Source organism: Corvus hawaiiensis, chromosome 2 (genome assembly GCF_020740725.1).
Source record: "Corvus hawaiiensis isolate bCorHaw1 chromosome 2, bCorHaw1.pri.cur, whole genome shotgun sequence".
In the NCBI taxonomy this organism is placed as follows: Eukaryota; Metazoa; Chordata; class Aves; order Passeriformes; family Corvidae; genus Corvus; species Corvus hawaiiensis.
Window position 1 is genome coordinate 38,869,811 of NC_063214.1, and position 72,089 is coordinate 38,941,899.

The 72,089-nt window shown below is 40.5% G+C and overlaps 2 protein-coding genes across 3 annotated transcripts in view; both read right to left on the reverse strand.

Moving 5' to 3' along the window:
* Nucleotides 1–18,959: 18,959 nt before the first annotated feature.
* Nucleotides 18,960–42,213, reverse strand: RAB38 (RAB38, member RAS oncogene family). Of its 2 annotated transcripts, none has more exons than XM_048295428.1 (3): nucleotides 41,779–42,213; nucleotides 33,767–34,047; nucleotides 18,960–23,399 (listed from the first exon to the last, which is right to left on the reverse strand). In XM_048295428.1, exons 1-3 carry the CDS (start codon nucleotides 41,981–41,983, stop codon nucleotides 23,247–23,249), a joined length of 639 nt encoding a protein of 212 aa, XP_048151385.1. In that variant the 5' UTR covers nucleotides 41,984–42,213; the 3' UTR covers nucleotides 18,960–23,246. The 2 variants fall into 2 exon arrangements, with proteins under 2 accessions (XP_048151385.1, XP_048151384.1); XM_048295427.1 differs by lacking the exon at nucleotides 18,960–23,399 and adding an exon at nucleotides 23,408–25,651 and having other exon boundaries at nucleotides 41,779–42,084.
* A 17,266-nt stretch (nucleotides 42,214–59,479) lies between these two features.
* The window catches only part of CTSC (cathepsin C), a 15,438-nt gene continuing 2,828 nt past the window's right edge, over nucleotides 59,480–72,089 (reverse strand). Inside the window, exons 3-7 of the mRNA XM_048295106.1 lie at nucleotides 66,624–66,790; nucleotides 66,049–66,204; nucleotides 63,897–64,012; nucleotides 61,306–61,437; nucleotides 59,480–60,604 (exon numbers count right to left, since the gene is read on the reverse strand). Of these exons, the coding sequence (XP_048151063.1) occupies nucleotides 60,102–60,604; nucleotides 61,306–61,437; nucleotides 63,897–64,012; nucleotides 66,049–66,204; nucleotides 66,624–66,790 (1,074 nt within the window). The 3' untranslated portion in view covers nucleotides 59,480–60,101. The remainder of the gene's footprint in view (nucleotides 60,605–61,305; nucleotides 61,438–63,896; nucleotides 64,013–66,048; nucleotides 66,205–66,623; nucleotides 66,791–72,089) is intronic.

Below are 72,089 nucleotides of genomic sequence, written 5' to 3' on the forward strand. Positions count from 1 at the left end.
TGAACAAAGGTAGGTCCTGACCTCTATCACAGAGTAAAATGGAAATTAACTATTGGCTTCAATTACATTTTTCTGGTTTTCTTCAGAGGTTAAAATCTAATTCAGCTCCATTATAATCACATCATACAGAAAGTGTTTAAATTTTTCTTGGGCAGATACTGGCAGTAAAATAATGAGACTGCTTCTTTCCTTTTTTGTTCTTCTAAGATCATGGGGACTGCAGCAAATATTCAACGATAGTAGTTTTTTATAAATGAAAAAATGTAGTGGTGCCATTCACTGTGACAGATTAAATGATTTGAAAACATCACAGAATCATGTAATAGAATGCTTTGGGTTAGAAAGGACCTTAAGGTCCATCTAGTTCCAACCCCCTTCCATGGACAGAGACATTTTCCACAAGACCAGGTTGCTCAGAGCCCCATCCAGCCTGATTTTGAACACCTCCAAGGATGGGGAGTCCACAACTTCTCTGGACAATCTGTTCCAGTGCCTCACCACCCTTATAGTAAAGAATTTCTTCCTTATATCTGTAAATCCAGAAAAGGAAATCTGAAAGTAGCTTACACATGGGAGTTGGAGGGTTGAGAGTCTGCTCAGGTGAGTAAATACCAGATCAGGAGCAAGAACCCTCCACTGTCTCAATTCTGAGTTACCATAGCAAGTGTATTTCACTCTCGATGTTTCTCTTGCAACCCTTCAGTGGTTCACCTTGAAAAGAGGATGTAGTATGAGCCAAATTCTGCCTGCTTGGTAAATAGAAATATGCGGCTGAATCTGTGTTTCTAAGCTTTGGGCTATGGTACAGAATAAGTTCACTGATGCTTCTCTTCCTTTTCCTTCCTACCCTAAGCCAAAATTAAGTACTCTTTTTGACCTCTGGCTAAGACCTCTTGATTTCTTGGTGTATCCTGTGATTGTATCTTCACTCCTCTCTCTCAAAACCCTTTGGGATCTTAATACCATAAATTTTCTACAAGTCTTTTTAACTAACTCCTTAAAAGGTGGCTGCAGTAACTAGTGCTAAATAGATTCATAGGGATCTTGTTTAGGTGAGCAAGAAATGGCAAAAGAAACACAGTGAAATGTAAGTTGGTGAGGTTATGTGCTGTTTCATGGTGGCAAGTGATATTATGACCTTGTCATTAGGTGTTACTTCACATGTACTTTGGAATTACCCTCAAGCGGCCACTGCATTCTGAAATCAAAGTGGAGTAATCCTAAAATAGATGTTCTTGTCATGAAGTGGCTTTGTGCATTTCTGAATTAATTACTTTTATTTCAAAGTAGAAAGCCCACAGGGGTTACACAGAGAGAGCCAAGTTGGTTGCATTCCACCGTCTATCATTAATATCCTCATTGCATTTTTCCATTCACTTTTCCCTCTTGAATTGAATTTCATCTGTTTTACAGGGTTGCTAGGGAAGTTTGGGAAATCTGGTGGAGTATTGGCAGAGCCTTGCTGCCAAGGACAGGCAGTCATTTCTTCAATTTGTGGCTAGTCAGATGGACTAAACTTATCTACAACAGGACAATCTAGAGGGAACATCATATTGGAGGATCTGATGTAGATATAGTGTAATCCTAAAAAAAGAAAATTGCTTTAAAAATGCAGAATCTTTATGCATAAATAACTCCAGAAACAGAAATAGTTCTTTGCAGCATTTTATGGCTTCATATTAAATTATGTCTTCCTTGGTTGCTGTTTGTACCTAGTGCATGACAGGACTTTTAGTGGACCTACAAAGAAGGTGGAGAGGGTCTCTTCATCAGGAACTGTAGTGATAGGGAACAGGAGCAATGGGTTCAAACTGAAAGAGGGGAAATGTATGTTAGATATAAGGAAGAAATTATTTATTGTGAAGGTGGTGAGGCACTGGAACAGGTTCCCCAGAGAAGCTGTGGATGCCCCATCCCTGGAAGTGTTCAAGGCCAGGTTGGATGGTGCTTTGAGCAACCTGGTCTTGTGGAAGGTGTCCCTGCCCATGGCAGGGAGGTTGGAACCAGATGGTCTTTAAGGTCTTTTTCAACCCAAACCATTCTATGACCATGCAGACTGAAAGCTGAAAGGCTTTGACAAAAAATTCTATGATAAAATAACAGAAAGAGCAGAGAGACAACATTCTAATGAAACTAAATTGTCATCATCACTACAGCTCTGAGGCACCTGCTGTTTAAGCCCTCCAGTTCTGTCATTAATCACACAAGAAAGACATCAGCTGTGCCACCTCACTGGCTTTTCAATAGCAGCTCAAGGTCTCTGACTCTCCAAACTCAGACAGCTGGAGAGTTGTAAAGGAAACAACTTCAAAACACATCTATTTTTTCTCAAACCTTTATTGCACCAAAGGCAATTTTCAACCTGTTGCAATGTTGATGAATTGCATTGCTGGCAAAATTCTTTATTCAACAGGTAATTTTTTATGCCCTCACACAACCATGTTTTTTGTAACAGTGAATTGGTCCAGGTTTATGCTTCTCCTAAACTATCACTGCAATATGTGTAACACCAGCACATGTTGCTATCTAAGTCAGTCCACTCTACCAGTTAGATCCCTTCCCATTATGTCTAATTGCATGTATTAAAAAGGCAAATATGGCATTTTCTTTGTGCCTTTGAAAATATTTTATTGCACCCTGAACACAGATATGCCATATGTGGAGTTGCACACATTAAAGTTTCCAGTAGCAGATTAACTTGTTCTACATTTCCCCATTTAGCTTTTTAAATATTTTCTTGGATGTTTGTTGCTGCAGTGAACAGGATTTAAAATTATATAAAAGCAATAATGAAGCAAAAAAGTGCTCCCTTGTGTAGAGTTCCTACCGCATTTAATTGGCACAGTGGAGCAGTTTACAGCAAGTATTTTTAGGCGTGTGATAGTTTACTGTTACTGTGCTGCAGATGTTTCCAGGTAACCTTTAAAAGGAACGGGAAATACAGAAATTTCAGACTGCTGCTCGACTTTTATGAGCATATATTATAGAAATCTATAGAGACGAGAATGACACAAAATAATGATGACATTATTGCACAAGAACAGACCACCATTAATACATCTCAATATGGGTCCCATAAACCTCACAGTCATAGTGCATCTTAGTGTGAAAATCAAGTTTGACTTTTTCAGGCATACAGACCTACAGAAAATCAGCAGGGGCAAAAATTTAGAGGAAAAATCATATAGCCAAGGTTGAAAGAAGGAATACCAAAGCTAATTCAGAGAGAATACGTTATACATAATATTATCCCAAAGCATAAAGCAGCTATATATATTCAGGTATGTACACATACATATTGTATACATGTTCTAAATACTTTCTAAATGTTATGCCTTTGCTGATAGTACCCGACACCTGCTTAATATCAGCTCTGGAATCAAAGGGATGAAGATTTTGCAACACTATTTTTTATTTCTGTTGTAGTGCTCTCCGAACTGTTTATAATACCAATTTAACCTGTCTGAAGTCCCTAGAAGTCACTAAGCCTGAAGGGATTAGCAGTGGCTAATCTGCAAGTAGAATTGTCTGGGTGTCATACAGGAAATGTAAAAAAATCAGGTTTTGTGAGTCTTATCTCCTTGTGCATTTTTCTCCTATGGTGTTACATTTCCTTGCTAGCCCTCTTTGCCATGTCATTAGTGAACCTCTTGACCAACACAGAGCTCAGGAAAGCTCACTGGCCCAAGGTGCAGAAGGTTGAACTCAAACACAGGGGATTTCAGTACAAAACACCATAGTCTTGGAGAATAGGTATGCATATGTTCTCCCAGAAAAACACATAAACAACAACAAAACCAGCAACAAAACCCAAAGCCAAATAAACAAAATCCCAAACAAAGAAACAATCAAAAAATGCCCAAAATCCAAACTCACACACATACATACCAAATGGAAGGCATGGGAGATATTAACAATTAAAATTCCACAAATATGTAGTAAATTAAGCACAAGTACAGGCTGAGCAAAGGATAGGTCAAGACTAGTCTGGGGTAGAAAGACTTGGGGGTGTTGTTGGCTGAAAAACATGACATGATTCAGCAATGTGCTCTTGCAGCCCATAAAGCCAATCATGTCCTGGGCTTCACCAAAAGAAGGGTGACCAGCAGGAGTTGATTCTTCCCCCCTCCTCTTCTCTAGGGAGACACCACTTGGAATGTTGCCTCCAGCTCTAGGTCCCACAGCATAAAAGGAATGTGAGAAAATCTTGGATTTGACTTTCCACAGATTATAAGAAGTTTAATATATCAGCCAAATAATTGTTCTATTATGGTGAATTTGCAGAAGAAAACTACCATCTTAGTTACAGACATCCTCCACTTGAGGGAGTTTTCCTGTAGAAATGAAGTCCACTAGTTTGGGTTTGGATGCATTCCCATTTAGACTGGAGAATACTGGCAATAAAAGTACATTTAACTTTAACCAATTTAACAGTTATCATCTTATGTGATATTGCCTAAACTGAAGGCATTTTTCATTGCATTTACAGTGACAGCCACCCCTAATTGTTTTCACTGAATGTTTGAAAAAAGATGAGATACATATTTTCTGCATGACTAGAGAGACCATTGCTTTTAAAATCCTATCTCCCTGCAATGACATCTTCATTTCTGTTCACAATTTGCTTCTGGAAAGTTGAGTTAAATTTGCTGCCTGAACTGGCCACCAAGGTGCATCAGCATCTCTGCAGAATAATTCAGGAGATGATACCCTGAATGTATGCTAAATGATCGTAGGGGAGGTAGTGAATATGGAGCCAGACCCTTCTTAAAGGTGCACAATCAAAGACAAGGAGGAAGAAATACAACTTCCCGATTTCCAACAGGAAAATTTCAAAGTCAGGTGGTGGAATTGTCACCCTTGAAGATTTTCAAAATTTGACCAGTAAATACCCTGAGATCCTCCCCTAATCCTGCCCTTTTAGGAGGCAGGTGGACTAAATGGGATAAAGAACTCACTTCCCACCTAAATGATTCCAAGTAGGAATCCAAACCTTGACACAACAAAAGCATTTTCTTTGGTCAGTATTGGGCTTATTACTTTCTTCTTGTCATTCCCTTCAGAATTTCATAGACATGCACAGTCTGAGATCTCTGTCCATACTTTGAGCAATGTCATATAACTGTCATAGGGATTATTAACAAACAACGCTGGTATTTGCTCATTTTTCAAAAGTTATCATTAAAAGAAGTAACTTCATTCGTAGTATTCTGTTTCTTTTCTGCAATATTATCCAAACTGAAAGACTTTACAAGTTTGTACACACATATATATATATATATATATATAACCTATACACAGGTTGCAATCACCAATTTGAATATACAACTTGATTAGAAAAGGGATTGAATATGATTAGGTTGTGGGAATTACATTTTGGTTCAGGACCAAATATCTTTCCTGCATTATTTTGATTCTACAGGAGCATACACTAGCCAGCTAGATCAACTCAGTGCTAAACATCATGTTTTCATAATACTCCTTTTGTTTTAAAAGTTGAAGGATGATTTATTTCAGTCACTTGAACACTTGGAGTAAGCAGTGATGAGTTGTTACACACTGCAGGCTCACTTCATTAGTTCAGCAGTTAATGCTGTATTTTCTCTGGTGCTTGTTTGGGTTTTATCTTTTGTCAGAGATAAATTCATCTTCTCATGATGAAAGTTTTCTTCCCCTATGGTCTACAGTACTTTCACTGATTTTTTTCCCTTAAGATCTCCAAAATTTAAATCATTTCACATACATTCATTTCTATGGGAAAAAATCAGACATTTTAAAATAAAAATTTGTCTAGCTCTCCCTGCCCTTCATAAATTGGCAAATCTTATATTTAGTATATTCAATGAATTGCACTCCATGTATTCTAGTTAGAGCAGCACTTCAGCCTGTCTGGCCAAGGACTGTGACTTAGAGGTAGGATCCCTGGCCTGGATTGACTTTAATTAGATGTGACAACCACCCAACACTCAGGCACAGCACAGATCCTGCAAGTGTCAGGAGCTCAGCACACTTCAGCAGGAGCTTCTGTCCCTGACAGCAGAGAGTTGTGAGTACTGGTCTAACATGCTTGAAAGGGAGTTTGCAATATTCATTGTTTAAAATTGATGGGAGAAGTACCATCTCATTAAGAGTGGGATTCTTTAATTCTTCCTTGCATTTTTAATGTGATAAGTAAGGCTCTTCCCCACAGTACAGCAAGAATAGAGTACGGCAATGCAGGAGTGATAAATGTCTGTCTCTCAGAGTCATACATCCAGCTATGCAGTACAGGCAACTCAGACAGATGTTAAAAATGCCTCTGCAGGAACTCAGATAGAAATGCCTCAGCAGGAACTGCAAGAGTGTCTCGGTCTTAGAGACAAAACTTCAGGAGGAAACACTCCGGAATGAGTGTCTCCTCCGAAGGGACAAGGGCTTCCCCTTTTCTTCTGTCAATGAGACAAATGGGTCACAAGGAGTGAAAGTAGGAAAAAGAAACCAAACTGTTTATTAACACACAAACAAAACAGGGTAGAACAGGATAAAAAACCCCCTCAAAATACAACAAATTCCAGAGAGGGAACAGACATGCGGGCTCAGACCAGCCAGGGCCACCCTGCAGGCCCACCGGGGCCACCCCCGCAGGCTTCCCGTACCACCGAGGAGGGAAGGGAAGCAGTGAGGCAAGGGGAAGGGAACGGAAAAAGAACAAGAAAAACCAACAGAACCTTTTTCCTGCTAGCCGGAACACAAAAGAAACCCAAAAAGCAGCACAGTGCTCCCAGCGCACTCCCTCCCAAGCCCCGCCGAGCCCCAGAGCCCCCGAGCCATCGGGCTGAGCTGTTCAATGTTCAACAGACCCACACCCGGGTCCATCGCAAAGAAACAGCGTCCTTGGGCATTGAGCGGACGGTGAAAGAATAAAGCGGCTCCATAACAGCACCCCAGGATAAAGAGAAGGGTCCTAAGGCCCAGTCGGACTGACACAATGAAGCATTGGGGCATATGATGTCTGGGGATGTCTCTAAATTAAGTGTCTGCTCTGGGTCTTCATAAAATCACTGAGTTTTAAAGTGTGGCTTTCAAAGTAAGCGCATTTGAGTGCACTGAGAACTGGGTTTGGGGGAATGAGAGGAGGAAATGAATGTCAGAGAGTATAAAGCCTGGAATCTTGATTTAGGAGAGCACTCAAATTTAAACACAAGCCCAAAGCACTTCTCTGCATAGGATGTGTGGGATGAATCCATGCATTTCAAAGTATGGCATAATGCTTAGTAGAGTGTGACATTAATAGGAGAACATGACTACTTAGCTCTTGAAACAAATGTATTAATCTTTTAATTCCAGCATTACTAATGGTCTAAAGCTTTTTAGGCTGGAATGGTTTCTTGCACTCTAGCATCCTTTGTTTTCCTGCCTAAGATAAGGAAAGCAAAAAAATGCTACTGGGAAAACAGCAGCACACCTTCTTCTACTAACATTGGCCAAAACATCTACTCTTGTGTTAATGACCCTGGTAAGAATAAAGATACACAAATAAACATGACCAAGTGGAGGACTGCACACAGGGTGGAAGTCTGCTAGTGCAGAACTACTGAGCATTTGTTTTTCCATGAAGTAATGTGTGAAGAGGCAAATGGAGCCACACTGAGAAAAGAAGACTAGACAGACATCTTCCTGTGGAACAGGCAGTGGAAGATTTGGTTTTTTCTGTGTTAAAATGAAGTTGGATATAACACATTAGGTATGAGGCCCCTTGGCAAGCCTTGGTTGTCTCTTCTGGTAGTAATGACTGTATCATAAGGTGTATCTGCTGATCTAGATGGTTACCCTTTTCCTCAGGAAATTTGTTTCTTTCTTGAAGGTTTATTGTCCCCAAAAATTCAAATGTAAGATGCCCCCAGAAGGGCTCTTGGGGCAGTGATGGACCCCAGATATATCTCAAGGCAATTGTATTGTTTCCATCCCTTCCCTTTGCAGCTCAGAGGCAGTGCAGAACAGGAGAGAAGTATATTCAGTACACTGCGAAAATGAAAGTGAAAATTTTACACTTATTAAAAGCTGTGGTGAATGTAGCTGAGTTTAATGCTGCTGTGTGTCCTAGAAAAATCTCCCTTGGATGCGAAAATATGTTTTCGCAGGAGGGAAACTGGAAAGAGATTTCTCTGAGACTTCACCCTAAACAGACTTGTGCATGCTACTCTGTCATATAAAGAGTTTCTCTCTCAGCTCTCTTTGTTGGCCAGAGAGGCCTTGGACTCCTCATCCCTGGAAGTATTCAAGGACAGATTGGATGGGGCTCTGAATAACCTGGTCTAGTGGAAGGTTTCCTGCTCATGGTAGGGTGTTTAGACCTAGATGATCTTAACGTTCTTTCCAATCCAAATTGTTCTATCATTCTATGATTCTGTGACCTGGTGGGATCCAGACAGTGCGAGCTGTGTGGGTGGATCAAGCCCCAAGAGCAGACAATGAGGCAGCAGCATCCTTTACAGTTTACCGAGGGCAGAAAGGAAAACTTTATGAAGTAATCAATGTGATGAATGTCACGAGAATGTCTTTTGAAAAATCCCACAAAGTTTCCTGCTGCTGGGGCACAGTGGGAGTTAAATTCAGCATTGTAATGTAGCTCGGTAGATCACTTACAGCATCAGCAGGTTTTTTTTTTGTAATAGAGATGTTTTTCTGTCAGCATGACCACTGTATGTTACAGCAGTAGGTTAGATTGTTCACTTGCACAGGTGCACAAGTACTTCCTGAAACACATTTCATAATCTTCTGATTCACTGCACACAGCACCCATGCATACAAGATATTTCAATATCAGAAAGTACCCTGATTGATTTTAATGCAATTTGTATGATTCTGCTGGGAGGAATAATAAAACTAAATAATTTCAGAGAACTGTGCACAATACCTGCAAAAAAAAAAAAAAAAAAAAAAATCCCACTAAGACACTAAGACGGCTCAGAAATTTTTTTTAACCTACCGAATTATTTCTTTTACTTCAAATGCTCCTGTAAGAGTAGCTCCATTATGAGACCTGTAATACACTGAGTGATAAGTATTAAAGCCACTTGTAATTGAAATAAAATGCAGCAATAAAGTAGCTGTGTAAATGTACTATCACACTTGTGTGGCCTCGTACTTAAGTGCAGTCAGTAAATAAACCACAAATCTGTTGAGACAAGACCTATAACTTTTGATTAACACCTGTTAGAGCTGCCTTCCTTGTGTAAAGACAAATAATGAGAGAGATTTTATCCCACCTAAGCAGGCTGTTGGTTCACCTAATGAGTAATACTCTTGTGTTTGGGCAATAGCAACCCTTGGGTCTGTGAAGGATTAGCAGATTTTTGAGCTTTGAAACTTTTAATTAACTACTGCAGTTAAATTCTTAAAATTGCCCTAAAGAAATCAGCACTTTTGCCATTTCTTTCTAATTCATTTAACATCTGACTGGTGAGTGAGATGGGTAGTTTTCACTAGTTATAACCTAGTTCTTTCTAAATCTCTCCTTAATGAGTCTATTTCTGGGATTTCCTGTCAGACAGAGCTCTGAGCACTGGAGAATCCACAAAGAAGGGATGGACTTAAATATTCCAAGTAATTTTCAGCACACTAGAAAAAGGAAGGACAGTGAAGCTTTTCAAGGTTGCAAGCTGCTGTTATGTACTTACCATTCAAATCATTTGACAGTTTCTGTGTTAATTCCACTTGCCTATACTAAAATGAGTGTTCTTTGTGCATGAAATGTTCATATAATTTGGTTTTAACCTGGTGGAAAAAAGGCTAAACCGCTAGAAATTAAAAGACTGATTTCTAAAGAAAAGAAGTGGATTTTGGTGGCTAAGGCTTTAGCAGGACTGATTGTTCAAAGGAGCTTAACATGTGGATATAATTTGCTAAAGGATTTCCCAGAGGGTTAATGTGGTGAAAGAAGTCAGATGTGTTACATGATTAACACAGCTGCTTTGTCATCATAATTCAAGTGGTCATCAATTAGATCAGTGTAATGGGGTCAACCACAAACTGTCAAAACTATACAGACCACAGAGGGGACAACCATTGCGACAAAGATGGGGAAAAATAGAATGCAACAAAGGCAAAACTTATATCAATGTACTGGCTGATAGAATTGTGCTATTATAGATTACCTAGCTGAAACCTCATAAATTAATTATGACAAGATTAACACACTTATAGTCATTTAGAAATGGCAGTACATCTTCCACCAAATTACCTGGAAGGGACCATTTGTTGCAGCATGAATATTGGCTGAAATTGGGTAAAATCTCATTTGCAAAGGAAAAAATAATCTTCATTATCTCTTACTGTCTTTGACAAAAGATAAAACAGAGGAAGGTAAGATAGAGCCAAGAAAAAAACAATTGACTCTAAACAAAAAGCAACCACTGTAAACTGATGTCTCACTTTGTCTTGTAAAAGGGCATTCAAGAAGATGCAAGCAAGACAATTTCAAATACCAAAGGAAACTAAGAATATATGGACAAGAAAAGAAAAATCTAAACTGGTCTGCCTCAGAAAAGCTATAGTTCCTGGGGAAAAACAGGATATTCACTCAAAATATTAGATATATATATAAAATTAAAATTCCCTTACAGGTGTTACTGTTAACCTAGGAGTATTAGAAGACAGAGAATTTTTGTAGCTTATCTACTTTTCCATATTTATGGTGTACTCCTCACATTTTTTTCAATTAAACTTTTCTGAGTTTTAGTTTTATTTGTTGTAGGTAGACTTACCAGAACATGTGATAATGCATCTCACCCAAGTTTTGTCTAAATGTCAGACAGCTATTTGTGCTGGTCATATGTATTTGTGCCACAGCCAGTGTCAAATCATATCCAAAGACTGTTCCTGACTCCCTAGGACAGATACCTAAACAAGTGAGATCTTCTCTTGGGATGTCTTTCTTGCTCTCCATAGTCCAAAGGCAGAAAAGGAAACAATCTCAGAGTAGAGGTTGGCATCTTTGGAGGAGTTGGGACTGGCAGACATGAAGTGCTATGAACTGAGTGCAAACCCCATTCCCCATCCCTCTGCATTACTTGAGGGGACGAAGTAAAAAATTTGAAAGTGAAGTTGAGCCTGGGAAGAGAGAGGTGGCCAGAAAGTGTTTTAAGATTTGTTCTTACTTCTCACTATCCTACTTTGTTATTAACTGGCAATAAATTAAATTAATATCCCTAAGTCAAGTCTGTTTTGCCTGTGATGGTAACTTCTGTGTGATGTTCCTGTCCTTATCTTGACCAACGAGCTTTTCCATCATATTTTCTCCCCCACCCCATCCTGTTGAGCGGGAGAGTGATAGAGTGGCTTGGTGGTCACCTGGCAGTCAGTCAGCATCAACCCACCACAACATGCAATGGCAAAGGGACATTTTACATCATGCTAAGGATTACAGTATAAATACTCAGAATGCCAAATTGCATGGCTCCAATGAGTTACTGGAGAACAATTTTACTTACAAATAGTACGGCATGATCTCTGCAGGCCAAAAAAATTGTTGCCCAATTACCCTGGATTCCTGTTGGAAGAAGTCTTGTGGTCCTCCAAAGAGATTTCTGTTGTCTTCCTTTCACTTACTGCATAACATAAAAAGGTCTGTCCTGAATCAGACCAAGGGTCCAGTGCCCTATTCTCACTAACCATCAAAAAAAACAACAGAGGGAGAGTAAGAAAAGTGCAAGTCCTTGATGTTGCCTCAGGTACCAACTATTCTTATCTCAAGAACATCTAAAGCTGCTTGTGGTTCTTCAGTACATTCCCCTCCCTCTAGTTTTTCTGGTCTCTGAATGCACATAAAGTCTTCTCTGGCTCTTACACAGTCTTGCTGCCCTGAGATTCTTGGTTTGTTAGAGCTTATTTTTGTTGTCATTGTTACAAGAAAATGAAAGATTTCTTATTAATGGCTGAAATCTTAGACAGCCTAATGACTCAATCAATTGCAACAATTTCTGTGGGTGCCAGACCACCTCAGGTTTTAGTGAAGATTTCTTTGAGGCCAGTCATTCACTGGTGCCTTATGCATCACAGCAAAAAACGGGCACAAGTAAAGGTGCGAAAAAGCGATTCAGCTGTTGGTTTGAAGTGTGGCCCCCAGGAGATGGATATTTAAATGCCTTACTGGGTAATTCTTAGAGAATTGGTTCATGTGCTGAATGATGGGTACATTTCAGCAGTGCAACTGCTGAATCTTTCCCCTTGGTATTTCTATCTCCCTTACCAAGGAAAGAAAGATACTCTTGAGACCTAATCTAAGGAGGTGGTTTTCATTGATCTTCACCCCATTGCTTTTGTATATCAGTCACCAAGAAATAAGAAAGAATCCCTCTTTCTGTAGCATGCTAAGATTGGTAGATCCCAAGAGACTACAATGAGCTGTCCTTTCTTACATTTCATGAAGGTATTTTAATCAGTGAGCTATAACGTAAAACACTACCTTCCACTGAGCCATCTGCTTTCCTTTTCCTGCATCTGTCCTAGTTTTCTGACTTTATAGGTCTGTCTGAGGGGACTGTCTTTTGTGAGAAGACACTGCAAGCTGCCCCCATGTCACACACATACACACAGTTCCAGCTGGCTCCAAGGTGGACACACCACTGGCCAAAACTGGGCCTATCAGTGATATTGGTGATGTTTCTGTGATAACATATTTGAGGAAAGGGATAAAATGATGCACAGCAGCTGGGAGAGAGGAGTGAAAATATGTGACAGGAACAGCCCTGCAGACACCTAGGTCAGTGCAGAAGGAGTGGCAGGAGGTGCTCCAGGTGCCGGAGCAGAGATTCCCCTGCAGCCCCTGGTGCAGCCCATGGTGAGGCAGCTGTGCCCCTGCAGCCCATGGAGGTCCACGGTGGAGCAGAGATCCAGATGCAGCTCCTGGAGGGTCCCAGAGCAGGCAGATATGCTTTGAACAAAGCTGCAGCCTGTGGAAACTCAGAGCCAGAGCTGGGTCCTGGCAGGAACCTTGGCCATGGAGATGAGTCCACAGGCGAGTGGGTTTTCTGGCAGGAACTTTCTTTCTCTTAGGGGATTTAGCATCCCTACAACTACAGTAGCACACAAAATGGCTACAGTTGTACCAAGCAAGCTGTAGAGATAATACCATACATGCATACTATGTGTATACAGAGTACTCTACGGAGAGTATTCTTTCTATAAATAATATATATATATATATGTATAGGGTTGTATATTGTACTAAAGCCAGCATTTTCAGAAATGACAGTTGAATTTGGACAGTCACTGAAAGCCGCTAATTAACACAAGTTAGTGGCAATGCTTTTGCTAGGCCTCCAGCTTCTGGAATCTTATGGGTCTCTGGGAATTTTCATTTTTTAGAAAAAAAATATTCCAGCTGTTTTTTGTTGTGAGAAGCAGGATGAAAAAATTGTATGAAGCCTTCAGGGTTCAGAAATCAGAAAAGAAGCATCTATTTTTTTTATTTTTTAAGAATCTTATGACTCTGAAACCAACAGGCTTGTATTTGGGACATTTTTCCTCATGACCTCTGAACACTTGGAAAGCATTGTTGTCGATTTTGTATTTTCTGTGTCTCCCTTGTATAACAGTAGCACACCCACTGACAGCTCAGTGAGCTCTGCAGGGCTCCCTCAGTTCCAGAATTCAGTCTATTTGCGCTCAAATTCTTTGAATCAGATACGCCGTGCATATCTAGTCTGTGGACAATGACTATATACAAATCTGACACGTGGTTTAAATATCTATGATTTTTGGTGCCATCTGCACAAATGCATGGCACAACAATTTCCCCTCTTATAAATATCATCTGCCTGGGGTAATTTGGTATTGCTGATACAGGTTTGCTCAAAGTGTCACAAGAAGAGATACAATACCTTCTTGTTTCCCTTGTGAATTTGAAATGTTGTCTTTCTTTCCCATGTAATTTTTAAAAATTTCATCATGCTATTTCCTACATTCCATTTTTTTCTTTAATCATCTCAACACATTGCTCCACCATGTTCTTGCTGATAGCCCCATCCATTTGACATATGTACCTGTTCTGATTTCCAATTATTTACTTAATAAGAGTATCCTTTTATGAATCTCCACTGCAAGATTATCTCTTATACCTTTATTAATACTCAAGAGATATTTTGAAATTAATTGCTCCCTGTCCACATTTTAAGATTTTTATTTTCCTCCTTAATTTCTTTATTAGATGGTGGATTACATCACAAATGCACTTGTTTTCAGACCAGAGGACCAATGTACATCCAGATGTATTTATAGTTTTTGTATCTCTTAAATCAAACCTGGCTTTACAGAAATGCAAATGCAGTTATTTCATTTCTATTCACAAAGTTCACTTGTGATGCATAAACACACAGAGGCAATATATAAAAATGAAAAGAGACAGCACTTATAAAACCACAGAGGATATTTTATAGATTTTATAGACCTTGCACCTCTAAATCTCAAATGACCACCAGGCCATGGGATTCTTGACCTAAGGTATAAGGTTTGTAAAAGCTGCGATGAAGCTTTCACCCTCCATCAAGCAGTTCAGGATTTATTAAGAAACAGGAAACCTGTGGCCATGTGCATTTGTACCATGTTGGTCATTGCAGCAGGCCAGGAATGGGAGACATACATATCCTGTGCTTGCTTTCTTTTTTAAAAAGCCCCATGGGTGTCTTGGTTTAGCCCTAGACAGCAACAAAACACCACACAGCCACTTGGTCACTTCCCCCACAGCAGGAGGGGCAGGCGGAAGAGAACAGTGTTGGGGAGGAAAACTGAGAATTACTTGAGTACTAAACTGCCCAGTCTTGTCAGCACAGGGGCATCCATGAGCATGCCAGGAGGCAGAGCTGAGGCAGCTGGAACACTGCTGCTGCCAGGATGTGAGGCACTGCAGAGCTGGACACCTCAGGGCTGGAAGCTGCCTCTGTGTTCTGAAGACTACAATGGTGGATATTAAACTGTTTCTTCCACGAAGTGATTACACCCCTTTTAGATCTTGGCTTTCTTTAAAGGGTTCCCTCAGCGCTGGGTAACACTGCACTTAGAGTCATGTGGGGCTGTGCTATCAAAGCGCAGGTGAGGCTTCCCAGGAGTCATAAACTGCTGCTTTGTGTGACAGGTTGGACCCATCCCCACGTGCTGGCTTTATCAGGAGGGAGGAGTTATGTCCTCTTCAACTGCATACTTGAGCTGAGGCTGTGTGGCTGTAGTCCTTGTTTCCACTTGCCAGGAACCCAAAGCACTGCCTGGGGCTTGTATTTCCCTTGAACAAGCAGAGAATACGAGCTCCAGCAGAGAGGACTTGCCACAACATTGCAAGCCCCCAACTGCCCCAAAACATGGTGTTTCCACATATGCTGCTCTGCATTCCCACACCAGACCGCAGCTTAGGCCATGAAGTTAGAGTGTGACTCAGACAAACAATGCATGTGAGCTTACTATGATGGAAACCCTAAAATGATTGCCATTTATAAATACACATACAGCTAGATGAAAAAACACTGCAGGAAGAGGCATATAAAATTGGTAGATGGAGAAGTAGATCTAGTGAACATGATAAATATTCATCTAGTTTTGTTATGCTGGTCATAGAGTTTGCAATATTTCCAATCACTATCTATATCTTTTTGAGTGTTTAGATTATAAGCCTCTTTTGGACAGACCATTTCACTTTGTTCCATTAGTCTAATATCTGCACTTGGATAGAGATGGAGACAGGAGGAGGAAGCATAATTCTTGGCCTTGGAGACCTTAGAACATCAAAGGCATCTACTGTAATGTCAGATTCTTAATATTAATAACTATGAGACCTATGAAAGGGCAGACTCTCACCCTTACTTCTGCCAATTTGCTCTATTTGTGTAGTTTTCATTAATCTCAGACAACCCCACTCATCAATTTCCCTGAAGGCTTTCTTCTGGCTGGATTTGTTACTGTCTGAACTACCTGAAATGAAGAGCTTTTATAACCCATTTGGGGTAACTGTTTCTAGAGACCGGCTCCCTTCCCTCTTAGCTCTGCTCCTTTCTCAATTTCATCAGCAAAGCTGCTGGCAGAATTCCTCCTGTTTCTGTTCCACTGTGACTGTATGTTGAGGGTGTCTCAATTTTGTCATCTTTCCCAGTCAGTGAATCTTTTCTGATAGATTGAAGTTGAAAAGACAAGCTGAGACAAAATGACAGACCACTTTTGGGTAATTACCCAGAACCGCCAGTGCAAAATAAAAATTTTGATCAGAATCTAACATTAATTATTAGTGTGTGCACATAAAAAATGTAACACAACAATTTCTCCATGTGTGAGCATATATCCAGCAAACAGTCTGATATTACTATTAAGCAAAGGTTAAAACCCCCACAATGTTGCATTGTTTTTTCTTTTATTGCCCTTTATTGCCTCTGTTTTCCTAACTAATTTGTGCCTCCAGATCAACAATAACAACAATAATTTGTAATGAGAAAGAAAATAACAGAGTGAAATAAAAGTTAAGAAAAACAAGTGATGCAAATGAAAACAATTGCTCACCATCAACCAACCAATGCCCAGAAAGTCATCAAGCAGTCGCCCCTCCACCACTAACATTCCCTCTAGTTCATTGCTCACTGAGATGTCATATGATATGGAATATAGAATCATAGGATCATAGAAACATAGAATGCTTTGGGTTGGAAGGGACCTTCAAGATCATCTTGTTCCAATCCCCCTACCATATGCAGGGACAACTTCAAAAGGATCAGGTTGCTCAGAGCCCTGTCCAACCTGGTCTTGAACACTTCTAGGGATGGGGCATCCACAGCTTCTCTGGGCAACTTGATCCAGTGCCTCACCACCTTCACAGTAAAGAATTTCTTCCTAATATCTAATCTAAACCTACTCTTTTTCAGTTTGAAGCCATTCCCCCTTGGCCTATCACTACATTTCCTGGTAAAAGGTCCCCCTCCAACGTTCTTGTAGCCCCCCTTTAGGTGCTGAAAGGCCACAATAAGGTCACCTTAGAACCTTATCTTCTCCAGAATAGACAACACCAACTCTCTTGGTCTCTGTGATCTAGATAAACCTCTGCGCTAGTTTTGGCTGGGATAGTATTAATTTTCTTCACAGTAGCTAGTATGAGGCTGTGTGTCATTTGCCCAAGCATAGCTGGCATTTAAATAAATTAAAAAAACTTAGAAACCTGACAGAAACTGAAAATTAACAGCCTCAGTATTAATGACTCTGATAAAAACTCCTCACCAAGTGTCAAGTCAAGGAGATGAGATGGCACCAAAGGCCAAAGAGAGAAATCTTGAAATAAACTAGACATCTTTGGCAAGGTAGCCAGTAAAGAAGCAAAATTCAAGGCACACAAGGCACAAGGTAAAAAGAGCAATTTGTGCCCTAGAAAATTCATAGACCTCTAAGTGAAAAAACTTCATGCTGTGTCAGATTTTCACAAAGCTTCTTGCTGAAGAAGTTGTCAAGCATCAATGTTTCTTGAATTGGTCCTGGATCAGTCCCAGATGTTTCTGTTTACCCTGACCTTGGTTGCTTGCAATTCCTTGCTTCCCTGTTCATTATGTTCATCTCCTTTGCCGGATTTTGGGTGTGGCTGAAGCATCACTGTTAAAGGAACATCTTGCAGTGGCCCTTTCCTTGAATGGTTTGAAAAGACCAAATGCATGGATTCATGGAAACAGAAGAGACATGGATAGATGTGCGTGGAAGTTGCATGGTACACCAAATTAACCTTTATGTACCTGATGAAATATTTAGGCACCACTGACTTTTAAACCTTTAAAAAAGATGCCATTTCTGAAATCAAAACTTTCAAAATTATGTAAACTCTGTAGATTTACTCTGTGCACTATTACCAGTTGCTGTGGAATTGAGCTACTACAGCTTAACAGAAAGCTCATTTCCTGGAAGAAACCAGGCAAATACCAGACTAGAAGAACTTTCTGCTGTTGACCTGCAGAGAAGCCTACCAGGAGATTTTCATTTGCTCAGCTTCCACTCCTTGGAGTAGTGGGCTGTGGCTTTTCTTAGTTTAATACCTCATCTTTGTAAACTATTATTGCTGCATTTGAAACATGGGACACAGAGATTCCAATCTTAATTAGGCATCTGATGCACTGCAATTGTAAAGGAGAAAATTTTCAGGAAATTAATATTCCCAAATTGTGCAGTCAAATATACTTCCTTGTTGTGAGATGTGGTCAGTGTAGCTGCAAATGTGCCACCAAGTACTGGGGATTTGTTGAGGGTCTTGTAGCATCTGCAGCCATGGGGTGTGAGAGTGTCAGGCTGCACTATTAAAAAAGCCAATGAAACCAGAATGCTAACGGTTTTGCTTTTGTAGCAGAAAAGCTGAAAACTGTAAAATCAGTACTAGACCCACACTGCATGCAATCACCTCTTTTTTGGTTTTTTTAAATTAATAAAAAAATCTTATATTTCTAGGGAATCATGAGAAGTCAAGTGTGTAACATTGCTGCAGGTATCAGCTTGTCCTGACAGCTGAAGAAAAATGTGGTTACCATATCCTAGAAATGAAGCTGCCCGTTTTACAAATTTAGGCCATTTTTTACCCAGCCAGACTTCCAAGAATTAAGCCTGCGGTTACTAATGAGCCTCCAAACTGATGATGCATCAATTTGTGAGCCAAAAATTCTGCCTGTAAAATCAAACTTTGAACTGAGGTTCTTTGAAGAGCTGGAGCCAAAAATGTTGCATCTGGAATTGGATATAGAATAGGGAGAAAAGGTGGAAAGTTTCTGTCTCAGATATGTAACTCTTTAACCAAAGTCAAACACTAACCTGGATGGTTTAAAAGAGAAGTTGTACAGAAAGTAAGCAGTTTAAATTAAATTATTAAAATAGACATATATATGTCATAAATTGGCTACATATGAGGAAAGCTGAATTAGCTTGTGGATACTTGTATGTGCCTACTGTGGTTAATGAATGAATTTTACAAATTACTCATATTCCATGTTTTGTCAGAAATACCATCTTTTATTACAGTAGAACCTGCGGTCACATGCATAAATATTGGTGCAGTAAAAGATATTTTCATTGACTGTTTCCGGGCAATCGACACTAAGTTCATTTCCCACATCTGTTTACCAATTTCACTTCATCCAGCTCAACAAGCTGTTTCAAGAAGTAAAACAACACAGCTGTTTAAAGGTTCACATTCTCCTTCCCTCTCTCCCTCCTTCCCCATTTTATATAGTCAGGTAGGTTAAAACAGAAAAAAAAATCTGAAGATGAAATATTGATGTACAACAGTTCAAGCTGAATGCATAAAGTACTGTTGGAACAGCTATTCCTGAACAGAAAAGTTAATGAAAATACGTTATCTGAAAAAAATGGTCTGTAAGAATAAAAAAGCCTGATTTTCAGTTTTCCAAATGGCTTTCTATTGAAAGCAGAACCTGGTCAAATATATTATGATCTTTCTGGAATAACAGAGCAATTATCTTTCACTCCATCCATTTTTCTATCAGTAATATGTATATGCTTCCCAAAGTATTTAGGATCATGAGGTTTTGTTTGTATGGAGCTTCAAATATGGAAAATGAAAGACATTCTGTCTTTACTGGTGTTGCAAATGATGTCTGGGGGTGAAGATGTTCAACCACTGCTTTCTTTGAGTGTTTTGGGCTGATCTCTCATGTCCAGCACCTCCCTAGCTCATCAACATGAGGTTTGAGGTGCTGGGACACCCAGAGGGGCGTATTTGGAGAACTAGAATGAAAATTAATTTTAGTTCCACTTTGCAGTACCTTTGCCCATTTGCAAGGCAACAGAGACTCATCTTTCATTACTTATTGCAAACAGAAAGGGAAAATGTTTAATTTTGAAATGGGCTTGTGATTAAGACGCCTGGTCCCTGGTGACCAGCAAAGAGGACATAGCACAGAGTGCATCAAAAAAACCTAAGGAAATCCAACCTGTTAGGGACTGACACAGTATAATTAAATTTTACATTTCCTAAAAGGGTATTGGCACAAACTGAGCTCGTTAATTCTAAATTAAAGCTTTTATTCTGGCCTGCCTAGAACAACCTCCTCTAAAAAGGCTCTGTTTGCTAGATATTCAGGTTGCATTCACACATTTATTGTGTTATAGAAAAAGACTTGACAGATTTTTATCACTTTAGTAGAAATAAAAATGAACATATGTAATTATGTAACCTCCTAAGGAGGCTTGATTCTTTGTGATACTGTTCTAATTCTCATGGTGTAAAAATGTATGACTTTAGAACTTATATAGTCCTTAGTCTAGCAATTGGCCACACTCTGTCCACCATCTACCAGAGGTGGAAAATCTGCCCAAGATGAATGACTGCAGTACAACCTGACACAACAGAAACACGGGGAACAGATTATGAGCTCATACTTCAAAGCAGCTTTGTACAATAGAGTGCATAATGAAAAATCTCTATATGTCATTTAATTGTTTTATTTATACAGGGTTGTCTTAATTAGTGTTATACCAGATCTTTAGCCCTAGCTGTCAAAGTCTTGTGGAATTTCCCATTATGCTTAGTGAGTATTGATGGAAGCCACCAAATAGAGGTGATATGAGGATAAGTAAAACACATTAGGTACTGCTATGTTTGTTGCAAGTTGAGCACAAAATAATTTTTGGATGAAACGGCAACTTCCTCTGCGTCACCTGAGACCCACAGACTTATAAGTGAAGTATGGGGTTCAACTCATGAAAAATTAGCCCTTTAGAAGCTATCTGAAATATCTTGTTTCTTGTGTTCTCCACAGTGTTGGCTCAGGATATGAATTGTTATCCTTAGTAAGTCACCCATATGACTTGACTTAAACAATGCTTTACATTTGAAACAACTGATGTGGCACTAGTTCTGAATTGCAGCTTTGTTGCTGAGATTATTAAACTAGTACCATGATGTTTTGCAGCCACAGCTTCTGTTTGCAGACCATCTGCAGCCAATCTGATCATCCCATGCAGTCACACATTGCTTTATAACCTTGACCAGCTTAACTGAGGTGGAATAATTGTAGCTAATTTTTGTAGCACAGGCAAGCCTTTGATAGATGTAGAACACGAAGACATTACAGCACCATGTATTTATGCTAGAGGGCACTCATATTTCGTTCTGAGCAGTAGCAGAGCTTGGCGTTTGGTAGGACATGTATCTCCAAAGCACGGTGCCAACAGTAACTTTCAGGGAGTGCTGTGAGGTAGGTGTGTACAGAGATCCCTGTTTGACAGGTGAGGAAACTGAGGCAGGAAGCTTAAGGAATTTGACACAGATCACAGCAGGAGTTAAAGGATCTTTAACACAGGTATTAAAAATAACACAGCAATCAAGACAGCTTGAAAATTATTCTCAAAAAAGCCAGCTCATTATAGATATGTATCCATACATCCATGTCTGTGCAGATTAATTCTGGATGTGAATTTTTATTTTTAAAACTAAAGATCTTGCTTTCTTATTCCAAAATTCTGTGAGGAAAATTGAAGGCTTTAGGAAGAGCACATAAAGAGCTATGTCTCTGTCCCTGGCTCTCCAGGGAAAGAAACATAGCTCTTTTCTGCAGTGCCTATACGGTAACAGAACATTTAGTGATAGAGGCACAAAGTCATAGAATCATTTAGGCTGCAAAAGAACTCTGAGTCCAAACATAAACCTTACATTGCCAAGTAGGATGAATTTTACAGGCACATGAACCTCACAGGTCTGACATTACAAGGTCAGCTTGAGGAATTTTTTTTCCTATGCAGCAGATATTTTTCATTTTTCCTATGCAGCAGATATTTACTAGACTGAGAATTTCACTCCTTCATTTCCAACTAAGTGTTCAGTGAAGTATTGCAGTGACATCTGCAAATATAAGGCATCATGAGATTCTGTCTCCTCCCTTCCATGCTGCTACACCTCTCTAAGAAGAGGAACCCATCTCTGAAGACGGTTCCTGCAACTGAGAGTTCACACCTTAAGAAGGAAAAGTCTGAGTAAGAACAGAAAATGCAAGTGAATTTTCTATGGCAGGAGAGAGGCAAAATTTGTCTTGAAGGGGCTTGCAGCCAGATGTCAAGACTTCTTGTCTAGACACACTTCTCTGAATGACTCCACCAACCTGCAGTTTTTGTGAGCTGCTGAAAATCAACCATTTCATTTCCACAGTACGGTTCAGTAAATTCTTCACACCTTCCAGAAGAGTCTCTTAAGACAGTTTCATTTTGCTTGCTCCCTGTGATCGTTCATGTACATTTTAGAAGAATGTTTTCAGAAAGCAAATACCCTGCTATTCAACACAGATGGACTCCTGAAAAGTTCTGCTTGTATGTTACAGTGTGGATGGTGAATTTTCCCATGAGCATAAACATAATGAAGGGATGCATGTAAGGACTTACAGAATACGCACAGTTTAAACACACAGGCATATCTGTGGCATGAGGGAGGAGAGGAAAGGAAAGAATCAATGTGGGCTTTCCAGAGGAAATGCTGGCTCTATAGAATAGATAACATTTCTGAAAACCCTGAGATGCTTCACCTGTGAGACTGTACCCCTGACTGCCTGTTTTGTCACCCCTCACCCTTGACTTGTTCCCTTTTGCTTCATCTAAGATAATGCTATCAACCGCGAGAATGTAACTCCTCAGAAAAAGGGAGCCAACACTTCACCAGTCTTGGAAGTTCAGATCTTCTGGAGAGCTGAATGATGTGAAATGTTCCTTCACATTCAGTCCTGTCACTACATCCAGGAGACTGAACTTGCAATGGGGTGATTTAACTGTGTGCATTCTTGGTGTCTCCTTCTGAACAGCTAAATTTTCATTGTCATCATCATCTTCCTCATATGACACAAGATCATTCAAGTTTGAGGGGTGACAAAGAGCAATGATGTTTGCCTGGTCAAGGTACTGAGAAAGCATCCTGGAAATCAATGAACAAGTAGGGTGCTGCTGCAGTCACATCACAAATAGGAGTTTTCAGAAACAACATGGCAAAGAAATAGGTTTTGATATCACTGGCGCTACCCAAATAGGAAAACACAGCCATCATCATGAGTCTTATTTGACCAGTAGCCAAAGAGAGTTTTGAATAGTTGCTATCAATGAACAGCTCATAATAAATTTTAGCTGAAGAAAAAAAAAAGGAAAAGTTTAAATATATTTTTGAGAAAATGGCAATCTGCTTAGGGACAATGTGGGCAGGCTGGATTCGTTGAATAAAGTATAAATTGTGAATCATAGTTGTTCAGCTCTTGTAATAGTCTGGAAGTCTCTTAGGATTTAAAGCAAGCTGAACAACTGCCAATCTTGGAGGAATTCAAGTGTGGTTTTATAATATCTGGTTCAATAGACTGAACTGGTTCACTCTCACTAGCAATTATGTGTTTCACTAAGCATCTGGAAGCTTCATTGATGTTTATATTTTCCTGCAAGTGAAAGAAAAAGAGAGGTTGATTAGTCAATATTAATTAAACCACGCTGCATATTTCCTGTGCCTAATTAAACTCTTCTCTCAGCAACATCAAAAGTTTACTTACCTTAATAAACAGTTTTCAAAAATTGACTGTGTTGAATAATGCTTACTGGAGTTTTGAAGTTAGTTAAGTCTTATATAAATTATGATTCATAGCTCTTTTAAAATGTACACAGAGCTGACTTTAAATTTTTTACCTCAATCTCTTGGTGATTTGATTGCTTCAATAAACTAAAAAAAAATAACTCTGCAGAGGTGTTGAAGACCAATGCCTGAGGTAAAGCTCCAAAACCTATATTTCACTGCTTGAATAATGGTTACTCATTTCCAAATAGTTAATTACCTACCAGCAATTACATACATTCATAGCACTTATTTTTTAAAGCCTTTTCTACAGTTTCAAGAAGATTTCTCTATGCAATGCTCACAATGAAACCTGTGATGCTTAAAGAAGGTGTCAAGACCAAAAAAGTAAAACACAAATATACACTCTCAAAATCTGTAAGTACCTTACATAAAATGTTTAAAAGGAATTAAATAATCAAATGTAGCATTTTGGCTGTCAGCCTACTAACAATCTAGATCAAACGAGAACCAAACTGTGATGAACCAGATTCATTGAATAAATGATACAATCTCAAATTACTCAAAAACAATAAAAAAAGTTCTGTATGGTTTGGAGTCCTCCCTTGTTTCTTGTTGAGGGACTTATCTCCAATGCACTGTTTCAGAAGAGGTATATCACCACTGGTTTCATTTGCAGGACAGAAATCCTCACTCTAGGGGTTAAAAATGAAAGCTAAAGCACCTTTTTTCCTACATGTGCCTTACATCAACTGCACATTTAACTTGCAGCAACCCTTGCTCTGTTCTTAGAATAAATAAAGCTGAGACAGCCTGATCAACAGCCTGAGACACAGCTCAACACAGCATAGAAAATAAGCAGTAGTACTGAGTAAAGATTTTTTTTTTAATGACAGCCACCAGTATGTTTGGAATGAAAAGTCAGGCTTTCTGGCATAAAAAACACTCTTCTAGTCTAATTATTGGCAGGAGATAGAAAATTCACTGTAGCTTCAATCTGCTAGAAAATTGTATCACACAGCCACATACAACCATATGGAAATGCATACCAGTATATATGTACACATTTGTGTATATGCACACGCTACTCTTGCTCAATAAATATAATGTTTTATTAGCAACCTAAGATAACCCAGGTTTTCAAGCTGAATCACCAAATTATAGAGTAGTTTTGGTTGGAAGGGATATCTAAATGCCATCTAGTCCCAGTTCTTGAGCATGTCCAGGTCCCTCTGGGTGGCAATCTGGAGCCTGCTGTACTGAGGCCATAAACTAGATATAAAAGAAAGAAATGTGTGTGTCTCAGTAGAGAAGGCACATTTATAGGAAAATCAAAAACTAAAGGAATGGATTCTGTTAGGCTGACTTCATCCAATCCCCTTTAAATAAATGGCAAAACTCCACGAATTCCATTGTCCATCCCTTTGCCCCACGGTAAAGGGCTGAAATCCGTGGATCTAGCTGAAAATGTTAATCAGTGCAAGATTTCACAGGTTTCTTCAATGACATACATGAACTTAAATATTTTGTAGAATATCAGTAGGCTGCAAACCTCCAAATGTTTAGGAAAGTAATCTACATAGTAACCCCTAGAAAGTACCATGGAACTCGGAATCATCTCTGTACTGAGATTCTGTTGTATCACGCGCCTCTCAGACAAGATATGAAAATTCCTCAAGCATGCACTGAAAATCTTTTTCAGACCACTGTGAAATTTTATTAGAAAGAAAAAACAGACAATGAAAAATATCTCTCAGTACTGCTTAGAAAACTGATGCCAAAACAGGATTGTTAAATGCACAAAACCAGAAATGTAAAAACCTTTTGCATTGTGTTTGTCTTTGCTAATGGACTGGTGAGCGTTTAATTTACCCATGTGCTGCTTCTGTCTTGAAACGGCAGCATGTGCTTATTCAAGAATGTCTTAGGGACTATCTAAGATTGTGCCCAAATTGATTAATGTTCAGATGTATTAACAAAACCCCTCTTTGTCAGAGGCTACCATTTTACAGGATTGGGAAAGGCGGAAGGAACCAAGCCCACAAAAGCATGAAATGGGTAAAGGTGAACATCCCTCATGCCTGATGGTGATAGACGGAAGTCCATGTGCCAGACATGAGCCTAAAAATTCAGAAGAAAAAAAAAAGATTCAGCCAGTGCTCAAACAACAAAAAAAAAAAAAAAGAGAGGGAAGGAATAAAAAGTAAAAACTCCTGTCCTGAGTGTAGAGAGGCATTTCCTCATCCTGAACATTTATAAGAACCATTTAAGCTGTGTGGATGACAGTTTCAGCTGGGGTACAAGGGTAGGAAGAGGAAGTATGACCCTGGCAGACAGCACAGCTGGTTTTTACTTTGTGTCCAGCTCCAGTCTGCTCCCGTGGTTCAGATGACAACTGGCACAGGGTATGGATGAGAAGTGACATGCTAAGTCACCTGCTGCAAGGAGCCTGTGGTCAGGCCAAAAAAGCAACTCCTGCTGTCCCAGATCCCTGCCTTGACCACTTCCTTTCTGATGCTACTATTGCCTTTTGTTACAACCTTAATCCTGTGGTGTCCTAGATCTGCAGATCAGACATTGCTGTATTCTGGTCTGCCTAATGAAATATTGATTTCTCCACCTCTCCTCCTATAGTGTGTTTTGCAAAAGAAAAATCTGTATTCTGCTATGCAGTGAAGCAGCTGCAGACAGTAGAAGGTGATCTGTTATCCAAACATAGACATCCAGAGGCCTGGTGATTTTAGAGCACATGAGATGTTCAAAGGCAATTAAGGGGAGGAAAGAGAAAAAAGTGAAAATCCACTCAAATACAAAGAAACCAACAGAGTGTAAGATTGGACAGAGAGGAATAATCACAGACACCCTACTAATGGGATTGAGACATGGAAACAGCCTAAATTATACCTAAAAATAACATTAGTTATGTTTCAAAAAAGCAAGAAAATATAGGTGAGACAGTGGAGTGAAACAATGTCTTTCAATGGGTCTCTTAAATGCCGTAACTGTCATCTCCCATGTGGCTTTGTCCTACAAAAGAACACCACAGGAATTGTGATGATTGCTGAAGTTCCGGCTTATTTTTATTTTTATTTTTTCTCCTCCTCTCCTCTCCTCTCCTCTCCTCTCCTCTCCTCTCCTCTCCTCTCCTCTCCTCTCCTCTCCTCTCCTCTCCTCTCCTCTCCTCTCCTCTCCCCTCCCCTCCCCTCCCCTCCCCTCCCCTCCCCTCCCCTCCCCTCCCCTCCCCTCCCCTCCCCTCCCTCCCCTCCCCTCTCCCTCTCCTCTCCTCTCCTCTCCTCTCCTCTCCTCTCCTCTCCTCTCCTCTCCTCTCCTCTCCTCTCCTCTCCTCTCCTCTCCTCTCCTCTCTCTCCTCTCCTCTCCTCTCCTCTCCTCTCCTCTCCTCTCTCCTCTCCTCTCCTCTTTTTATTTGCTTTTGGTTTTGCTTTTGTTTATAATAACCTCCTTCCACGTTCTGAGCAAATTTTTTGAGTCATACTGAGAGACCTCCTCTGCCTCCTTGGTGGAGCTATTTCTGTACAGCAATACATCCAGGTGTTATCTGGCTCTTGACACGGTACTAGATGCCCCTGTAGTGCTTGCTATCCAGCCTCCTCTGAGGCCACTTTTACCTTCAGAGCTCTCCAAACACAGGGGACACTGTCTCCCTATATTGCTTTTAAAGCTGGTATTCAGCACTGCACCTTTGGTGTGTTTATCTGGACAGCAGCTTTCTGTGATAGGGAAGTGCTGCTATGACCATTTGTCAAACAGAGAAAAAGCAGAGCCACAAACAGAGGAAACTGCATGAAGCCTGGTCCAGCACATGGTGGCTAGCTGGAAAGTGGGAGATGGCATAGGATGAAGTCTTTGCATGATAAGGTAGGAATGCAACACTTTCCCTTCTCAAGAAAAGCTCTCTCCCAAGAGAGAGCTTTTACTGCAAGACCAAAAAGGACGGATTTTACCCATATCATGATGTCATTGTGACTCTCAGTCCTCTGCTCCTGATTCAGCATGCCAGCCTTTATAAAACCCTTTCCTAGGCATCTTGCCTTGCCCTGTTCCCTGAGGTGCTTAGCACATTTCTGTGTGCCTCAGTGAGTCCCAGCATCTGAGACACTATCCCAGTCAGTGCAAGAGCTGAGTTGTGAATCCATCCCTAAGTGACTTTCCCTGCATCACCCTCCCAAAATCTGCCAGAGCAAGGACCTAAACCCTGCTTCTGTGATGATGCCTGACTACTTGTGCCAATCTTTCTCCTGGCCTCATCAAGAAAGAATGCAAAAGTGAAAATCAGAACATGCTACTCTTTATTCTATTACCAAACAAAACAAGGCAATGAAAATAACTCTGAGTAATCTCTGAAAGCCAGAAAGGAACACTGGAGGACGTAAATGAAATTAGCATTTGCTTTGTAGATCGATCTTATTCAAATATGTTCTTTTGAAGGGTGGTTTTATGGAAAGGATAGCAACTGAGGGCAGGGAAAGAGAGCTGCATTATTTAAAACCTTTGAACTGATTGCTATTGGAAATAATGCCTCGTAATCAACAATCAACTAAAGGGAAAATAAATACATTATTGAATGTGACTCAAAGCAGTACACAAGCTCAGCAACCTTTTTTGCATTCTGGATTACCTTCCCCCTTATCTGCCATCTTTACTGCAGATGCAGAACATTAACATTTAGGACATTCCATTTTAATATATGAAATAAGTCCCCACAGATTAGACTGGCACTTAGCTCTTTGTAGAAGAACAAAAGCCCTTGCTAGTTTTAAGGGCCTGTCTCACTTTCAGAAGAATGAAATTTTTGTTTCTTTACCATGCATATATCTTAGATTTGTCTATGTGGTTGTTTTCTTATATAAAGCTTTTCCATTTTTACATTGATAGTTTCTTCCTCTTACTGAATCTGACTCTTCTGAGTCTTACCTTGAAAACCAGGGTGAAGAACAGTGTGTATGCAGGCGCAGTGCACCTGGGGAACTCTAAATCAGTGCTGCCGAGAGACATGACCTTAGACTACTAATGCAGTTGAAGGAAATTTACTTCCCATAAGTAAACATTTAAAAATTGTGAAATATTCAGGTATTAGACGGGAGCCTAGTGAGAAGCTCATAGCTTCCACATTTTATTTCCATAATGCACTAAAATCCAGGAGCAAGGAAATGACTTTAAGGATGCTTTAACCTGTGCTCCCCTGGAGCTAACAGTGTGAGGGAGTGGCTCCACATGCTCCCTCAGCAGAACTCCCTTGGAAACTGCTGGGAGCAGAGCCTTATTAAGATGGTGTGCGGTACTCTGTGGTGGTGTTTTTACAAAAACACAACCACACAAGTTAAAAGCCATCTGGATGCAGGAACATGAAATTCATGGATGTGAACTGCTGTGACTGCAACTCTGAGAACAAGATAATTTCTCTGATTGAATTCTTACAGCTGGATGAATATCCTGCAACAAAATTTTTTCACTAAATGACCTTCCAATCTCAACAATTTTGTGAATCTCTGAATTTCCGGTTTAGGGACAGCAGTAAATAACATATTTCATGAAAGTGATCCAGAGAGCTACAGGATAGCTCTAACACCCATAGGACAATCTGAATCAGCTCCTTTTCATATCAGGAAACAAACTCTGCAGAGAATATTGCACAGAGTGATTGTACATCTGAAAAGAAATCTCCTGCCTTAAGCGTCAGCTTTATTACTTGCTTTATGGCAGAATCTGAAATATTTTCTAAGACTGTACAGTGAGATTGGTTAGACTTTTTTACAGTGAATTAAAAAGACAATTTAGGGACCCACACATCCCTAACTGGGTCTTGTAGTCTCAAATGGATTGTTTGGATTTAAGTTTCCAGATCAGCGGATCAGTTTAGAGTGTCAGCCTAATTCAAATACCTGTCCAAATCTTGTTTTTCTTTATGGAAATCAGAACTGCTTATTGTGTTCCTCTGTAAGTCTACTGCATAGCTTGCTTTTTTCTTCTTTCATAATAATTGTCCAGTCAGAAGAACTAAAGAATCTGTGATTTAAACAAGGGCTAGTAGATCCTGGATTATTCACAGAATTCATTGGTAAGATAGGAAGAATTAATGTTCTTGCTTTTAAAAGAAAGGCTGGAATAGAGGAGAGAATGACTTTCTGAAGGTAACACAGCAGATCAATGGCAAAGAGGACTTTTGATTGCTAGTCCAGCATTTGGGCCCTACAGAGGGCCAGAATTAGATGATTTTTAAGGTCCCTTCCAACCCAACTCATTCTGAATCTATGGTGACACACCATGGACTGCCTGTCAAAAAAAAGCTGAATAAATGACATCTTATTATCCACATTTCTTAGAGGCGGAAAGATTCTATAACATTCTCCTGGTCCAAATAGGATGTTTCCAAATAGCCCAGAGACTCAGACTGCTCATCAGTCTCCAGACCATGATGGTCAGGAGACAAGGATCTGTGTGCTTGACTTAGTTTTGCAAGGCCCTGAAAAGCACAGCTACCAGCCTTTCTGGGCAATTTGGAAAAACATGACTGTCTTTTCATCTAACTCTCTATTGCTGACAGCAGAATTACAGCAGGGAAAAGAGGAACTCAGGCATAATCACAACACAGCCATGTCCAGTTGTAAGGCATTTCAAGTTATTTCTGAATTAGGTACTTTCAAGCACATTTAGTTTAGCCTGACTTGTCTGTTTTATTGCACAAGTTCCATTTTCATTATAAAGTGATAACAAGCTTGAAATTGATCCTTTTCTAATCCAATTCAAAAGCTCACCTCTTTGAATTGGAATGGTGGTGAAAACAGTTTAAAGGCTTGGAAATGTGAGTGGAGCTCTCAGCTGCTCCGGCCATGTGCTGGATGACTAAATGTGTGACAGGAAGAAGAAGTTTCCTTCCTTTAAAAGAAAGAATCTTTCACAATAGTTTTGGTCATAAAATTTATTAAAGAATTTACTATTAAGGGTTATTTTGTGACTATCTGGGGATGTGCCCCTCAGATTGCAATCAATACGAGCAAAGTAAATATGCAGATATAAAAGAGACCAGGCTCACCACCGGATATATGGCAATAGTGTAACTTGTGACTATACTGTGAGGTGGTGGTGCCCAATAAGGCCCTTCTTACATGGAAAACTATGGATAGTTTTCCATGTACTATAACTATTCCAAAACAAAATATTCTGTCTTTGTAGGGAGCAGAAGACTGAAACAGGCTGAGTATTTCCTTCAGATTAATGTAAGAATCAAAACTAATACATGAGAATGCATTAGGTGGCTCAAATGTCTTCTACTGGAGTTGTTACTTACAGAAAATAGCACCAGGGAATAATACAGTGATTTTTTTTGGTGTAATCTTCTGGTGCTACAGACAAAAGCTTAAAACCCTTGACAGCTTAAAATATGGTAGGTACATATACAGCATGCTACTTTCTACAAGGCAACCAGAACGAAAAGATGTTATTTTTCTAAGTAATCATCTTTGTTTTTCAAAAATGCATAAATCATAGTCAGTTTGCTCTCAAGGCTTTAACATTTCCAAGCACATCTCGAGAAAACCTCCGGAGATCTAATTATTCCAGGGCACCACAAAAACAGAGTTATTACTTATATGAACTGCTAAAACTGCTGGCTGCAATATGATGACTCCTTTGTCCGTGTTACTCTGCTTCAGAAGAGTTTCTATTCTCTGTAGTGAACAGAGTTAGGTATTAATTTTTCCCAGAACCAAGTCCAATTACTTATGATGCCCTAGGCTGAAAGAATACCAGGTATGTATAATATCCATTATTCTCAAATAGTAGTAATAATAAATTTTATTTAGAAAAGGAAGTGTAGAGTTTAGTTTAAAACTTAGACCAAGTGGGGAAATTATTCTGATCTAATTTAGTTCGAATGTTGTGATTCTACCATCTTTACTGGAATGACTCTTTGCATAATTTTAAAGTCAGAAGCCTTCAATTCTGGGTGGAAATCAGGCGTATGGATTGCAGAAGAACAGATCCTAACCTCTGGTGTATAGCAGCAGAGAACGGTCTGAGAACAGTTGTGTGCCCTCAACTCTCACCACTCCCTTCACAGTGGCTTTTGAAAGCAAGTCTTGTCATAGCTGGATTTTTTTTCTGTTCCTACATGATTGCATTGGCAATCTGGGGACTTCTAGAGTTTCAGAGTTAAATAAAATAAGAAGAGTCTAGATATTTCTCATGTTCAAAGTAACAGAAAATCTTAATTCTATGTGGCTTAGAAAAAGTTGGAAAGATTTCCTCTTTTGTGACTTTAAAAAAATTTATGTCCTTTATATGACTTTTATACTTCCATAATTCTGCCCCAGACATCAACATCATGAAACCTCTCTGTGATCTTTAAAATTGTTTGCATATTCATTTTCTGTCATGACCTGCACAGGCAGGTGCAGGCACAAGAAATGTGGTCGCCCTTTTTGAGTGGTGAACATGTTCTGGGGATTGATGTATGGAATTCATGGTACAGATTCCATTCTCATAGTATAATATAGTTTATCCTAAAGAGGAACACTGGATTCTCTTGGCCTCACCCAACACAAATCGGCAGATGAACCACAGACCTGAATACAAACCAGGTGCTGCACATGAAGGAATAGGAAGTACCCTGTTGTGGAGCAACATAATTTACACACTGACCTAGACCAAAATTTCTCCCTATAAGTGGCATCTTGAAGAAACAGCGATTAGATTTCAGACCAATTCAGTAGGAAAGCAAAGACATTCATTACAAAGACACAGAATCATAGAATCATAGAATCGTAGAATGGTTTGGGTTGGAAGGGACATCTTCAAGTCATCTTGTCTAACCCACCTGCCAGGGCAGGGACATTTTCAGCTAGATCAGGTTGCTCAGAGACAAATCCAATCTAGACTTGAATGTTTCCAGGGATGGAGCATCCACCACTTCTGGGCAACTTGTTCCAGAGTTTCACCACCCTTGTCAGAAAAAATTATTCCTTATCTCTATTCTAAATCTACCTTCTTTTAGTTTAAAACCATTACCCCTTGTCCTATCACAACAGGCCCTGATAACAGGTTTTTCCCCATCTTTCTTATAAGCCCCCTTTAAGTACTGAAGAGCTGCAATCTCAGCTAAGAGTTCATGCAATGCTTGAGGCAGTCTGGGAAATGCTGCTATTCTCCTGCTGTTACTTCTGCTGATTACAAGTGAAACATCTTTTAAATACTAATGCTTAAAGAAGGTGTCAAGACCAAAAAAGCAAAACACAAATATACACTCTCAAAATCTGTAAGTACCTTACATAAAATGTTTAAAAGGAATTAAACAATCAAATGTAGCATTTTGGCTGTCAGCCTACTAACAATCTAGATCAAACCAGAACCAAACTGTTTACATTTCAAACATCCAAAAGTTCCCCAGAGTGTCAATGATGACACCAGCTTTCATAAAAAGAGGATATAATCAACACAATATCCACTGAATTGTTGTGTTCAAATCAATATTCCACATGCCAGCAATACAAATCCCTTATGCACTGAAATTAACTAAAACATCTCAAACTGATATACAGTACCAATGTACCTTTGGCCTTTATAATCTGAAAGTCCGCCTGCCTGTTCTGATTTTAATCTCAATTTTCCATGCACTCAGGAAATCTGTACCAAGGAAAAGAATTGAACCTTAAAGCAGCTCATTCAGCACTTTTGACCACTGATATTTCCTTCCTCCCCAGATATGTGATTTTCTTGAAGAGGCTTTTGAGAATGAGAGCTTATAACAGTAAGCATTGTATAAGCACTACAATAGACTGACTTAATTTCTGGAATCAAAGGCAATGAAGCTATTGTCTCAAATCAGCATTTCTTGGGCAAGGTGGTTATATAAATATTTAGAGATAATATTCAATGTTAAGAATGATAAAAAACATCCTCATGTCATTCACAAGAGGTAGCTTTTATGCCTTGCCTAGGGTCATCTTCCTCCCCAGGCTCTTACGCAGTAACCTGTGGACCAGGTCCATACTTTACTGCTGGCCTACCATATTAGAGCAGCTGCATTTCAGAATGTCACACATAACTTGTTTTGAAATAAAAGACCAAAAAGAAATAGAAATGTATACTATATACTTACAAATTCACTTTTAATTCCACCAAGGGAGGAGCTTTTCAAGGTGAACATTTAGACCAAATGAACTATTTTAGGAACTGATTTCTCTGTCCTTAGAAACATTTGAAAAGAAATGGAAACTTTACCTTGGCTGATGTTTCAAACCAGCCCACGAACCCGTTCTCTTTGCAGAACTGATCCATCTTGATGCCGTTGTTCATAAGAACATCTATTCCCTGGTCACATTTGTTTGCTAATAGGACTGTTGGCACAGGTTTGCCATTGGGAAGAACCAACTTAGAGTCCAAATCCTCTTTCCATTTTGTCACTGCTTCAAATGTTGCAGGTCTTGTAATGTCAAAGACAATAAACGCCCCCATAGCCTCTCTGTAATACACCCTGGTCATGTTTCCAAATCTTTCCTGTCCTGTAATGAAGAAAGTAGGAGGGGAAAAAAATACCACCTTGTAAAAATCAGTATTTCCAGTCGAGGTCAATATTTCACAGAGCAAGTTTTATAAGATAACAATACCAAAGGCAGAACTTCATTTTATAAGTCCCTGGGAAACTACTCGTTGCCTAAATAATTATAAGTACCATGCTAGACTGATTTGTATGAAAATGCAGGAGAGTATTGCATGAAAAAGGAATTTTCAAGCAAACACTCAAGGAAATTTAATGAAGTTCATTATAAGTGAATAGTAAGTGTAATATGTGAATAATAAGTGAATGACCTTATTAGGCTGCCAGATTTCTCAGTCTGTGGACAGTACTGATGGTCTTTTGGTACATTATAGGACTTTCAACAAGAGTCACAAAAAAATCTGGGTACCAGATTGGAAGCTCTTTGGTACTCTGGTATTTTGTCTAAAGCATCTGACACAACCAAACTGCTCACTCATGAAGAGGATCCTTCATATTCTCGTGCAAGTGATAACCAGCAGTACATAATATAGCTCTGGAGCCATACCAGGCATCAGAGCAATTGCTTTAAATATAAAAATTAAATTTAAAATAAAATTTACTTTTACTGGCAAACTAAAATACAGAGGTGAGGAAGGTGAATTTAAAGCCTACAAACAGGGAAAGTGCTCTAAGAAATAGCACAGCAGTAGCAATATGAAGAGTTGCATTACTCCAGTGAAAAAATCTGGGAAGAGGGTTTCATACTAGATCTGTTCAGAAGGTTTATGGGTTTTTTTGTTGAATTCAAAGTGTTTTCTGGGAAAGTACAGATTTTTTGTGAGTTAACAGTACATTATTATATTCAAACATGGACATTTATAAATATCTATCATTTTATTGATTAACAGTATGACCAAATTAACACATGGCATCAGGATGGGGTATGTTGATCAGCTGTGGATTTGCTAATATATCTGCTGTTTTCATGGGAACCCTGAAAAAATAAACTACACAGAACTTTTCTTGAAAATAAAAAATAGAATTTCCACTAATGTCTACTGCTGAGCTGTGATCCAAAGAAGAATTATAAACTCCTGAAACATTTCAAAACAACAGCAGCCTTTAAGCAAGACAACTCCTGTACGTGTTTCCATAGCTGGGAAAAAGTGCTATGAAAATAGAAACATTCAATGCAAACCTGTTTCTAGCCTTAGTTTCTCAATGTGAGTAGTTTTGAGTAGGTTAGGAAGACAAGAAGATTGGCAGTCTGCCTGTGACCCCAGGAAGGTTACCTGTGGAGGATTTATCTGATGGAAATTGTGCTGTCAAATGTAAGGGAGGGCTGAGAAGGGAAAAGTGTCGATTGCTGGGCTTCTAGACTTTCATTTCATGCACTTTCATTTAATGGAAATAGCACTGAACCCACATATGGGGTCAACACCATAGCACTGAACCCACATATGGGGTCAACACCATCAGTTTGTGATGTTTATCTTTGGTTTTAAGCACTGTGGCGGCAAGGAGAAAGTCATTCACATGATACAGAAACCAAAGAAGAAGCCTCTCTTCTCCAAATTACTGTCAAATTTTTTTTACTTTAGAGAAACACTGTGTCCTATTGATAAAGCAAGATAGCTTATTTCTGGGAAAGAAGAGATCATATTCAAAATTTCTTAGGTCTATATTTTATTCAAATGTCTTATGATTCCTATCAGTGGGCTAATCAGATGAATGGCTAAGTCATGTGCTATTCAATAATCTCCTTGTTGAGAAATTCTTTTTTCATCTGCAAGAAGGTGCCTTCAAACAAAAGCCAAGGTCTGATTAGAGACACAGCAGTGAGGTAAGCAGCAACATATACAAATCTTTTTCAATGGATATTGTATTTCAGTGATACTTTATGCTTCTCATACAAAATTCTTGAGATGTAGATATATTTACACTGTAGGTGATAGAAGAGCAGCACAACTCAGGCCTCACACATATTTATTGGGACACAGATCACTAAGATATGTGGGACATGGTGTCACAGAACATCAACTAAATTATTCATTTGCAACATGAAATCATTCACCATGAAGGAAGTTACTAGAGGAATAAAAGGCTCCTATGTTGTGATCTTCTGCCTTGTAGTGGCCCACAAATTTCTGAAAAATTGCATGACACTGATTCTTCCTCTTGCTTCCAGCTGCTTTTTCAGATACATAGGATTTTCACTGCACAGAAAAGCCAACATGTTTGTAAAGGCAGCATTTTGCAGGTAGACAGTGGTAACCAATTTCCATCATAGACCACTTCAAAGAAAGAGAAAGAATGGAGCTGCTGTCCAGATGAACTGTCTAAACTCTTTTTGAAGTAGTCTTTTTCTCCATCAGTTATAATTAATGTATGAATCTACTTGACAGAAACACATTCGGCAATTTTGAATGGAAAAAGAGGTGCTTTATAAAGCAGAGTTTTAGTTATATGACATCTGCATAATGACTTTGATTTACATTGCAGAAAAAGTGCTCTTTAGTATTTGCATTGAACTTGGAGAGCTAAGTAATATGTCTAAGGGTGCAGAAGGACTCTTTTTTCCACAGATTCTTGCTTATGTGAACAAAATCCTATATTAATAGATGAGGTTCCTAAAACTTTTTCATTTAGCAGAATTACTTGTAAAAATAGTCATTGTTTGATGTATTAAAGATGTCAAAATATGGCCTTAGGTTTTCAGCAACAAAATGGTTTAGGCAGAAAGTAGGCTAGAAGATAGATCAACCATTCAGTGGTATCTCACAGGCAGCCTTGAATATTAGAATCTGCTTTACTGTAAAGAGTGACAGGGGAAGATTGGTTTTGCTTTTCACTGGAAGGGTCAGAAACTTGTGGAATATGTGATCTGGCCCATTGTACTTTACTGCACCCCTTGCAAGGCCGCTGGCACTTGGCATCAAACCCCACAAATCCAATGGCCTTTGCCCACTGAGATGGTGGTTTATGTTGGCATTATCAACCCTAAATTAGATTAAAAAGGTACCTAAGGTTAGGGGCCCTTTGTAGTTGGGGACTGAGAAGAAATGTATAATTGTTAATTCAGATGAATCCTACTCTACTTGGAAGTGAACCCAGTGAGACCAAAGTGACAAAGCAACAAGATTTCTGTTAAAGGGAAGGACTCCCTGTCTGAAGGGCAGCTGCCTGCACACTTATCCTAATCTCAGTGGCACCTCTGCAGCAGGGAAAGCTATCAGCTCATGGGCTTAAAGCAATCAACAGCTGAAATTTCATATTTTATAAAAATTTACCCCACATAAATTTGTACAAAAATCTACAATTTTCATTAACCACTCTCATCTCTGATAAAGGTATAAAAAATAATAATAAAATGCTATAACTCAGATAATTTCCACCATCTTGACCACAGCATCTGAAATATGGCACAAAAATTGAAATTAAAAATTGATTAAAACTGCCCAATGCTGAGTTTTATGATGCGTTCTACTTCTTGCCGCTGTCCTAAGAGAAAAATGCTTTTGAGAACCACCTTGCTCTACAGACAGCCTTTAGACAACACTGAGAAGCTGGAAATTGTGGAGAAGATTTAAGCATTTTTTACTTTTCACTTCAAAACAGCTTTCAGAATATTCACACTTGAATTCAAATAATTGTCTTTATGGACTGAAGCTTAAGCAAGCCTTGAGCTGATGTTCACCACCCTAGAATGCAGAAAAGCAGGCTGTCAGCAGGATCTGGCCCATGGATCTCACCACCAATCTATACTGAAATAAAACCATCACAGCAAGAGACTTATTTATGTTTGCAGAACAGTAATTTCAAGGTAACTTAGCCTAGAAATCACCATGACTATCTTATTTATGCATATGTGCTGCAATGCTTAGCAGCCGCTGAAAGCCTAAAATGCTGATGATGTGCTGTGCCTGGCATTACTGAACAGGTTTCCGCTTACTCCCTCTGCAGCATAACAATCCTAAAAACTTTACAACTGCAGAGACATTCGTCTGTATCTGTGGGAAGACTGCAGCTTCTGAAGGTGAAAGTGACAGGGAAAGGTAATGGAACTGTTCTTTCCCCAAAGCATCCGTCCAACTCTTCATGAAATGAGAACCAGCCTTTTAAACACAAACCAACGTCTTTTTGGTAGCAGTGAATAATGCAGCCCACTCAGAAGGAGTGATAAGGAGGATGCTGAGATGGCTGTGGAAAAGGATCAGGGAGCAGGCTCTGATGTGCCTGCTCTTGTCTCTCTGATGCACTCAAAACTTCTTCCTGCAGTAAATCTGCAGCTAAAGCTGGTCTTCAGAGAAATCTCTGGGCTGTGTGGGCACAAAACACAGACAGTAGCACAGAGAGCAGCCTTGCAGAGAAGGGAATAGCAAATACACCCAGATCTGCTGTCTACAACAGCTGTTTTCTTCAGAAGTGGTGTGCTGGCCTGCATCTGCAGAGCCAACCCCATCCACAGTAACTTTGTGCAAAGTATGATTAAGAGTTTCTTTTAAAGCTTTCCTTCTAACAAATTGTTAATGAATTTAAAGGATATGCACACAAAGGCAGTAGAAAAGATAAAGAAAAGATAAAGAAGAGATAAAGGCAAATTGACTGAGGAGCAAGATACAGTGTTGTATGACACAGCAGTAGAGGTGATGGCACACTTTAGCAGGAACACCAAAACTGATAATTTGTGACATGAGGTGAAATGAAATTGAATCGTTGTGAAGAAATTAAAGACAAGGAAAATTTTATCATGTATATCTCCTCCCATACACAATACTAAACATTCAGTCACCTCAAACTTAAGCACTTCACTGAGTCAGACATAAGTTCGTAGATTTTAATGACAGCATGTTGTTACAAACACCATAACATCATATAGCATGAAGGTTAATCCTACTATTCCTGCCTAACACCCACAGTTTCAGGAATATATTATGTGTTAAAAACCCTGTCTTAATGTAACAATGTGTGATGCAGAGCCTACATTATCCCTGAATTAATTTTTGTAGTGCTTAGTTATCCTTGTTTTTTGGCATTTCTTTCTCATCTAAATAAATGCAGTTTCAGCATTTAGCTATTAGATCTAATTTTAGGTTTGTTTACCAAATTAAAAAATACAGAAAAATATGCTGCAGAAATATTAACTACATTTAATTAGATGGCACCAGATGAACCAAATTTACTTTTTCTTCTTATGTATGGTAAGGGTAAACAAGGCTAAACTACTTGGTTCTACCACAGCTGGAATATGTTGCTCCTCCAATGAAGTCACCATGTACATAAATCCTACTAATAATGTAGATAAGCTTGACACTGGTTTTATTCACAACATTTTTGAGAAAATTATTTCTAGATTGTTAAACAACTTACTACCCACTGATCCACAGTGTGAAAAGCAAGGAAGAGTACACATATGCTTGGTACTGGGTTCTCTCCCTGTATAATGAAGAGGGGAAAGGATATAAGAGCTAAAATGATACCTGATATCTATATATACATACATATATCAATATGTATTCATATATAATGAGTGATATGAGATATTATTGATGCATTTGCAGAATTTGCTTCAATTCAAGGTGTCCTGCATGCTAAGCCAACATCCTGTAGCTTGGTGAGAGACTGAAACTTTATTTCCTTGCCGCCAAAGATAAACCTGACCTAATAACAGAGATTCCACTGAAAGAGAGGATGTTCTTAGACCAGAGATTTTATTTTTCTCCCTCTTCTCATTGCTCACTTATGTTTTGCAGATGATGATACATGACCAGCCACAGTCAGGAGAAACCAATTCCATTCTCTCCCAAATTCCAATCAGTATTACTTCTTTTTCATTTTTAAACCACTTTTTCTCTCACCAGCCAGATGCCTTATTTGTGATAACTTCTATGTCTGCACCATGATCGTCTGAATTCAGTGTGTTGCTTACAGAATTTCCTTTCTATGTACAGCCAGCAACAGCTGAAGCTCCTTAAGCAGAAGTCATTAAAGCTAAGACAGCAACTCTTTTTATTACTGACCACTGTCTTGACCTTCACAATGATGGTTTGAATTGGGCAGTTCATATGAAATTTAGTACAGTACTGTAATTCTCTCTGTCATATTTGGTAACTCAGAAAGCCTGCTAGTCATTCAGTACTACAACTAGGTGTAATTGCTTCTGCAGCCTGACTGAAAGCTACATCATATGATCTGCCAGCACATGATTAGTAGTGTAATAAATCTCTGACACAAGGCATGCAAAATACATTCTTTAAGTCCCTGATACATTCAAAATTTACTATTAAATGCTTTTTTCTCATACAGAAAAGTTTTTCTGGCAGTGCATGTATTTGTTGTTATAATCAGTCACTGGGGAACAATAAAACTAATGTTTGCCCCACTGTTCCAACTTTTAATAAAGAAATACATGTATGAGCATATATGTATTTAACACCATAAAACTACAAGACTGTATTAGTGTGTGAAAAAGCGGAGTTTATACGTTTTGCATAAAGCAGCGTTGTTGCATAAGTTTTAGTACCTCAGTGCCAAATTCAGAGCTCAGACATGAGACAGCTCAGCGCAGAAGAAAGGCACTCCCTCCGCCGATAAGAATGTCAAGAATTTTTTCATTTCACCAGTTTTACCCAGTGCTGTTCCAGACTCGATCACTGAGCCCACAGCTCAGGCCACAGGCTGGCACAGTTGCCTAACAGCTGATATGATGTTCACCTTTACCCCCTACTTAATGAAAGTAATTCCTTAATTTAACTGAGTCTTTAAATGCCCTTCTTTATGCTGTAATCTACTGGGTTACACAGTTCTATTTGGATTCCTGCATTCACTAAATGAAAAAAACATTACTTACGGCATGTGATATATGCCATCAAGATAAACTTATTTTGTGGACTGAAACAAAAATGATTAATTTTCAGTAAGGGGGTGGCAAAAAAATGTTGTGTGTTTAATTTGAAGCCAAATCGAAATTGTCTGAAGCACTGACAGCAACAATATCAAATTCTGCGGGTTTTAATGATGTAAGCATGTGGGGATATCTGGACTTCTTTACTCTTTTCCTCCTTGCACAGGGTAAATCATCTTTTGTTTCGCTTGATGTTGGAAAAAGGATATTTAAACATGAGTAATTATATTTTTAGCAACCAAAATAATTGCCAAATAGAAACATTTCTCTTTTCAAAACACATTAGAAGTTGCTTTCATTGGAGTGAAGGAAGGAAGGTAGGAGAGAGAGGAAGGACAGGAAGAAGGAACATAATTCAATAAACTAACTCAGACATACATTTTCTTTATTTTTTAAACTATAAAAGTAATTTTAATCGTCTTACTGAATGCCTCATCTATTCCACCAAATTAAAAAGATATAACAGGACATTCTTGTTACTCTTCCTCCTGTCATAGAGATCTGTTAGTCCAAGGAGGTAAAACTGAATATTGTCAGCTGCAGGGAAACAACTGGGACATTTGGAGAGAGGTGGCTGGATCTCTGAATGTGTCCAAGGGCTTGGGAGAAAAATCAGATAGCAAAGGTTCTACTCTGACTCTCTGACTTCCCAAGTTTGGGAGCCTGCTGGTTTTAGGGAAACTCCAAAATGTCAATCTGCCCTTAAAGTTTTCTCTCCTCTATCTGCTCTCCCTCACTGCATAGGCACTGGCAGTTCCCAGCTTTTAGATCAGTACAAATGAATTAGGGTCTACATTTTGTATTTTCTTTCGATAGATAATGGGGCAAGGGCTTCTCCTCTGTACTCACCCGCAATATCCCAGAGCTGCAGCCGTACCACAGTCTCAGCATCCCAGTTCAGCACCTTCAAAGCAAAGTCCACCCCGATGGTGGCCCGGTAGTGGGGGGAGAAGTTCTGGTGGACATAACGCTTGATGATGCTGGTTTTGCCCACTCCCAGGTCCCCGATCACCAGCAGCTTGTAGAGGTGCTCCTTCTGGTTGTGCTTCTGCATCTTTCCTGTGTCTGCGGCTGCTCCCTGCAAACTGATTGCATACTCTGCCCGAGGAATCCTGCCAGCCTGAGGGGAAGAGAGGGAGTGAGGGACTGGGGAGGGAAGGAAGGAGAGCAAGGTAGGTGGAGGCTCTCTCCCTTCGTACGGAAGCAGGATCACCAGGTCCAGCAGGCAGCCCTGCTGGGAGATGAAGTAAGGACTGGGGGAAGGAAGTCTCCCAGAAAATTTTGTGCGTATGTATGTAAAGGTCAGCACGAGGTGTGCCTGGGATTAGTCTGGCTGCTAAAGACTTTGCAGGAAAATTCATGCAACAGTCCTGTTCTCTGTTTGGTTGCCTGCTGAAAGGACAGTGTTTCTGTTGTGCACTAGTTTCACACACAGTTTTTGAATCAGCGCCTTGGTGATAATTTATCACCCTACGCTTGTTTCCAGATGTCTTTAACATGCCAGTGACTGCAAAAAAGTCAGAAAATTCCCTTCAGAGGTTTCATGCCTCCACTAAAGTGCAAAAATTAAACCAGTGTGACTTTAGCTTTGGATGTAATATGGTTCTAATCCATGTAAGTCAGTGTGAATGCAGTTAAATCACTAGAAGCGGCGGCAAAAGCAATATACAGCATCTTTTCTTGTGTCCATACTAGGAGAGCTGTACAAATTTAATTATAGCATACATATTTTAAAATTTCATTACCATAATTGTGATAGTCTCTCTATACCTATAAGCATGCTCCCATCTGAATGCAGCACACAGCTCATGCTTTTTTTTCATACAACTGCACTCTAAAATGCAAAAAATCCAGGTTTATCTCATGTCTCCGATAATCAGAAGTTATGAAAGTGCAACAGCATTAGAGCATATGAATGCCAGTGTCTGTTTTCCAAAACAAGTGATATCAAACTTGCAAACAACTAAACCCATCTGAGTAAATCATTCCACTGACGGGATTGTCCCTATATTTTGAATGAAGAACATACTGAATTTTACCTAGGCAGCTTAACTGGAGACCTCTACCTAGAGGTGTTCGATTCTTTTAACAGCTTTGATAGCAAACCCACAGAATTTTAATAGTGTGCAACTTATCAGTGAATAATTTTTATATTAATTGATGTTCTTGATAAAATGAAAACATATTTTTTTATTTATTGTAATGTTATTTGATGGAGTTCTTACCCAAGTGTGGACTGAAATGGCATTAGAATTTTGTCATCTATCCAAAAAGCTGGATTTTAGTAGACAAAGAATTCAGAACATTCACATTATGCAATCTTTTATAATCACTCTTTAAACTCAAACTTTAAAGTTTATGTGTACATGTACATATGTACACAAACACACAAAGTGGAAACAGGTAATTTGAGATGAAAAATGTCTTACTTTCCTTGAAACTTTTTTTAATGAGAGGGTTATTTTTTTTTTAAATAAGATAAATTGTCTTTTCAAAAACAAGCCTTTATTTGTATCCTGTTTAGAGAGAAAATTTTAAAGGGCTCAGCCTCATTAGGTATGGACATCATAAAAGACTACAACTTGACAGGCAAACCAGTTTGATTAGTTAGCATCTTTGCATGATTCGAGCTTATCATTGTTATTACTGCTTGTGTGTGGTATGTGAATTCTTGCCTTTACAGCACCATTGTTTCCTGAGACAATCCAACATTCAAGCACTTCTAAACACTCACCATTCCCGCACACATCTTCACCACGTTGAAGATTTCCCATTTCGGAGCTTGAAGAACAGGCTGAGAGGATTTAGCAAATTTGGAAATAATGGAATTGCAGTTTTGGATAAGGTTTAAATTACATCTGATCTTTTACTCCTCTTTGATGATGGCCATTGCTCAGAGAACAGTGTGTGGAAGGACCCTGAAAGCAGGTATTTGGTAACTGGAGGTCTTAGGCTATTAGTAAGTGTAGTTGGAGGCTGGCCTACACCCAGAAGCAGGAGGCTTTATCTCTCTTCCAAAGTTTTTGTTAGCATTAGCTATAATAGCTCTGGATAATCATGTTACTTGTTTAAATCTCCAATTCTTCTCTGAATGTGGCTAAATTCTTGGCCCCAGCAGCACCCTGGTACAATGAGCTCCTCACAGGCTTAATCAAAGTCACCCTGGGTTGGCAGTAGGACTACCAGTGAGATGTTCAGTGAGATGTTCAGAGGCAGGGTGAGCATGGAGGAGGGATCACTGCAGTTAGAGGGATGATTCGCTGAGCTAAAGTGAAGTATGGACTGAAGCATCTTGCTGAGTGAAAGTTGTACCCAGATCTCCTAACTCCATGGTGAGCTGGCTTTTATAGACACCATCTGCTGAAATGCTCCTGAGGTGGGAGAAGGCCCTCAGTCCTGCCTTGCTCTATCTTTCTGGAGCTATGTGTCTTTACTGGTTTGGCCTCCTTGCCATCCGAAGGCACTGGGGCAGGGAGGTGTGGGCCTATCATTAATCTGCAGCCCTGCTGCAGGCACTGTCATGGGAGAAGGCAGATAATTCGGGCTGCTTATGACTCAAAGGATCATTGCAAAATTTGTTTGACAATGCCAGCTGATCCCTTCAAGCACACAAACAGGTTACTGCAATTCAGCGATTTCCTGCAGGCAGAGGTGGCCAGGGAAACTCACGAAGCCTGGAGATGATGCAAGGAAATCTGTCTTAGCTGAGACCACACTTAAGGACAAGTAATATAAACCACACCAGCTTGCATCTGCCACTCACAGGTAGATGGTTAGCAGGGCTCAGCTGACACCGAGTAACCTGTTTGGCTGGGAGAACCAGATGTTGCCTCTGAGCCCTTACTCTGCTGCTTTCCAGGCAACTAGAACATGTAAACATGCCAGCAATTTGGTTGATACTTCTGTGTTTATATTTCATTTGTCTGTGTTTTCTCTGGTATATGTACATTTTAAACTTTATAAAATAATTGTAAAAAATAATTGAAATTCCATGTGACATTATGTATATCTATGCTGTTTAATTTCTGTATTTTCTGCCTATCCATTATTCTGTTTTTATACTATACTAATATTAATAGAGTGTATTAAAATTCTATTTTATTTGGAAGAACTGATAATTCTATACATCTCAGTCATAAATAACAACATTTAAAAAATTCCGTCAAATTAAGGCATTACAGGCTGTGTTGCACTCTGCATAAAAGTGAAACTCATTTTACAATGATAATTTTAATAAATTCCTCACTATTTCTCTGTCATTATTAGAGACCTTTTTCTCTGAGACAAGTGATAAAATTGAAGATGTAATTACATTGACAGTAATCAAGGACAGCAAAACTGCATCCTGGATTTTATCACTCCTCTTTGTGTGGCATCTACCACGGAAAAGGACACCAACCTGGAGCACCAGACTTGCTATCAACAGACCTTTTAAAAGCAACAATGTTGTCTGAGATAATGAAACTACAAGGCAATAGTTTTTGTCAAAAGAAAGACATTCAAAGAATCCTGGGAGGTGCTGAGCTGGAAGGGACCCACAAGGATCTTTGAGTCCAACTCCTGGTCCTGCACAGGACATCCCCAAGAGTCACACCATGTGCCTGAGAACAGTGTCCAAATGCTTCTTGAGCTCTGTCAGGCTGGGGCTGTGACCACTTCCCTGGGGAGCCTGTTCCAGTGCCCAGCCACCCTCTGGGTGAAGAACCTTTTCCTAATATCCAACCTAAACCTCCCCTGACACAGCTTCAGGCCATTCCCTCAGGTCCTGTCACTGGTCACCAGAGGGAAGAGATCAGTGCCTGCCCCTCCTCTTCCCCTCCTGAGGAAGCTGCAGACTGTGGTGAGGTCTCTCCAGTCTCTTGTCCAGGCTGAACAGATCAAGTGACCGCAGCAACTCCTCACATGGCTTCTCCTCAAGGCCCTTCACCATCTTTGCTCCCCTCCTTTGGATGCTCTCTAATAGTTTAATATCTTATCTTCTTATGTTGTGGGGACCAAAATTCAGATTATTAGAAATGTATGTATTCAAAAGATTGCCATCTAAAACTACATGAGTTTTTCACACCACAGCTATTAATGTTATATCTGGTAGCTTTGAATGTCTTGAAGGGATTGACCTATACCATCATATTGAACTTACCTAATATGATATAAATGACAGCATAATCCAGAGACATGCTAGTACACATCTCTGTCTGTGTATGCATATATATATATATGCATATACATACAAATCAGTATCATAGATTAGAAGATTATTTTATATCCTGCTTTAAAAGAAATACAAAAAATCAATATTCTACACAGAGTTTTTTGCCTGACTGATGTATTACGATTAATTCTGGGGTATGGAATACATACAAAGTTGTTAGGTACACAGTTAACAGCCCAGTGGTGTATGAATCATGGTATTAAAAGTGAGAGTTTGTGGCTCTCTCACAACTGCAACCCTTGTCTGATAAAGGGACTACTTATTGCATATTCCGACATACCTTCCATATCCATCAGCCCTGTGTGAACACAGTCAGTGCTCAGATGCAAAGAATGTGTTTCTATTCCATCCATATAGATCTATACAGCCTAATAAAATCCAAGGTATATCCTTTGGAGCCTGCAGCAAAAATCTCAGATGAGCTGCAGTGCATTTTACACCAAGTGTATTTGAACAGTCACCTGGGAATACATGACCACAGTGCAACTCAAAAAGCAATAAGGCAAGGACCAGAATGTCTGCCAAGGGTAAAATCTAATAACAGGGGGGTCAGTAATACTCTGGGAAAAGTAAAATGGCTTGTCCTTGAGGCCAGACGGCAGTGAAAGCATCCTATAGCACAGGTTTAGTCTGAAATGTGCCAGTTCCAAAGGAAATTTGTTGCACCTCAGATTCAATAAGCAAAGTGTAAGAGCACTCACTGAGGCTGCAGACGGAAGCATCACACTCATTGCAGGAATGCAAAACAAAAGCCTGGAGCAAACTGACAGTGCCGCAGTTTTAACCCACTTCAGGTACTGAAGAGTATTTGTGTGGTAAGAATCAAACAGTTACAGTGCTAGACACAGGAATATCTAAGTCAAGCTAGAATGTTTCTGATAATCAGTAACCTGCATTATGCCCCTCCCACAAGGGTCCACTTGAAATCCCCACAGCAGGAACTTAGAGAATAGTCTACCCTGTCCTCCACGGGGAAAATCTCTTTTAAGAACGGGGCTGAATCACATCAGTGAAACTTTTGTCCAGTTCATGTAGATTTAAGTCTGGCTCTTGGAGACTATTGATGCCTAGGTTTTAACTTTTATATTTTCCTGATTCTGTACTGCTTAGAGTGTAACTCTGAGGTTTCTTGTAGCTTGCTATTTTCTGCTCACTTGTGCTACGTAGACACAACAAAGCCTCTCCAGGCCTGCTCTCCAAGGTCACACAGACTGTCCTGAGCCCAAAAAGTATAATCCAAAGAGCTTCTAAGGGGGACAAGCAGAGGGGAAATTACATCATTAACTGAAGCTTTAATTGGAGAATTAACCCTGATATGCAAATGAACCAGAACTCGTGACCTGTCGTCCATCTTGGGGTCCATTTTTGGCAGTAGCCTGTGACTCCCAGGGTGTACCTTTGAAGGCCTTTCAAATAAATACCTATTTTATTCTTTTACCCCGTCCAGTCGCTGTGTCTAGGAGGCCTCATACGGCATCACTATCAACCTTCAATGGTGCTCATGCAGAAGCACCAACTTCATGTTCAGGAACATTTGTAAGAGTAGATCCTAAACTAATATGCATTGGCTTACATCATTTCCCTTGTAACTGCAAATTGAAACCATGGAACAAAACAACGAAAGATACTACCTTTACCTGATGAAAGTTCATCAAGAGTATGATTTATAAGTTGTGTTCATTGTAATTTCAAATATCACAGAACCACTGAGGTAGGAAAGTATTTCTGGAGATCACTGAACCTAACACCCTGCTCAAAGCAGGGCAGGTAAAGGCAGGCATGAAGACTTCAGAGTCTCTAGGCAACTCATTCCAGTGTTTGACCATACACACAAAAAACCCCTTTTTTTAAATGTTTAAATAGAATTTTCATCTTTTTCTGTATTCTTTACAGATTCTTTAAGATCTCCATGAGCCTTATCTACTCCAGATGACCTGTCCCAGCTCTCTTGTCCTCTCCTTGATGCTCCAAGCCCTTAATCATCTTTGCATTCCTTTGCTGGACTCAATTCTCCTTAATTGTTGTACTGGGGAGCCCAGAACTGGACACAGCACTCACCATCCAGTGTTCTCCCTTTATTCACACACAGGGATTTCACCATAGGTGGCTATCTGTTTGGTCAGGCATGATATCCCTCCCCTTCATAAACTTACACTGACTACTCCAAATCACCTTCTTATCCTTCCTGTGTTTTGAAATTACTCCCAGGAGGATTTGCTCCATCACCTTTCCTAGGACCGAGGTGATGCTTACCAGCCTGTAATTCCATGGATTCTCCTTCTTCCTCTTTCTGAAGATAGCAGGGGTGCAACCTGGGCATTCCCACCTGGCCTGAGAGTATATTAGTCCATTGAACTCTATGTTTTGTGGGACCCTCATGGTTGAGAAGACAAGAAGGGATGCTGTTGGAACCCATGGAGAAGTCATATTTTTCTACTTAATCTTCTCTCTGTCACTCTCTCTCTCTCCCTTCTCCTCTCTTTTTATACTTCTTTCTCTGCCTCACATCTACTGTTAAATAAAATTCATACTATTCATTTCAGCATATAGTCTCATTTGCACCTTAATTTGGGCAGAGGCATCTCTCTAATAATTTTAATAATCAGATCTTACCAAGGCTCAGACAGTGAGTACACATCCATCCCCAGTCACCTGTCCCTTCCATCTCTTTTACACATTTATTTTTCAGTCAGAAGCTCCTTATTCATCCTTGCAGGCCTCCTGCTGCCTTTGCTTGATTTCCTACATGTGGAGATGGACCATTCTTGACTTGAAGGAGGTGATTCTTGAAAATCAATTGGCTCTCCTTGACCCCTCTTCAGTCCAGGGCCTCCCAGAGGATTTTCCAAAGCAGGAACAGGCTGAAGTCTGTTCTCCTGAAATCAAGGCTCAAACCCTGACTTTTGCCTTTTTCCCTCTTCTCAGAATCCTGAACTCCACTCTCTCATGGTTGCCAGCCAAAGCTGTCCCCAGTTTTCACATCCCTGTACAGTACTCCCTTGTTTGTAAGTACGTGGTCCAGCAGAGCATCTTCCCTCATCAGCTCATTCATCTGTACAGGAAGTTGTCACCAGTACACTCCAGAAACCTTCCAAGATGCAAGTAAGACACAATAAAGGTGTTTGTAAAGACAGTGGCTTCCTTCCACCTTTTACTGGTTGTTATTTAGCCTGCTATCAGAGTAGCACTTGAGGGCTCAGCAAGAAAGGCTCCGGCGTGCTGAACACTGCTCTGACCCTGGATGGAGGCCAGGACTGCTCCTGGAAGTCTTATCTCAACAGGAAAGACAAACAAAAAATAGAGATAAGGAGGATGAGTAACACTGTGTGGATCTCAGCTCATCTGGTGAAGGGTTTCCAGATTGGGATTTTTGTCAGTGTTCTCAACTGCAAAAAAATAAAAAAACCCAGTCCTTTCTGTTTGTGTGTATATGCATACACAGAATATATTCCTTCCATATATATAAAAGGAATGTCAGGGCATGTTACCAAGCAGCTGAAACTTTGCATTTTTCTCAAATCTTCCCTTTTTGTAGCTTTTTTATGAACACATTTCAAAATAAGAAAAAAAGCCCTAAGTAATTCAGAAATACCAGGAGGGTTTAGTTTTCTCACATTTTTTGAACACTTATCCTGGTTTTAGCACTCTTTCCAAACAAACAAAAAAACCCCCTACCCATTCTGGAAGTTATCTTAGCAGTGAGACAACTGCCCTTTCAACTGGTAACCAGCTTCCCAGCTGTGATTTTTTTACCTGATCTATAACACAAGAGGGCCATCACCTGTCGTGGTAGAGCCAGCATTTCTTTTTGTGGAAGTGGGATTGCAGTAACGGTGTAAACAAGTTAGAGGGTAAACATGAGCTTTGCCATACGTGATTGTTCAAGGGTTCAAGACAGCACACAAATTAACATCGAGGAAGGGAACTGTACTGGGAGACCTGTAGTTGAACTCTTAAGCCAGAGATTTTGTGGTAATTAACATTGCTTCTCTCCAGCAGCAGTGCAGCAAAACTCAATGCAACACCTATAGGAGCGGAAAGCAATTCTATTTTAAAACATACATCAACACTCTGACACCCACCTCCTTAAAAGTGCCATGCTCTGTGTTTAATTATTCAGCTTACCCACACCCACATATATCACAGTGCTCTGGCCAAGTTTTCTTGCAGCAACAGGAAGGAAATGGATGCCAGCTACCCAGCCCCCACCATCTCCTCATCCCTAGGTTAGTCTTCAGGTGCTGGTTTTGAAGGAGTGTTGTACTGCTTCCTATCTGTTCCACTTCCATGAAGCATTAGGTTTTGTTTATTAAAGTATCTAGTCTTTTTACCTGGAAGCTGCTGAAAAGGGTTTGTCCTTAACATCACCTCTTACTGCCATTTGGGGGTTCTCATGTATGAAAAGCTGGACATTAACCTGGCAATGTGTGCTCACAGTACAGAAAGCCAACCATGTCCTGGGTTGCATGGCCAGCAGGGCAAGGGAGGGGATTCTGTCCCTCTGCTCTGCCCTTGTGAGACCCCACCTGGATCACTGTGTCCAGTTTTGGAGTCCTCAACACAAGGAAGATGAGCCCAGAGGAGGCCACAAAGATGATCAGGGGCCTGGAGCACCTCTCCTACAAAGACAGGCTGAGAGAGCTGGGGTTGTTCAGCCTGGAAAAGAGAAGACTTTACTGTGGCCTCCCAATACTTAAAGAGGCCTTATAAAAAAGAGGGAGAGGGACTTTTTCATGGGTAGATAGGACAAGGGCGGACAGTTTTAAACTAAAAAAAGAGATTTAAATTAGATATTAGGAAGAAATTCTTTACTGTGAGGGTGGTGAGGCACTGGCACATCTTGCCCAGGGAAGCTGTGGATGCCCCATCCCTGGAAGTGTTCAAGGCCAGGCTGGATGGGGCCCTGCGCAACCTGGGCTAGCAAGTGGCATACATGCTTATGGGGGAGGGGCAGGAGTTGGACCTTCAAGGTCCCTACCTACCCAAACCACTGAATGATTTTTTTTTCTTTAGATTGCCTGTTTTTTTAGAATGTCCCTTGCTTTATTTAGATTACTCTTTGCTTCCTATTCTGGGTGTCCCAATGTACTTCATGCAGATGTGCTGGGAACTTAATATACTGCCAACCCAGGTGCCATCAGCACCTGCCCTTCCTATACCTCATCTCCTGCTATCCCTCCTGGTTCTTCCACACCCTGATGGTCCCATTCATCTTCCATTTGGAGAAGTTTTAATGCTGCTATTACAAACCTCTACAATCCTAAAGGATACGATGGGGCTCAAGCTCTGGTTTGCCAGCCTTTTTTTAATTAAAAAAGAAAATCACCCTTTCAATGTTACAGCTTAAAAATCAGGCCTCAACAACCAGGAAAATGCAATCACCCTATTCTTACTTTTCCTCAAGGCAGCAAACACAGAAAATAGATACATTCTGTGAAAAGAAGCATTTCATTGCTTATATTTTATCATCATTCTGCTGAGTTTTTTGTATTTGATTTGGCCTTTTTGTCCATTTCTGGTAATTGATTTTTTTCCCCTCCTACAACTGGATGCAGGTATTATCCTGCATCCAGGTATTATTATTTAAACCTGTGCATATAATCCCAAGGTCAATAGAGGGTTTCAGGGAAGCAGAGAGAAATGTAACTGAGTGACAAAACTCAGCAGCCTTATTAATGTATGAGATTTAGAAGGAAATCTTTGTGCAAAGCAAAATATAGTACAGACTGCAGACTTAGTCACACAAATGTCAAGCTTTTGGAGTATTCTTGTTTATGCCTAAACACATACAGGGAGAAGTGAGAGAGTCCCAAAATAAGACCAGGATTTTAAGTGGGCTCAAGATTTTCCTGAACTGTGATGCAGATAAGTCTGGGAGCGAGAAGTGGAGCAGTCAGACCACTGAGCAGAGTACGGAGTCCAAAGTCAGGAGACAGCTGGTCTGGGTACCCCATTTCCAGGTGAAGCAATGGCCTCCCAGCAGTTGTGGACTGTCTGCTTTCAGGAAGCCTTCTGAGATACTCAGATTCCTTCAGTCACCAGCACTAATGAGAAGAAAAATCTTAAGGAATCCCATGTATAGCCCAGACCAAAAATCCAATTTATTCCAGCTAAATGCTAAACAGAACAATGGAAGAGGCCATCATTTTGTATTAGTGTTTCAAATGTTAAATGAGTAATAGAAAAGTTAAATAAATGAAGTTTTAAAAAATCCACACACTGTATGTATTACATATCCTTTGCTAAATATCATTTTAAGGGTTCTGTACCTGTTAATTAATGGGTTTGGGAAGTTTTTTCCATCTTACATGAAGAACTTCAAGGTTGCAACTGCTGGACATTTAAGAATGCACAATGTTTTTCAAGATTCTGAAATCCTCCCTAGAGCAAAGATATCTCTTTTAATATCTTTGGTGGTTATGACAGTACTTAATATTTATCACCTGTCGTGTTGCTAAAGTGATTTCAGCCTGTCTACACAGCCCTTAAAAGTATTCTCCATTTAATGAGGTAAGTCAGAGGTCCCAAGGATCACTTTAAGCATAAACACACACAAATATCTTAAAGTACAAATAGCAAAATGTGCTTGGAGAGGAGAGAGCTAAACCAGCAGCCTACTGAAATGTTACCATGAGAGTGAGTTTAATTTAGCTTGTGCATCCCATGCTAAATAGCATCTGCTGGATCAAGCCAGCTGATCCAAATGAAACAATTAGGAATAATTGGCAGAAGTATGTGTCAGTGCCTTTCCTTTTACAGATATAGAAAAATTCTGCATATGCACATGCCTGTTTCTCTCTAGCCTATACAGAAAGGCTTCAACCTCTCCTCCTCCTGCACCACCGGTCATTCAGTGGGAACAGAAGAAAAGGATGCCCTCTTAATATCCTGCACCTGACCACCTCTTAAAGTTGCAGGTTATTAATAACATTTTACCTGCCATTAAATGCTTTGTACTTTTTTGGAAACCTGAACATACAGATACACATGCTCACACTCCTTCAGCCTACAGCACATCCAGAACCCAGAGCAACCAGCAGAGAAATCCCAACCTGCCTGAGCTGTTGTCTCCAATACCTTCTCCTCAGCACATAAGGTATTCGGGCTCTCAGTGTAACAGGATATGAGACATTTCACTTAAAACTCACTGTTCAGAATGGGTAGTCAAGTATGATGCATTTATACTGTAGTCAAAGCTTCCATCTTTTGTTTGTTTGTGACATGCTGCCCATATTGCTCAGGATATGGAAAGGACTTGTGTTTCCTTTCAAATATGCTTAAGCTCACCCTCAAAATTTCAAATTCAAGGTCGATACTGAGATCAACTTTTTTTAAAGTAACTAGACTCGTCTACATGTGTAATGAACTACAGTAGGGAAAATGAGAGTTAGCCATTAATCTCTGGGTACAAGAGCGTTCACACCCACAGGCTTTTGGATCTCACTAATACCCCTTATTTTACAACTCAAGTGCTACTTTGCTCTCATGGTGCAAATGAGGGCATTAGAAAGGCTGTGCTGTGAGACACACAGCAAGGACAGACCCCTCCACACAGGGTCTCAGGCCATCCACAGCCTGAATCCCCCCCAGCTGTCCCTGCTCCTTTCCTGCAATGCCCTGGAGTTCCTGCAGTCATAGTCAGATTCACCCACTGCTGCACCACATCCCCAAGAGGCTCCTGGCATTATATCATGCTCTTCACCACACTGTGGAGACCACCCATTTCCTAGGTTATTTCAAGCCAAAGTGAGACAGTTCCAGTGGAATCAGGCAGATCTATCCCTGTGGACTGTCGGGAGGAGAGTTAAGTCCCATCCATTCAGGTGAAAGTAAAATCAGTCACAGCTTTGATCTTTTAACAGGATTTTTAACACATACCAGAAATGGCTTTTCTGAAGAAATTAATAATTTGATGGGAAAAAAACCCAGGCTATGATGTTTTGTTTTTTCCCCAAAATGGAAGAATGAAAAACAGAAAACTGAAAATCTTGGTAAGACATGCACTTTTGTAGACTAAAACCACTGAAAAATTGCTTCCTTAGTCCATCTTCCTTCTTGTCTTCTAAAATAAGTAACCGCTGTGCCTCAGCATTTGTCCCTTTTAAAATACAAAAATTGAGAAAAAAAGGCTTTTCAAAATTCTCCATTTGACATCCTTGCAAATGTTCCATTAACAATACCTACAGACTTACCTACAGCCTTGTTTTAATCACATCTTGATCAAAGTAGTTTAGAAATATATCTCAGTATTTTCAGAAGCCATAGGAAGTCTGATGTTAGCAGAACGTTCAAAAGTAGTCTAATGTTCTTAACTTCATTTTACAAGTTAGTTTTAAGCCTCCAGCAATGAACAAGAAAGCAATGGATGAAGTGTAAGTCATTAAAAAAAAAAAAGGCAAGAAGCTATCAAGCTATAATATTCTCCTGAGTTTGCCATTTTGCCATTTTAATAAACTCCACTGGTGCACTGGTTTTCCTGTCTTCCAAGACCCCTGGACCAACACAACTTAAAAATTATTCAGTCCTAATTTCAGCACTTTGAACAAATCTAGGAAAAAAATCTCTGCTGTTGCTTTATATGAATTTTACACTGCAAATTTAGACTGACAACTTTGGAAGTTAAATGCCACCTTGTGTTTCAAGTTCTCAGGTCACAGAGCAAGGAGTCATGATGACCCTGCCATGTCTTCTTCATCAACCAGTTGCATGATTATCTGAGCAATTCTGGTGTCAGGAGAAGTGCTCCAACTGGAAAACCATCCCACTCCAGTGATGGAGACTCCACCACAGTCCTTAAAAATTTTTAAGGATTTACTACGCTTACTTTTAAACAGATGTATCTTATTTATCCTCTTTATGTACTAATTTTCAAAACACAAAACTTTTAATATCTCTGTTTGCTGGGCTAATGATAAGCTTTATTTCCCATGTAAGCATTTATCAGCCATGACATTATCTACTAACCTTCCTTGATAAGTTAAATATATTAGGTCTTTACATGTTAACTGTAAGACATATCTGCCAACCCTACAATTACTCTCCTGAGCGATAGCATGTTTTCCACTTCAGCTAATGCATTGTTTATAGGAGGAAGGCAAATAAACAATCTATATCCACATACCAGCTCCATCAGGCTGACTGACATTCCTCTGTGCAACTCTGGCATACAGAAAATTGGGACATTCATACACTGCGGCCAGCCAGAGGCAAACAACGTGTGGTGACAGTCACTGGGAGCAGTGACAGTGACAGACCACTCTCAGAACGCTCCTATTAGCACTGGTACAGCTGCCACACACAAGCAGTGACTGACAGGTGAGAGAATTCCTAGGAAAATAACACAGAATGTTATTCAAAACACATGTAGCTAAAACGATACAATGCACAGTGAGTAGCAAGTGGTTTTATATATTCGTAGTGCCATGAGCATCAGCAACAATTTGGTGATAAGGAGTCAATTTCCTAATGGCTGGAAGATAGTAAAAAGAAACACCTAACTTTTATATCCTTATTCTCAAGCTAATCTCATGTGCTACAGCTATTAAAAAAATTCAGGAGCCTAGCTCCTCCCCACACCTCCCAACTCCCTAAGCTAAAACAATCCAATGCACAATATGAGCTATTTCAGAAGTCACTTGCTCCACTTCGGGCAAAACACAAGTTCTAAATTTCTGAACACATCTTCATAGAACAAGCTGAGTTGGAAGGGACTCACAAGAATCATCAAGTATAACTCCTGGCCCTGCACAGGACATCCCCAAGAGTCACACCATGTGCCTGAGAACAGTGTCCAAATGCTTCTTGAACTCTGTCAGGCTGCCTGGGGCTGTGACCACTTCCCTGGGGAGCCTGTTCCAGTGCCCAGCTACCCTCTGGGTGAAGAGCCTTTTCCAAATATCCAACCTAAACCTCCCCTGACACAGCTTCAGGCCATTCCCTCAGGTCCTGTCACTGGTCATCAGAGAGAAATCAGTGCCTGCCCCTCCTCTTCCCCTCCTGAGGAAGTTGCAGACTGTGATGAGGTCTCCCCAATCTCTCCTCCAGGCTGAACAGACCAAGTGACCTCAACCATTCCTCATGTGGCTCTTCCCCTCAAGGCCCTTCACCATCCTCATGGCCCTCTTTCTCTAACAGCTTTGTATCTTTTTTATATTAACACCCAAAGCTGCCCCCAGCACTCGAGGTGAGGCTGCCCCAGTGCAGAGCCCAGCAGGACAATCCCCTCCCTTGCCCGGCTGGCGATGCTGTGCCTGATGCCCCCCAGGATACACCTGGCCCTCCTGGCTGCCAGGGCACTGCTGACTCATGTTCAGCTCACTATCAACCAGGCTTAATATTTTTTGGGAGGGGATTGAAAAAACCATGAAGCTATCCTTTCCCTGCCCCTCCACTTGAGCAAACTAGAGTCCAGAATTGTTGGGGTCCCTCCCCCGCCGTGTAGCCCTGGGAGAGGGGCCCTGAGGGCACAGACACGGGGCTTCCCTGCCCCTGCTCAGCCTCGTTCCCATTGGTTGGTTTGTGTTCCCTGCGCGGGCAGAAGGACCCTTGGTCCCGTGACTGGAACAGTTCCTGGGCAGAGCTCCGGCCATGCGGCTGGAGAAATAAACATCTCTCTGAAACAGCTATCAAGAATCTGTCTGTCCGTATATATTTCCTTTCCACGGGACTCCTGGTTTGATATATGCGTGTTGCAGGATCCCCACTGCAACAAATGGTGGAGATTTGAGAGCAGAACGATCCCCGATCCCTAAGCGACTGATTTGTGTGAGTAAACCCTGGAAACTTTGGATTCCTCTTCTTGGTTTTGCTTTGCTATTCCGTATCTAAACTATGGAGGAACCGTGGGAAGACTCTTGGCTCTCAGAGCCGCATATGGACATTTATCTTAAAATGATTCTTGAACAACGATTTGTAAATTTTAGCTTGATTCAAGCTCAAAAAGAACTGAAACACTTCCTGGCATGGTTGTTTAAGAACTTTTTCTATGTTTCTTGGGATTTAATTCTTACCAAGGGCTTTTGGAAAACCGTTTGGACACAGTTAATACTGGAGTCAAAATATATGCCGATGGAAGAATATTTTCGTGAATATTATTTAGTTACTGAGACTGTTGAGCAATGTCAGCTGTGTCCTGGTGAAGGGAAGCGTGGCGCAGGGACCGTGCGGCCCAGGCCACGTGCACCGAGCGCTCTGCGAGCGGCGGCGAGGCAGTTCCCGCGCGCGGGCGGAGCCACGCGAGCCGCAGTGTCGGTGGCGGAGCGAGGCGCGGCGGGAGCGGCGGGACCCGGCGGTGCCCGCCCGGTCCTTCACAGTGCGTGGTGGAGCGAGCCCCGTGAACGCCCGGCTGAGAGGGGCGGCGCACGGGCGGCGGCTGGCGGCGGTGGCACGGAGCCGTGCCCAGCCGAGACACGCGCTGGAGCAGGGCGCGGGGGAGTCGTCGCTCAGGGGCCCGGCCGAGACGTGGGTGCAGCGCCCGACATCGGCAGCGAAGCTGCGACCAGAGGAGGCGACGCACGGAGAACTGAGCGGCGTGGCCCGGCCCGGCCCGCGCAGCCCCGAACGCGACCCCGGGAAGAGCGCGCAGGCACGAGCAGCCCCGACAATTCCAACACAGGAGCGACCGAAAGAGAGAACAAAGACGCAGCGAGACAGAAAACAGCAGACACTCGGAAAAAGGAAAAGATCATAGCAACTAAGACCTTAGGGATAGTAAAATGGTATAATGTTAAGCAAAATTATGGTTTTATAACAAGGTGTGACAACCAGCAAGACATATTCGTGCATAGAACTGCTATTAAAAAGAATAACCCTGAAAAATGCATCCCAAGCTTGGGAGATGGAGAGGTGGTGGAATTTAATATTGTACTAGGGAGAAAAGGGTTACAAGCATCGCAGGTCACTGGGCCTGATGGTGTTTCTGTAAAAGGCAGTATATATGCAAAAAATCGTAGTCATGTTAGACAGTATCTCCATTGTAAGCCCCCCCTACAGTTTCCCTTTCCTAATCCCACCTTTCCCTTTTACCCTATGTCCTGTTACCCCCAGTGTATTCCCAGTCCGTTTTTTCATCCATGGTTTCCCTCACAAAACCATGCTTTTGCCAATTGTTTCCCCAAAAATCCCTTTCCAATGCCGAGTGGGGGATGAAAAGGGGGAGGGAAGAAGTTAAACCCTCTCCTGCCTCAGTTTCCCCACAAAGCATGCTCAGAGAGTCCTGTCTCCCTTCTGTCAGCCCTAAGATGTTCCACAGAATCTGTTTGGACATTTAAAGACTCAGGAGGGTGGCTTGTTTTGTTTTGAAACTGCTCTTGTTATGTTTATCCAGTTGTTTTCATTCTCCTTTTATTAAAATAAAACGGGTGAGGTGTTGGGGTCCCTCCCCCGCCGTGTAGCCCTGGGAGAGGGGCCCTGAGGGCACAGACACGGGGTTTCCCTGCCCCTGCTCAGCCTCGTTCCCATTGGTTGGTTTGTGTTCCCTGCGCGGGCAGAAGGACCCTTGGTCCCGTGACTGGAACAGTTCCTGGGCAGAGCTCCGGCCATGCGGCTGGAGAAATAAACATCTCTCTGAAACAGCTATCAAGAATCTGTCTGTCCGTATATATTTCCTTTCCACGGGACTCCTGGTTTGATATATGCGTGTTGCAGGATCCCCACTGCAACACAGAATTTCTTGTAAAATTCTGCTATTTAAGTGAGTTTTCCTGCCTAAATTAAATGGGACAGTTTGATTACAGAAAACTGTTCAATTTTTCTGCATTTTATGTATTTCCTTACACCTAGAAAAACCACCCTACACCTAGAAAAACCAACCATCAGACTGTATTTTTCACAGAAAAATACAAAGTAAGTTCAGTCACATTTTAATAGAAAGTTACTAAAGAAGTTACCTTCTACCTATGAAACTGGTACTCACCTCTGTGCCATTTCTGTTTCCTCAGGCGAACAGCAAAGACCAGTGCTGCACAAGCAAAGCACTGTGTTGCTAGCTGAGAAATGGTTAATTCCAACTGTTGCAATACCTCCTCTCAACTCTATGTTTCTACATTGTATATTTGAAAGAAATAGGGCAAAAGATTAACAGAAAGGATTTAAACAGGATTACTGGGGAATTAACAAATTTACTCAATGAATTGTCCTATATCCACAGCAAGGACTACTGGACTCCTGGACAACTTGCTTGATGCTGCTGTCATACAGATGCAAGATTACTAGTTCTTCTCTCTTCTCATCCTTCTTTCCCACCAGTTTCTATTCTGCTAAAGTAAAAAGTTCTTGACAGGAAGCTCAAAACTCATACACAGGTCACTAAAAGAACTAACTTCTTCCACAAATACAAACTCCTATAGGAGTGGGGTGGTTTTTATTGAACTCTGATCAATTGTGAAGCACAGCAATAAAATCCAGAACGAGAACATTTAATAACAGCCTGAAACTTAGAATTGATTTTTATTGTCATAAGGGTTTGACATGCAGTTTTCACAGGACACTTAGAGCTTTAGAATTTCATTTTAATCAGTGTAATTGCTCATTCCCTTCCCAATACACACTTATGTTCCAAATTGCAGTGACTTCCTGATTTCTGAGAAGTAAGGCACTACAGTGTCCCTTCAAAGCCGTTATGGATTAACATAGCAGACACTTCCCTCTGAGATCTGAAGGTCAAGATTGCCTATGGAAAAAAATGCAGCTGGTAACTGAAGATGTATATCCAGTGATGAGTAACTAATCACCGCTGTTACCAAAACTGCCATTCTGGGTGATCTACTGTCAGACTTGAGAGGAAGCCTCCAGTGCACAGAGCAGAATTAACAGTGTTCATCCTCTCACATATGGAAACTGCTCTACTGCGGAAAAATTCCTTAAAGCTGCATTTTCAAGCTAGAAGACAGATTTTAACCAGTCTTCAACCATTAGTATGTTCCCATGGCTCAGGACAAGGCACTGGATGAAGACCCCTACATTATAACTTTGGAATAGGAGTTGCAGCCACTGCAATGCTTTCAATTGCACATTCATCAGTGCCACGGCGGATTCTGAAGTAGCCATCTTCTCCCCATGAGGTGCCCCAGCTGTTCTTCACAATCCAGAATTTCTCACCACTTTCTGGGTCTTTACCATAGCCCACCAGCAAGACAGCATGATTGGTCAATTCAAAAGGATTTAAATCATCCTGCAGCCCGGTGTGATGGTAGATCCCCTCTTTATAAAACATGAAATCATTATAAACCTCAAAGGCAACAGTCACTGGGCCATGCAGCACAAGTTCAAGTTTCATCAGGGCTTCATTGCAGCCTCCGTAGAAACCACCCACATAGTGGTACTCAGACGTGTAGTAGTGGTAACAGCTGCGCTTGAAAAGGCACGGAGAGTCTTGGGCTGTGTAAGGGAAGCAGTCCTCTTCCACCACACCGAAGTCTTGGACATACTTTCCACCAATGAGATATGGGAAGCCACCATCACAACCTTAACCAAAAACAAAAAGTACTTATTCCCTTCGAATGTTACTTGAGGTGGGAGACTCTCCTACTTAAATCTTTCGGAATTCTTTCAGTATTGAACACACTGCAGTGACCCAGACCATCCCAATATTCCAGTTAGCTGCAGACAGCTTTCTGAAACACACAAGGCAAAATTTACATCTGTGGGAACTATACTGGGTACATTAATACATGGACCCGTTCCAGAAAGAGCAGCTAGTTACATGCACCAAAAAGATCTGTCCTAACAAGGATACAGTCCTCTATAAAGCTTTAGTCATTGCTTTTGCTCATCTCCCCCTCCCTGTATGCTCCTCCTCCCTTTGAATATGCCATTGGGAAAATATTTAGTTCCACTCTTTCTACATAAGCACTGTAATCAACCACATTTTGAGCCCTACTCCTTAGGTATTCCCCATCTCACAGGTAGATGTAAAATCCAGCAATATCCTGAGCATAAGGGCAACTTCTCCCTGTTCAATCCCATTGCTGCAGTGAGGTGGGCTGACAACTCTGGTTTTGTTATATTTTTTTATTTCAAATAAAGTATTATAAAGTATACCCTACCCAATACTTTATGAAAAAATGAACTTGTGTTGTGATGGGGAAGGCATGGAAGTTTTTAAAATAAAGTATCCTTCATTATCATTACTTGAAAGGTGTCTTTATATACACCAGCATCCTTACCCTGAGAATACTGGCTGCAAGACACAACCTGCTGGGGACTGAAGACCGGTTTCTGAGTGTTGTTTGTGAGGATACGTATCCTTGCTTCCAGCATGCCCATGGAGGAAAATGCGTAACAGCTGCCACATGAGCCTGAGAAGGGGAGAAAAAGGAACCACAAGGACCAGTCAGTAACATAAACGAGGCCAGTCAGCTGCTATCAGGTACTATTCCTAAAGTCCACTGAATAGAGTTAAAACCTACCAGTGATTAGAAGTTCAAAACCAATAGAGCAAAAACTTTACATCTTCATTTAGCTTTTATACATGCAATTCAAAACTCACTTCTAACAACTTCTCAGGGAACACTGAGCTTATTCAAGAATAAGAGGCAATGTACTGCTCCAGTGTTTTCCAGCAGTAGCATTTAAGAGCTATCCAATCACACTATTCCTTCAGAATGAAGCTTCAGGGACCACATTAGCAGGGCTGAGAAGGTTCTATCTACCCTTTATGGAGCACATATGCTAAGGGGTAATGAACTATTTGAAGTGAACGCTGACAATGTTGTTCTTATTTCAACCTACCAATGGATTCAGTCCTGTAATTTGCAGTTGAAAAAATATTCCACCTCTACAGCTACTCCTAAAATAACTGATTTTAAGAGAATAGTGATATAAATAGCACATTTGATACAGTGGATTCAGCCCTGCTCCGCTTGCTTCCCAAGGGCATGTAATTGTACACTGGCTTTTCAGAGGCATCTTAATTTCCCTTCTGCTTCCTGGCAGAGAGTTAAGTCTCCTTACTTTTGCATCAAAATTTAGTATTGCTTCTAGCTTTAGGCCTCTTCACTCTCTAAGACCTTCCTTTCACTCATTAAAAGCCTTTGGAAATGGAATGACAAGCCTGATGGGGAAGAACAATTACTTGGATGAGGTCCTACTTTATCTACTGATTGTCATCTAAGTGCCTGATTTCCTTTTGTTTCCCGACAGTGGCTAAGTCAAATATTGCAGAGCTATGAAAAGGAGGGAGGCTTGAGGAACAAAACAAAATACTTTCTCTTGAACTGTGTAGGTGTATAAAAGCAGAGCTATTACAACAGCAAGACTTCGTGAAATTGCACCTTCACTCAGTTAGATGCATCTCTGAAGAGAAGGGACAAAATCAGCCTGAACAGGAACACTCTTTTCCCAGCAGGGCAAAGCAAAGCAGTGAAAGATGCCTCCCACTCACTGTACAGTCACAGCATCGGAGATGGGCCACACTGCAGAACACTTTGGTGCATTATGTGTGCAAAAATGTGACAAATACAATTCACGCAACCATTTCAGTCTGAAGTCTGTTGGATTGGCTGCTAAATTTCTTTCCTGCTACCACAGTGGTATTTATAAAGTCCACAGAATGACCTCTTTCGTAGGTTTTGTTTGGGGTTTTTTTTAAGCCTGAAAGCTAAAATTGTAATTTGATGGAACAGAATGCATGTTCTACAGACATTTAAAATACTCAGCATGGACCCTCAGATTACATAAAAAGTGCAGGAAGGTTTATTATTGGAAACAACAGACTAGTTCTCATTTAGAGAAACTGTGAAGCAACACAACAGAGAAAGGGTAAGTCTGGAACTGAGTATTCCATTGTTTGGAAGATAAAAGAGCCCTTGGGATATTCATAATTCCCACTAGGAGAAAGTAGAGGACTCACAACTACAGATGACCCGACGGCCCTATAATTTCCTGTTGCCATCTTCCAGTGCTTCCACATAGCTAGAAATTCCACGAGCCTTCCTATGCTGCTTCTGCTACCAGTAGTACAGCTGGCAGAATTTGTTAGAACTAAGCCATAAATGAGGGATCAGTGATTTAAGTCATCCCTTCCCCGTCATGCTAATGTTATGCTTCCTTCCCCCAAAAGTTGCCACCAGACAGCTACCAGTAGATTCAAGTTTATCTGCAAATGGCAGCACAGGGAAGGGACACATTAACTGAGTTCACTCCTGGCCTCCATTGTATAAACATATAATTCAGGCATCTCACACCACAGTGCTATAAACACACTCCCTACAGAATCAACATATACTACCATGGTATCCTTTAAAGTTCTTACCAGAATTTTATATTTATCATTGTCTGCAATCTCCAGAGTGACTAATGTCTCCTCTTGCAACTAGCCATTTAAGTAACACCTAAATTTATCCGGATGATAAGATTTGGAGGCAGTATAAATAATTTTCATGGGTTCATTCATTAAAGCTGAGTGATAATTTGCCATCAGAAGAAATCAGGGAAAGAAATTAAATGTACATCAGTCAGTGTGCAGAAAACCATGGCTGAGATTGTTTGGACAAAATCTGACAGCTGTGTTTATGCAGGGTACTGTGGTAATTGGCTCTCACTCCAGCAAGTCAGTGCTGTCTGGACAAGCCAGTACCACCACCTTTTATGGTACAGTGCTGTTAGCCAGCACTCCACCCAGTTTCCACAGTTTATTCACAGTAAAGGTGAAATCTGTCAGCTGCAAGACACTAGGCAAAACCTTACGGTTAGCAGCAAACTACATCAAAGGAGCTCTAGAACATTGAAGTCGGAGGTTTTATTTATTTATTTTTACCTTGATTCCGAACAGGGCTGACATAATTGACACCATTCACATTTCTCCAGTCCCAGGATTCTGGCAAGCTTGAAACTTTCTTGAGTAACTCAGGTGTTAGAGGTGCAGGCTTTGGTCTAAAGAGGAGAAAATGCTTTTGAGAAACATATCACACTCTACGCAAGGAAACAATTACGTAACTCAGTTTTCATCTTTGGCTTCTACTAGCTGGACTTGCTTCAAACTATGCAATTTAAAATAGTCTCCATTTAAACTGAGTGGGTGTCAATATGAAGAGATAAGCTTCAGCAGGATTCAAGACCTACTCAAATTGCTCCCTGAGGGAACTATATTATTAACTATCTGCTGTTGAGGAATACATTCAGTGCAGGTAGCTCAGTTGCAGTGTGAGCTTCAAATTGAGCTCTGGGTGGCAAAATCCTTTTGCATAACAACGGGCACAGGGACCTGTGGCCCAGCCAGGTGACAGGACACTCAAAGAGGACCCCAGACTTTCCCATGCTTAAGAATGGGAGTATAAAAGCCCAGCGGCTCCTTCATTTGAGGTCCCTCCTCAGAGGTACCCAGATCAAGCTGCTATTTGGTTATTTAGTTACTGCACCAAGATTAAATCATGTTAGAGATCTGGACATCTGAGACTCTGCTATGGGAACCCCGAGGTCAAGTGGGTAAGGAAACCTGCTCTGAGTGTGAGTGTGGGGTGTAGCTGCGACAGGGCCCCGGTCCCAGCTCAGGTGGTGCGAGTGTGACTGCCAGAGTGGCTCCTGGGTGGTCAGACAGGGGAGTATCCTTAACATCCACAAGCTGCTGAGGTCAAGTACTTTTGCACTAACCTGAAGTGCTGAGGCAACTCTCAGAGATTACAGCAACACAGTTCTGCAACAGCTATTTTACTGCAATCACAAGGTATGTAGAGTATCTGACTGCAGAAAGCATCTTGCCTTGGCAGCATGCACTGACAGCAACTACAGAGTGTTTCACTTCAGGCATGGGCATGGCTTACACCAACAATTCACTAACTGCAGTACCACTTGCCACTTGTTCTCTGGAACAAGTTTTTACTGTGACTTTTGAAGAAGTATTGAATGTTACCTGTCCTCATCTATCACTTGCAGCCAAGAGATGCTCATATCAGCAAGACAAGAGCTTCCTGCATTCAATTTTCATATAACCTGATGCTTATCCTCAGGTGCCATTCACAAATACCAGACACTGGAGTCTGTTTTGAAAGCAGGAGAGGGTCAATCAAATACTGTGATGGTACTGCATGGGTGGAAGAGAGGTTCCAAATAGCTTACTGTATTTAAGATCATCTACAAGGTGACTTCTACCTATACAATGAAACCATAATCTGCATGATATTCCATGCAGATTTTTATTCTATAGTAGGACCTTCTTCTACAAACATACAATTGCCACACTTGGAAAAGTAAGTAGCATTCCTACTCAAAGAAATACCAAGAGTGGAAAAAGCAAAACTATGAAGAAGGTAAAACAGCTATAAAGAAGGGAATCTTTAGATCAAAAAACTCTAGTTCTCCAATTATGTAGAGGATGATGTACCCATTCCCATTACCACTCTCAGCTAAGTGATCTGCCAGATCCTGAAGGCATTCTCAGGGCTACTCTCATGCTTCTTCACTGAGACACTCTACTCCTGCTAGAGGACCCTTGTTGCAGGCATGGCAAATTATCAAAGTAACCATGGAATTCCCTCAGAAATCTTTGATGTTCATGTTTAGGAGCAGAAAGCAGTTCACAGCTTTTCAACTGCAACTATGAACTAACAGAACCAATACTGAAGCACAAGCAGAAACTCTCAACTATGGCAGGCAGCTGATGAGCAGACACAACAGTGAGATGACAACTGAGACTGTCCCCACTCCTTCCCTGCACATATGAATTCAGCAGCAAGTTATTGGGCAAGACTAAAGGGTAGGCGACTCTATTTGTCCCAACTGCTTGAGACAACAGATGCTCAAATAATCATCCAGATGAAAAATATGTTCACACCCCATGAACACAAACTGGAAGTCCTTGAAACTTGATTCAACATCCGAACTACAAGCCAAAACACAGCTAAGAGCCAGGACAAATACAAGCAGACTCTTGGCAGCAGTGGGGTTCATTGCCAAACAAAGTGTCTTGCTACCTTGAAGCTCTGGAATAGAGACCTCCAGCTCTTTTAGTTAGTTCTTCCAGGGCAAAATTCTCATACTCCTTGTATCTTGTCGCTCTCCATGACTTCTGGTGAGCATTGATAGCATTTACAAAGTCGAAGTTGTGCACATAACGTCTGTGGGAGAGTCTGCAAATAAAAGCAATCAAATAAAACAGTAAGAAAAGGACTGGGATTGAAACTAAAGGTGTTTTCTGAACTCAGTATAACTCAGACTAACTCTGGAAGTGTCCTCTGGTAGGGACTGATAAAGAAACATGGAATCATTGGATCAAGGCAAGGTTTCTAGAACGTGAGAAAGACTAAATATAACCATCTTCCTTAGACAGGCCAGTTTTATAACTGGGCTTCCCTACAGACTGAAGGAGAAACTGTGATGCAGCAGGCATACCCTCCTCTGTTCTTATGCATTCAGGTTTATTTTCAACATTACCACTGGCATTAACTTTGCCCCCAGTACTAGAATTGGTTCTTACGACTTTAGCTACAACCTCAAGCACTGTAATGAAACATTTTATACCAGTAAAGGTCACTTATATGTTGCTTACCTTCCCCTGGGCTTCTGGAGAGGTAGCTCATTGATGCGAACATCTGATGGAGATGAAGAAATCTTGTGTCCTATGAAACAAGCCCAGTTGTGGCCAAGTACATCATGCACCCATCCTGGTAGGGTCTCATTACAGTAGCTGGTTACATTCTGGCCTTCCTTTTTGTACTGTAATGTGAAGAAGTTATGCTTGTGTTGAGCAGATGCATTTGTTAGCACAGCAGTAGCTCCCCACCCACTCAGCTGCTTCTTCTTGCCGGTGTTTCACAGGAAGTGGCCAAACACACTCCAGAGGTTAAGAAACTGATACTAAATAGCTGCAGAATACAATTGGGTTGTGACTTGCACTTTTAGCAGCCAAGTATGCATTCATATCAGTATCAGCTAACCCGTACTGATTGTTTGTGTTCAACAGTTACTTTCCCAGCAAGATGTAAAAGACCTCTTAGTATTCAACCTTCTCTTGAAGGCCCTGAGATTTCTTCAGCCAAATATGTGACCAGCCAAGCTAACTCTGGATTGATACAGAAGTTTGAGAAACTAAGACAAACACAGGGAGGATGGCAAATTCATCATCCAGTAACCTCTCAGGGAGACATGTGCTATTTCTGTTTTAAAATTTATGTACTATTTATGCACTGCTTTTGTTTCACAAGTCAAAACCAAAAATGAAACTTCCAGCCACTTTTTTAGGTTTGAGCTGTGATGGCAAGACATCAAGAAACAATTTCACATGAACTACTAAAATCAGACAGCAAGAAATGATGATCCCTTGAGAACAGCTCACAGCTCATTTAAAGTTGGCAGCAGAGACTGCTACTAAAACCTCAAGTCCTGAGTCCTAATGCTTCCTTGTTCAGCCACACAAGTCTTCACTTTAGCACTGAAGAGGAGTAATAATTCAATATACTCAGCAAAATGTGTCTTCATATAACACTTTGCCCAGCTATATTAATTTTCTGGATTAGCAATCCTCTGTCAACAGAATGCCGCAGGGTGGGAGTGTGTGTGGCTCTTTACTCATCTCTTAAGGTTAAAGCCTGTTTTGTATTACACTACAAAGGCACCTGAAAACCCCATGCAACAAAGGCTTTAACTTTACTCTTCTAATCACAAAAAAAAAGGTCACTCAAACAGAATTCAAGTTTCCTAGTCCAAGAAAACTTCATTAAATCTCATCCTATTTGAGCTGCACATGTACAATGGTAGAGGGATTTTGTAATTATGTTTCAACAAAATGTTTGCTCAGCTTCTTTACTGAAGAAGGTGGTGGCTTACAGTGATGGAAATGCCCCAAGATGGAAAAGATTAATTAAAGAGACTGGGAAGTTTGTGACTATGTTGAGGTTTTGTGAAAAATCTGAAGGAGAACTTACAGTGAAATAATTAGGTTTTATTGATCAGCAGAATAAAATTAAAGGTTAATCCTCTGACTGTTTTGGAACAATGGGAATTTGTTTTGTCCCTAGTCTGGAGGAGGGTGGGGGCACCAGAAGGCTGAGCTGTTGCCTTTTTCTATTCTTCCTATCTTACTGTGCAAGATTGTGCAATGTGGGAAAAAATAATCATACTTGGCCAAATACCAAGGGCAAGGTCCAGAGATGACTTTTGAGAAATACCCTTTTCACAACAGCAGAACTAGAAATCCAGACACTTCCAAAACCAACAGGTAGTGTTCTACATCTAATTTACTGTGCAATCACTTCTTCTGGCTCTACATGACAGTAGAAATTAATTCCTGTCTTTACTATCTAAAAGCTGCCACAGATTCTAAGAGGACCAAGTACAGCCATTCTCAATAACCATAGGCCTTCCATCAGAATACCCGGGGATTATCAGAGGAACAGGCCTGCTTCCTGCAACAATCCTGCCTTGCACAGTGTTGTACTGAATTAAAACAAGTAACATAGATTTGGGACTTATCTTCATGGAAAAAAAGGCAATGAGTTATCTGCTAACTAGCAAAGTAAACCAACAAAAGAAGAGTTTTTCTACTAGAAATCCCTCTCCCTTTCCAGAAATAAAATTCATTGTTTTTTTAAAGATGTAGAGAGGTAACCAGAATAGCATTCACACCATCTATGCAACTTATCTTTCCGAAAAGTGAACGTAGTGAATTTCTTACGCCATTCTTTCAGTTCACACATATCAGCAAAACTAGAAAGGAGGTGAAGGGACAGCCAGCAGCAACACGTCAATATAAACAAGACATAAAAGCCAATTTCAGACAGTCTGTGTAGAAGCCTAAGCTGAGGCAATTCAAGTCCTCTGTAGCTACCTTTTTGTAGAGTGCCAGACTAAGCTACTGAAATGACTTTGAAAAGTGGACATGGAGACTTTGAGACCATAACACATGAAAGACACTTGGATAACGGGAATTTCAACATCACTAAACACTGCAGCTAAGAAATGAAGATATACCCACATAAGGTCACAATTTGCCTTCTCCCCCCTCTGACTTTTAATCAAGAGCCACTGATGTAGAGAAGTAGCAGACAAGCCTTTAAAAAAACCTCATCAGTGCCATAACAATGATGCTCACTGCTTACAGAAGGTACACCATCAAATCATTGCTAAAACCACATGCAGCAGCATTTCTTATTTCTACTAGTGAAGGACTGACAGGTAAGATCTAGGAAATTTGACTGTACCAGTTTTAGAGGACTGACTATGAGCACACCTGCCCAACTAACAGTCAGTCATACAGGAATATGGCACTGTTGCACAAGCAACAGCTGACTCAGGTGGATGTGAATTACAATGTCAGACTCAACTGAAGCTGCCAGCACAGTATCCAAAACATCCACAGAACCCACCCCAGAAGAGCATCCTTCACGGAGGACGACAGCCATACAGCTGATCACCAGCAACTGCTGGACAACTGCTTGTATGCATTTCCCTGCAGACTTTAGAAGATGGTTTTCATTTTTGAGTTAAGACCACTGCAGCCACGTCACATGATAATTTCATCACCCAATGCTCACATCTGCAGCATTAACTCCATCCAACCTGACCAATCTAGGATAACTCCTTTAAAAAGGCACCCAAACTATATTCATAGTTCCAATTCTGAGCTTTGAAAACAGTAAAATATAATTCTATTTCAAACGCTTATTTTTCTCAAGCCTGACAACTCATGTGGTTTTACCTAATGCCAAAATTCAGCCAAGCCACTCCAATATTAACCTTAAAAGGCTTCATGTAGCTAAACTTCAAGGCTTGCTGTTAGATATCTGAACCCAGGTAAGCTTTTCAGTGAAGTATACTTTTAATAGTCTTTCCTGTGTTGGTCATCATGACATAATCTAACTGCATGTTCAATTCTAGTCCTAATAAAAACCATAATTGCTTGAAGCTTTTAAAAAAGCTTTAATCTCACTGAGAGGAAAGCACAAAAGGATGGAGGCCTTATTGGTCACAGCACTTTAACAGGAATTCAGCAGTGCCACACAGAGAGGCAGCCCATCCTTTTAAATCTATTGTTCTCAATTTAAGCAATGCCTGGGCAATAAGCCAACTTGAGCTCCATGAGGCAGGACTACCCTACACATTAAACCTGGCGGAAAGACCTACCTCTCATATTTACAAGTGTGCCTATGCATTTTACTATGGGAAGCATACACTGAATGAGAGCGGAGTTGAAGACTTGCGGATGCCAACTACACAAAAATACAGTAGATGATGTTACGAGAACAAACCACTGCATCTTGCTACCCAATATAAAATACAAGCAAATATCAACTCTAGGTGCACTTTCTTTACTTTAGGAAACATTCTGCAATTCTGAGTTTTGTGCTTCCAGATTTACACTTTAGGGAAGCAGCAGTTGCTCACTGCCAGTTAAGCAAGCCCAAATAAGACAGGTTAAACTTTCTATTGATTTGCAGGATGATTAAATAGCATTACTAACTCTAGCCTTCTACTTTAACAACATGAAATAAAATGCATTCAGGTTTGGTGTTTTTTTCCATATCCTGAAAACATTAACTGCTGTCACTTATCTAGGCTGTTTATTTCAGAAGAGCAGTGCTTGATTTTAACCAAATTTGGGAGCATTGGGGAAGAGAGAAAAAGATGTGACAAAGATGCCATCAAGTGACTCTGGAAAAGATTAGTAACTTGAGTGGTGAAATATTCTAAAATTTATCTCTTTCTTTTTACTGAAGTAGTTATAACATTTCAATACAAAAAAATGCCAGACTTCTGGTATTTGCAGAAGAACATCTCAGGGGTCAGAAGTAGTACCACTTAGTCTCATAAGATTCTTGCTGTTTGTCCCTTAAACTGTCTCTTCTCAAAGTGGTAGCCTTAATAATAAATACATACCTCAAACATACCAAGTAATTGAAACAAGTTGGCCTCAACTTTCCTTTCAGCCTCACTCTAGCTTTTTATGTTACATTGTTCCTATTTCTTTTGCCATCCCTCAGGGGTAAAAAAAAAATATATATCTTTAAAGCTTTATATATTGCATAACCCTAAAGAATCCTTGTATCATCCAGCAGAAGCACACGATCAAGCTTCTGCCAAGAGTCAGTACACTAACTTCACATCCAAGTTCAGTACAGGGATGTTTCAGATGCACACATTAAACAAGTTATTCTGTGCTGCGAACACCAGGCAGAGTAACTGTAACTTGCAAGAAGCAGAATGCAAGAACGCAGGAGGATGCTGAATTTAATTTGGCGAACTTTAACTGTGTGTACAAGAGTTAGAAATAAAACACTGTTAGAGCTTCTTTACTTAAGATGCTAAAGTAAACTGAGGAAAAAATAAGATTGATCAGCTCAACCAATCCACTCCTCTGGTGTACAAAGTCATTTCCCCACAGGCCGCAAGCAAAAGAACAAATACCTTGTAAAGGCAATGAGGCCCTACGAAAGTTTTAGTGGGCGTCTGTTTAGTAAACCACAGGAACAAGAAGCTATTAAAAACTCATTGAAACATGCATAGCCAAACAGGCTGTGTCCATATCTACAGAGTACAGTAGCTCTAATAAAGCCACCACTTAGACAAGCCCCCAGCATTCCTCCTGTCAGTAATTAACAGCTTAATTCTTTAACACTAGGAAAAAATACACTGGGGGTTCAATTAGCAGAAGTGGCACTTCTATGCCTGAAACTCACAAAGTACTGTATTGGCTTAAATAGTGCTGCTCATTGTACCTGGCAAATCCTCCCTCTGCTCAATCTCAGACATGCTGTATTTCTACTTCATATGTAATGCAATATTTAGTGGATTAAAGTAAACAGATATGCACAGTTAAATATGTCACAAGGTCAAGCAGTTTGTAAGGAATCACCTCCTCCCTCCAAGACCCCACTGACAGTTGTGAAATTGGGAGTTTTGCAGATAGACACATTGCATGTTGTTGCCCAATAACAGCAAGTAGTTGTCTGCAGCAAAATATGCATTTAGTAAGTGCTGTGGTATTTCCTCATGATTCTCAACAACAGACTTGCATCTT

Bases quoted from the DNA above. Each gene is read 5' to 3' on its own strand.
- RAB38 (XM_048295428.1), bottom strand. From the start codon at position 41,983: ATGCAGAAGCACAACCAGAAGGAGCACCTCTACAAGCTGCTGGTGATC. The intron at 34,048-41,778 runs GTGAGTACAGAG...TCTTCATTACAG, and splicing joins GCAGCTCTGGGATATTGCGG to GACAGGAAAGATTTGGAAAC. The intron at 23,400-33,766 runs GTAAAGTTTCCA...TTTCACTTGCAG, and splicing joins GGTTTGAAACATCAGCCAAG to GAAAATATAAACATCAATGA.